This window comes from Varanus komodoensis, unplaced genomic scaffold (genome assembly GCF_004798865.1).
Source record: "Varanus komodoensis strain SLA01 unplaced genomic scaffold, ASM479886v1 scaffold21, whole genome shotgun sequence".
NCBI classification, from domain to species: domain Eukaryota; kingdom Metazoa; phylum Chordata; class Lepidosauria; order Squamata; family Varanidae; genus Varanus; species Varanus komodoensis.
This window is the reverse complement of record NW_025335589.1, coordinates 7709943-7782031: the sequence shown is the minus strand read 5'-3', so window position 1 is coordinate 7782031 and position 72089 is coordinate 7709943. Positions and strand designations below refer to the sequence as shown.

General features: G+C 39.9%; 1 protein-coding gene across 1 annotated transcript; it reads left to right on the top strand.

The window, feature by feature from the left end:
* The first annotated feature begins 15040 nt into the window (after positions 1-15040).
* On the top strand, positions 15041-70663 carry IQCM (IQ motif containing M). Its single transcript, XM_044430671.1, has 5 exons — positions 15041-15046; positions 15935-16079; positions 19069-19203; positions 45083-45241; positions 70539-70663. Exons 1-5 carry the CDS (start codon positions 15041-15043, stop codon positions 70661-70663), a joined length of 570 nt encoding a protein of 189 aa, XP_044286606.1.
* The last annotated feature ends 1426 nt before the right edge of the window (positions 70664-72089 follow it).

The window sequence follows — 72089 nt, the reverse complement described above, 5'->3', positions numbered from 1 at the left end:
TTTCAGAAATCATGTTACTTTTATTCATCAGACATTCAGGCCATGGTATTGCTCCACAGGAACTTGGCTTGTATCTAAAGGGGACAAATAATGAATTAATTTGCACAGGTTTGCCATGTCACATGCTCAGTGTATTCAGCAGCCTTGACTATTCAATCAATATTGCTATATGATGACTGAAGTTGGATACTGTAGATTACTCATGGTTTAAAGAACCCACAGATGATCTAGAATTAGTAGTTTGTGGGTTGTTTAACCCATACTTAACCATGGTATTTGGGTTTGGATGCCATATAGCAGCCAGTTAGGGGCTGAACGTTCAAAAAGGCTGCAGAAGATTCCCCTCCCCAGTGCAATGCAGCAAATTGAAATAATTAAACCATGATGTATGTGTGAATGGCCACACTGTGGTCCAGTCATTGCTAGAATAACAAACCCTGGGTAAATTTCATGGTAGGCCCAGGAGCCCAATCATCAGTTGTTCAAGGTAGAAGTGGGCCTGACGTTCTCTCTTGTCAGTGCTACTGTGAAATGAATATATATTCAACTAGTAACAGGCTAAAAAAAAATCTATCCTCTTCCTCCCTCTGTGCTTTCTTTTATTCCTTGCACTTCCTTTTACAATCCACATTCTTCCAGTGGTGGCTGTGGGGTATTGCTGCTCCATCACTTATACCTACACATGCCTTCCGCATTCACTCCAGGCTGATCCAGCAATCAAAGCTGAGGGAGTTGGCTCTTGGCCTGTTATGGCTGAGCCCTGTTTCGTGGGTCCACAGCTGTCTCCCGACATTCATTCCTAATGGCACCACTGAAAGCACAGCACAGAGTGAATCAGGACAATGCCGTTTCATGCTTGTTTGACATATCCTATCAGATTTCTGTTCTCGTTGCATAAGATTAAATACAGAGCTTACACGAGAAAATGGCTCAGTTGGCAGCCTGGTACAGTTTGCAATGTACCAAAATTCACTGAAACTGAGACAGAACAAAGGCGCTTGACTACTGAGGGCAGAAGAGAAGTCAAGATCAGTGTTGCAGATTATTGCTGCAATTCTAGAGTAACTGTGTGTGTAGTAGCTATGATGAAAGAAACGAAGTTGAGGATGTTAATAGCAACCCGTTTTTCTCCAGCACCAGGAAAAAAGAAAAGGGCTATACTGGACTGCTGGTCATCTGAACGAACTGTAGAGTTTCAAGAGACCTTTTTAGTTCCATTCCATTTTGCAAACTGTTGCACTTCCCCAGCTTCCCACACCACATTTCCCATGGCTGGGAGACTGCTAGCTCCTCTTTTATTTATTTATTTATTTTATTTATTAAAACATTTCTATGCCACCCCTTGCCGAGGCCTCGGGGCGGCTTACAACATCAAATAAAATACAAAATTTCCCACTCCCATCCCAAGAAACCAACCACCATTGTGCACTATCCACAGGTCGAGGGACTTACCCAAGAAATACAGGTGAATTTGACTCCTAAGAAAAACAGGGGACGCTGAGGAAGTGAAATGTTCCTGTAGCACAGCAGTGCATCACAGGTTGGTTAAACACAAGGATAGGTAGTGGGAGCAAATGCAAATTATTTATCCACAGTTAATCAATATTTATGAAACCTCTCAATCTCCATGGTGTGATTCAATGATTAAAGACGGGCTGATCATTGCACAATGCATTGCAGTGGAATGGCACAGAGTGGGGTGAAGTTCAGTAATTAAAACTAGAGGGAGGAGGTCCCTGAATGTTATGATAGGAGGACCAGGATGTTGGATTGAAAATCTTCTCAGCACTCGGTCAGGTGAGCCAAGAATAGTTTGAGTAGATGAGTGCGATGAGAAATAGACATGCATTGCAACTTACCAGCAATTGCATTTATTATGTAATGAGAGATGTGCACTCTGCTCACGCAATAGTCATATAGCAATAGGGAACACTTATGAGTAACATTATATGAATTCCAAGAGTCTGACTTTGTGAGGAAGAATTTATAGCTTCAGCAACTCTTACACTTTTTTCCCTAGAAATTTTCTTGGCAGGAAGATGGACTTCTTGAACATTTACAGGATTCAGGGGATGTTATTTTCTGACATAAAAACATCCTTTCTGTACAAAGAATCCCAGGTTTTTCCAGTCGCTCTTACAGCACAGCTCAGCCCTTGCTGATTACCCTTGGTCATTTACAGACATTTCCCTAAGGCAGAGCTGGGCAACTTGTAGCTTCTGAGATGTTGTTGGATTACAATTCCCATCATCCCTCATGATTGGCTACATTGGTTATACTGATAGGAGCTGCAATCAACAATGTCTGGAGGGCCACAAGTTTGTCCATACTTGTGAAGAGGAATTATGACTTCCTTCCTAGTAAAGTTTACATCGGGATAGATAACCTGTGGCTCTCCAGTAGTTGTTGGACTCATGTTGTCCTAATGTGCCAACCATGTTTGAAACTTTTTTAAAAAATCAAATTTTTAAAATGTAAAACTTTGAAAGATTAGGCTATCCAAAGGATCCCAATCCAGACAAACCTACATGCATGCTATAGTCACTAGGGGAAGCTATGATTCATGTTGTGCTGCCTAATAAGGTGCATTAAGAATGGATATAGGACTGGGCTTTCAACAAATTCAGCTGCTGTTGTCTCTTACTTACGGTGTCCCTCTGAAAGAAAGCCCTCCAAAATGTCCTGTCCATGACACCTGCATTCAGCCCTCCCAAGTTCAAGGCTGTGGCTTCCTTTATGGATTCAATACATCTCATATTTGGCTTTCCCTTCTGTCTTGGTCTTTCCCAAACATGACTGCCTTCTCCACTGAGTCTTGCCTTGGAATTCCTTGCTGTGGGATATTCAGCAATCCCCTTTACCTGGGCAGTATGTATAAACTTGTTCTGAAGTACTATTCCTGTTTTTTTATTTTTTTGTTGTTGGTAATTTTGCTGCCTTAACATTTCTGTCCAGAATTGTTATGCTAAGTTTAATATTTTTTACACACATACACAGGCAAATGTTTTCACTCACACTCATCCATGCACTTCTCCAACCTCCCCAGAGATCTCAGTAAGAATATCAGTGAATGCATCTGTTCCTCAGCAATCCTCGGCTTGATCACTGGGGGTGGGAAGAGACCTTAACCTTCCCTACAGCACAGGAATTCTGATCGATCCTGATTTGCCTCTATGCAATCTTTATTAGAATAGCTTTGAGGGAAGGAATTGACACCTCTCCTCACCAGAAATTCCAATCAAGATTGCTGTTAGCTAGATAAAAGAGGGAGGGACTGCAGAAGGCAGGGTCCAGATTGTGCACAGTCCTTTTCAGTCCTTTGGATGAATGCATGGAGGTGGGGAGACAGGACAGCAGATGGAATTCCAATCGCCTCCTGAGCATTCACTGAGCATCTAAGGCCAAGGCAGTTCTGTTTCAACTCAGTTCAGTGTCTCATTTTCCATTGTAAACAATCCTGAGGCTGATGACATGTTTGGGCGTTGTTAGGGTAACAAATCATTTGAATAGGACCTTATGTGTCTCCCAATAGCTGTGCTAATTGGTGTTTAATTGTAATGAAATCTGGGTCAGTTGATTGTTCATGAGCAAACTTCTGTCTTCCAGAGTGAGCTTTTCTGAATGCATAGCTATAATTTGTGTTGCATTTTTGTTCCCATTGCCTTTTATGTACAAGTCTCATAGTTGTCAAGCTTGAATTTCTATGTTTCTGGGTATAACACATTTGCCTTCTACAGTCATCAAAGTATAGAAACTGTGGAGAAACAACTCCAGTATAGGGTTTGGTTATTTAAAACTGGCAGGGGAACTTATTCCAAAGCAGCATCTTTCCTTTTAAGAATTCTGAGGAACACAATAAATCCATAGGTTTTAGAATATAATATGTAGAGAAATCTGTAATGGGAAAAAATTACCAACTGAATATTTCCTGCTTTCAGAGCTCTTAAAAAGGTACATGTTACAATTCTCTGGGCACTCTGCTATTAGCACAAATGAAACAGAGATGTAAAATGTAATCTTAAAAGGTTGGCAACATCCACACTGAATTTGTAGGATGTGAATATTGTTAGTTCATAAATGCATTGTTATGATGTTGCTACATCTTTTCAGGGCCTTAATTATGATGGGATTGTTATAAACTGTATTGATATTTCTTGTAGGAAAAATATACCAAGACTGGAGAGGGGTAATAATATCAGAGACCACGACTCCCTACACACTGCTCACCAATGAGGCACATCAAGAAAGATTAATGACAATAACAAGAAGGAAAAGGTCTGAGGGGGTATGTAATAGTGAATTACCAAAGTGTTTCAAAGAGTTTATGAAGAATTAATAACTGGATGAACTACAGAGCAGGGCTGCTTGGCAATTGTAAAAAATGAAGAAGTTGTATTGATCAGTTGATTCGATCTGTACCCTGCCTTTCTACCAAGAGAAATGGCTCTCAAGGCAACTTATGTTCATAAATGAATCTTGATTAAAACAGGGATAAAACAATGTCCAATCATACTATGTTGCTGTTAGTCGTGAAGTCGTGTCCGACCCATCGCGACCCCATGGACAACATTCTCCCAGGCCTTCCTGTCTTCCACCATCCCCTGGAATCCACTTAAGCTCACACCAACTGCTTCAGTGACTCCATCTAGCCACCTCATTTTCTGCGGTCCCCTTCTTCTTTTGCCATCTATTGTTCCCAGCATTAGGCTCTTCTCCAGGGAGTCCTTCCTTCTCATTTGGTCCTTTATCATGCCCATCTTTGCATGAAACGTTCCCTTCATATCTCCGATTTTCTTGAAGAGACCTCTGGTCCTCCCTATTCTATTGTTTTCTTCTATTTCTTTGCACTGCTTATTTAAGAAGGCATTCTTATCTCTTCTGGCTATTCTCTGGAATTCTGCATTCAGTTGGGTGTATCTTTCTCTTTTTCCCTTGCCTTTCGCTTCCCTTCTTTCCTCAGCTATTTGTAAAGCTTCCTCAGACAGCCATTTTGCTTTCTTGCATTTCTTTTTCTTTGGGATGGTTTTAGTTGTTACCTCTTGTACAATGTTGTGAAACTCCATCCATAGTTCTTCAGGAACTCTGTCTATCAGATCTAATTCCTTAATCTATTTGTCACCTCTACTGTATTTTCATCAGGGATATGATTTAGGTCATATCTGAGTGGCCTAGTGCTTTTCCCTACTTTCTTCAATTTAAGCCTAAATTTTGCAACCAGAAGCTCATGATCTGAACCACAGTCAGCTCCTGGTCTAGTTTTTACTGACTGTATGGAGCTTCTCCATCTTCTTCAAGTCAATCTGATTTCTGTGTTGACCGTCTGGTGATGTCCATGTGTAGAGTCGTCTCTTGGGTTGTTGGAAAAGAGTGTTTGCTATGACCATCATATTCTCTTGACAAAATTCTACCAGCCTGTGCCCTGCTTCATTTTGTACTCCAAGGCCAAACTTGCCTGTTATTCCAGTTATCTTTTGGCTTTCTACTTTAGCATTCCAATCCCCCATGATGATAAGGACATCATTTTTTGGTGTTAATTCTAGAAGGTGTTGTAGGCCTTCATAGAACTGGTCAACTTCAGCCTCTTCAGCACCAGTGGTTGAGGCATAGACTTGGACTACTGTGATGTTGAATGGTTTGCCTTGGATTCGAACTGAGATCATTCTGTCATTTTGGAGATTGTATCCCAGTACTGCTTTTCCTACTCTTTTATTGACTATGAAGGCTACTCCATTTCTTCTGAGGGATTTCTTCTTTTCATCTGAATTAAATTCACCCATTCCTGTCCATTTTAGTTCACTGATTCCTAAGATGTCGATGTTCAGTCTTGTCATCTCTTGTTTGACCACATCCAGCTTGCCTTGATTCATGGATCTTATATTCCAGGTTCCTATGGAGTATAGATCTTTGCAGCATCAGACTTTTCTTTCACCCCCAGATACATCTGCAACTGAATGTCCTTTTGGCTTTGACCCAATCACTTCATTCTTTCTGGCGCTACTAGTACTAGCCCTCTGCTCTTCCCCAGTAGCATATTGGACACCTTCCAACCTGAGGGGCTCATCTTCCGGTGTCATATCTTTTTGCTTTTTGGTACTGTCCATGGGGTTTTCATGGCAAAGATACTGGAGTGGGATGCCATTTCCTTCTCCATTATAATTGCTGTGAGATCTTACTCTGTTTCCGTATAACGTATTTCTATAAGTCTTAGGAACTTATCTTAAAGAATAAAAGAGTTGATATGTGAAATATGTACCTTCTAGATGTTTTGAATTGCAGCTCCCATCAAGCTAAGCCAGCATAAGAGTCAGGAGTGCTGGGAGTTATAGTCCAAAACATCAATAAGACATCAAGCTGGGGAAGATTAATATAGTGATAGTGTGCTTATATATTTAAAGTTAAAACAAATGAAAAACTGAGTTTCTGAGTTTGTAATTTAAGGACGAACAGGTTGTGTTGATGTCATCCAAGCTTCAGAAAATATTTAACCATTGCACTCTCAGGAGCAGTTTTCCTAGTTATCTCAAAAAGATACATACTTTATCTGTCTTGCTCACATGTATGTCACTTTCCTCAGAGGTATCAAAGCAGTGAACATAAACTACAATGGCATCAAAATAGCAATATGACAATAACACAGCACCATGAGCCACACACTTTACAGTGTGCTACAAGCCATAGCTGGGTGGGTCATCCTTCAGGGGAATCCCGCAAAGAGATGAGTCCAAATGGCAGAATGGTGGGGGCTTGTCTAACATCAATTGTCAAAGCATTCCAGAGGGTTGGTGTTGCAACATGGAATGCTGTGCCGTATGTGCTCCTGAGCATGCGGCATCCTCACAGGTGCTGCTTCCTATGCTAACACTAACAAATGCATTTGTTCAACAGACCATGCATATCAAGCTTTCTGTTCACATACTAAATTGTATGTATACAGTCATATGATTAAACAGGAAACCGGGGGATTGATCTGGCCATCCTTAATTCCAAACTGGTCTGACCAATGACTGGAATATGGTTCCTGAAACTGCCTCCAAAATAAAATTCCACCTTTAGAATTCTACTGAAAGAGATTCCATGCCCCTTCTCTTAAATAAGTTGAGCCAAGCACTTCCTGTGCGCATTTCCAGATTTGGGAATCTATATGGCTATAATTAAGAAACTCTAGTTTCACATATGCTAAGAAGTTCCATGGACTTCTTTGTCAGATGCCAGATATTTTTACATGATGCTAAACTTGCTAATTCTACCAGCAGATTAGATAGTTTTAAAATCTCAGATTGTTAACTTTATTAATGCTAACACTAGCCAAGGGCCCCACTCTTTCAATGGATACATAGTTGGAACACTGTATTCTTGCAATTTAACTCACAAGAATGATTAGAGAAGCACACGGCCAATGCTGTTTAATTGAGAGGGACAGCTAATTTAGCGTGGATAGTTAATTTTTGAGTCCTTAAGTAATTATTTAAGCAAACTCAGTTTGAGAGATAACCACAATCTCATGTAGAAACAAAGTCAATTCAACGTATTGAACTTTGCTACTGCTTATTTAACATGTTATCTCTCTGATGCTGTTATCTCTCTGGCTGAATGTTCAAAAAATAGGACCTACTCATCCAGCTGCAAAGAGCTGTTCACTAAGGTTTATTTACAGAACTACTATATATACCTGTATTTACAGAAATAAGCTCTAAGTGGGCAAATGGATTTATTAAACAGTGCAGTATGCGGGGATCATACTGTGCCTTTGCAATTATTCAAGGGGAACTTGGATAAATATTACTAATTGAGTTTTCAGTCTGTTCCCCCACTTTTTTCTATAAGCAGTTATTTTTAAAGTTTTGCCTTGCTTGCTTGCTTGTATTATATTAACTGTTAGTATAGCTTCAGCTATTGGGTGTAATACATACATATGTAAGTGTGATATAGGGCCTCCCTTCATTTTTAAAAACCCTTTAGTTCCATGGAAGATCTATCAAGGTGAATGATTATCTATTTCTCCTAAGCTTAATTATTCCTGTTTTCCCCCTAGACTTTGCTTCTGCTCAGTGGCAAATTGGAAAAGCAGAAACGAGATTCTAAGAAACGTCGAAAGGCGTCTCACAGGTACTTCTTTTTATTTTTCTGTAAAAGATTGCAGCAGTCTGTTGGATTATTCGCCTCTGCCTCTGCCTCCACCGCCTCCTCCTCCTCCTCCTCCTAAATTCTCAAAAAAAAAGTGTTTTAGGTTAGGATTTAGGGCATAATCTAATTCTGCAGGATTTGGAGGTTCTGCACTGGTAAATGAATTGTAGGATAGGCACACCAAGCTGCTGGCATTAAAGTCTAGCCACAGGGTCCAGCCGGAAGCTGTGCTTGGAAGAAGAAGCCATGTGCAACAGTGGCACACCTTTGCCCCTCTGAAGAGCAGGTTCTGTTGTCCAGATCTCAGCCCCGTGGAATGTCTGAGCAACAGACCAGTCATGGTGCCTTTGCATTCAGTGTACAGTTATCTGTATCCTTGCAGGCAAGAGGAAGTATGCTATACTTCCCCTGCACTTGTGGAATGGACTACAAGGGCAACATGAACTGATAGCTTTTGAAATCACTGGAGATAGGAATAGGGTGGGCCAGCAGAGCTCCGGAAGGGACCGTGTCCACTCATTTTCAGGGCTACTTGAGGAACTACCAGTTCCTGTTGTGCTAGTGGCCCATTCTGCAGCAGGTCAAATGGAGGTGAAGCAGTAGCAGTATAGGATGCTTCCCATTGATAAAGATTTCCTCCCAATGCAAGTAACACCTCCACACAAGGGATTCTCCTCAGGACTGCAACAGAAGAAGCAAGTGCGAAACCCTTTGATGCTTCCTGCAATCTTGATCATTTTAGCTAATGTATATTAACAAACCTGCATGCAAAGACACATCTCTAGTTTGTGGCTGAGGAAAGCCCCCAGTGGCATCTCCAAGGTCAGTTAGTCCACCTCAGGGACATTTCTTGGAACCTTGGGCATTAGAAGAAGCAGGCAGATGCTGCAAACAGCACTGATGAAGGGGTTCTCCAGTATGGATCTATGGGTTTTGTAAAATCTGTTCCATCTGTGATTCATAAATTAGCAGGTGTCTTTCATTCCGTTGTCCATTCATTGATGGAACTGGAGATTTTGCACAACCACTTCATTTGATGCAAATGTGCTGATGTGTTTTAGCACAAGAGTGCATTTGTACAGTTCCTCTTGTCCCTCAAGTAAAAATCTGCATGTCTGTGTTTAAGAAAAGGCCTCACCATGAGTAAGCTCTGTAAAGTACTGTTAATAGTAGGGTTGAGTCCCAGTAGGTATAGAATGTGATGTTAATGCATCATCATGGCAACTTCAGCTAACCAAATTAGCCCCTCAGCTGATTCAAATACTTTTTCAGATGATACAACCCTTGTTGTCTTAGTTTATTAGTATATGACAAAGTACTTAATATGCAGTATGCAAAACATTATAAAACATAATAAGGTAAGGTCTGCTTCACAACTAGACATTTAGAAACAAAATGTAGGTGCTCTTTGTTAAGAAAGAGACCTGGGATAGCTACTCAATGGACTGTTAAAATAGGAAAAAATACAAGGGCACAAGTACCTATCATTTACATCTGCTAATTAATATGGTCAATGCAAATGTACAAATAATATCATTTAAACCAAGATTGGGCACCTACACAAGGTGCCGTTGTTGCATCACTCCTCTCAACTGAAATTAAGGTTGGTTAAGTGCAGGAAGGGCATTTGCCTACTGTCCTGTGCCCAGACTTTTCCCCTTCTTTCATCCATGCAGATCAGAAGTCTTTCTAACTAAAGTCTTTGTTATGTTATAGCTGACCTGCTAGGCCCACTTTGCAATACAAAAGAATAGTATCACTAGCAAGGAGTCAATAACACATGCAAATTCAGAATATTGTCTACCAGGGAAATGTGGCCTTATGATACAAAGTCAATTCCAAACTGAATACCTCGCTTCCCTTCTAAACCAAGAAGTGCTGACCCCACCTTCAAGGAGGATCATGTTGCTTATGGGCCAATCACCTGGAATGTCTGACTTTTCTCATTTGGTCTGCCTCTTAACCGGATGCCATATGATTGGAGGAAAGATTGCACAAAGTTCACCCCTGCCCAGTTCAGCTTGCTCACTAGAATTTCCCACCAAATGTAAAACTGTGTGGTTCTCAGTGAACACCTGGATTATCTTTGGGCCTATTGGCCTTGGCATTTCAGCTACAAATTGCAACCCTACGTATTCCTCCTCTGTTTCTGAATCAGGATCTAAGTGAGCAACATTTGAAGGCCGTGTTATAGGAAGAGCAGGCCCAGACCCTATATCTAACACAACACCTGGCCTAGGAAGGAAACAGAAATCATTAGCATAGGCTTCATAATGATCTGGGAAGTCCTGTCTTTTTCTATAAAAGAGCCAGGCTACATGGGTCCAGCAGAAAAATATATGGGATGTTTCACATACCTTTTTTTTTGCTTTATTGTTCCAAATATTGCATCCTTGTTCAGCACAAATTATATGATTTTTAAATTATTTTTTCCTATCCTATTGCAGTTCATAAATAAATCACCTTTCCTCTGTTCAAGTCCTCCAACAGTTTGCTGCTAATCCTCAACAGATTACTATGCTTTCAGTGATAATCCTTTCATCTGCTGAAGTTCAAAGATGCTTAATCACAAAAGTTAGTGCCTGACAGAATTTCCAGTAAAACGGTGGTGTCTTTCATGTTTGATGGAACAGTTTAAATATTCTTTACCATTTGTCTGCTTCTTAATAGCTTTACATCTGGTCTAATAACAATCTGTTCTATGTGTAGTCATAAGATTTTATACTAAGTGATGTATGTGAATAATGAGCTGTATGTGCATGAGTGGCCAATGCCTATTCCATGTTTCACAGAAGGCAGAAACAGCAGGGAGTTGAGACAGTGTCTGGAGAATCGGGAAGAATCACAAGCCATGTGATAACAGAATTGCTGCATCTATGCTGCACCCATGCCTACTTTCCAGGTTGTAGGACTAGATACAGGAACTTGACATGTGGCACATACTGACTGGAGTGACATAATGCATTCAGATCACCTTGTGCAGAATAGTTTCACTATGCCACTGAAATGCTTGAGAGAGGCTTTTGAACACTTCATGTGTATGATGTCATCAAACTGGTTGTCTCTGTCATTTTGTGGATTCTTGGAGATCCACAGAACCTTTTTCTCCCCCTTGTTGGGTGGAGTCATTCTCCAAAGGGGTTGGGGGGAAGATGTCATAGGGAAACGAGAAAAATATAGTGTGGAGATAAGGAAATGACCAATCTTCCTTAAGATTAATCTGTCCCTTGCACTTAATTTGAAAAAAGAAAGGTAAATATAAAGCAAATTTTGCATGTTACCAGTAAATCCCAAGATTTCAGTGGGGTTTAACTGCCAAGTAGGTGTGTGTAGGACTACAGATATTGATCTGCAAATATAGATATAATGCCAAGTTACATTTTGCTTGTTCTACCCAGGGTTTGTTTGGGAGGTAAACATACCATAGTTTGTTTTGTCAATCCCTCCTCCTGATTCCCTTTGTGTTCCGAATGACTTTGTTTTCTGTATTGCTGGCATGAATAGTTGCTGGTGTGTGTATGTTTTACCACTTTTGCTTGTCGCCTCTGTAGCTTGTCAAAGCAACTCATGTTTTAAATAACTAAAGAGTTCACAGATCAACAATAAACCATGCATTCTCTTTCTAGGTTTTCTGTGGTTAGCAAACCATGGTTAATTAGCATGGTTGGGTTTGCTTGATGGCAATCAAGAATTTAATCTTCATGAGTTAAATAAACCATGGATTGGATTTATGTGTTAATCAGGCCAGAGTTTCCATTCACTTTTGGCTTATTGTATGGAGCCAGAAGCATGCAAAATTGCCATTTTAAGAGGAAAATTCATTGCTTCCATCACCCCCAACACTTTTTTGACCCTAAAGATTGTAATATGGGTTCCTTTGGGCTTCCATGCATCAGGGCCAACACCACCATAGGGACAATTGAGGTGCACCATAAGGGTTTGCATTGTTCCCTTCTGACTGCTCCTCCAGTGGAGACCTGGGAATGAATGTGTACCTTCATGGTTTTTGGATGGAAAGGGTATAGGAGATACAGGTTGGGGTTGGACTGGCTAGTACATCAGGTGGCTGTTAATCACACACTTGTTGTCCAATTAAGTTTTGTGACTGCTTTACTCAGAGCCTCTTCCTTTAGCATTGAGGAAGAAAACGTGGGCTGGAATGAATCAGATGCTCCTGACAGGCATGGATGAGAGCAAAATGGGGATTTTTCTTCCTTTGGAAGGGAGGCAGAAGGCCAATGAGCATTTGAGAATACATTCAGTGAAAGAAAATTAATGTGAAGGCTCTGACTCAGAAGTGAATTTTTTGGCTTAACTTGGTTGAGAGAGATTTCATTATGGGTGAGAAATGAATTTTTTAAGGATGCAAAGTGAAGGCAAAATAATTTTGAGAGTTTGAATTTTGTGGCTCAGATCTCCCCTTTGCCTTGAAGCTGGTGTGTGGCCTTGGGCAAGTCATTTGTTCCTTTATTTCCTGCAAAAGGGACGTTCTGGGGTCAGAGGAGTGTTTAGTGACTTGCAGCTTGGGCCCAACCTCACTCTGAAATTCTCAGATCTCCATCTGGTTTTGCAGTTGTTTCCAAAAGGGACTAGCCAGATGTTTCTGAAAAGCTTATTAGGGCATGAGGGCAAAAACATCTGGCATGCATGTGGCCAAGAGTAGCATTGCAACCATTTTCATGAGTCTATGTATTCATGAAGATAGGTGAGAAGCTCAAAAGAGGTGCTTTTGCAGGGAAAGTGGGGGAAGGGGTGAAGAAATGGTTTTTTACTATCGTTTTTGGAAAAAAAATGCTTTTCAGATTTGGGCATTTGGGTTTTGATAAGTGGATTGGATGCAGACTTAATCATGCTTCAATCTCATTGGAAGTCCTCTTGATTGCAATAGGTCTAAATGATTGCTAAGCTAGTCTGGAACTAGCCCAGTGACTTTTCATGTAAAAGTCCACTGCCTTTCCAATTAACTTCTAAGGAGCTGGAGAAAAGCAGGTAGATGGATCTTTGGGCAGGTGATGCCGAGGAAAGTTGTAGAGAGCAACAGCTTGCTGGGGTGAATAGAATGAGAAACACCACCAGGATCCGAGCCACCAACCACTCCTGCTTTACCAATGTTTTACTAAATAACAAACAATCTGAAGAAAAACAATTTTCTTGCTTTCATCTGGAGCTTCCTCTCTCAGAACAACAACATATGGGCTCTAGAATTGGAATTGTGGCCCAGTCATGGGAGTGCTGTGTATCTGGTAATATAACCTGAAACACCCCAACTATAGAATAATTCTCAGTTACAGAATAAAAGCCAGCATGCTGGCTATAGGTGATGGAGAGTACACTTGGAAAGTTAGGGAAGGGTGGTCTACTGCTTCTAATTATTACAGTGTTGAGTTAAAAAGCAACAGTATTGCCTCCACACTGCTGTTAGTATTCCTTTTAAAAAGAAAATCCCATCAAAGGGGGATTTTTTTCCATAACTGCAAGTCTACTCAGTAGAGTGTGCAATCCTTATGTGAAAGAAGGATCCTCCTAGTATCAGTGCACATAACAGAAATTCTGCTTCAAGGTCACTGTGTAGCAAGCAGCAGCCTCTTGGCTCAGTTTATCCATGCTCCAGCCAACTCAAAGCAAATTGCAATTACACTAGAAATTACATTTGGACAAAATGGGAAGGCTGGACCTGTTAAAGGAGGCAGAATATTTGCTTTGAGAGATGTGGGTTGGTAGGTGATTGGATAGGGAGGAGACAGACATCTGATCTTGAACTTGGCAACCCCTCCAGCTGGTTTAGTCACATATTTGCAGCTCAAAATCTATTTGGCCTTTACAACAGCCAAAATAAATGTCCCTTAATCACTTCCAACCTATTAACAGATGGGTAAACAGCTTTTATAAATGGGGCATACAAAATACTTCAATATCAGCCAAAACTAATTAGTTGCAATAGCTGAACCAAAACGTATAATTCAAGTAATTTATATTAATGTCAATAAAAGTCCAATCTATTTTTTAAATCCATTCAAATAATATATTTTAAAAAGTCATCATGATGGGTTTCCTATTCAAGCTGAGGAATATAGAATTCTAATTTGCAGTTGCTTTTATCCTGCATTAAGGCTACAGTGCTGTACAAAAGATCCTCTGGCTGAAGGGCTACAAGTTTGGGTGGAAGCTCTGTTATGCCAGTGAAATGGAAGATATGCCACCATTATAAAAGACAAGCACTGGAGCATCCCAGACATACTGATAGATTGTGCAGTTGGTGGAGCCATTCTAGTGGCAAAGATACACTGGCAGAATAGCTGCAGTGGAACGAGGTCATAGCAGGATGTGGTATTTGAACTTAAGGAAAATTTGCTGGTGCTCTGAACTAGCATAATGGGCTTCAAAATAATCTGCTATAGCTCTCCACTTCAAAATAGTATCCTTCCTGTATTGGCTCCTTATAGTTGCAGTGTGAGATTTTTAATTTACATTTTTAATATATGTTTTTAATGCTAACCAGTTAGACCTCCAATCACACAGAGATTATTTGGGAGAGATACAATATCTTAACTTTTGAGTTTATGACTTGTGCAGCTCTTTTTGTCAGTGTATCTTTGGCATGTCAAATTGAATGGAGATATTTATACAATATAAGCTTTGTACTCTAAAGAGGTAAAGGTTGTAACCTGATTAATGAGCAAATCATTTTAAAAAACATACCCCCAAATAAATCCTTTCTGTGTTATTGTCTCTTCATTTCAGAAAAAAGCATTCTTTTAAAGAGAAAGTCAAAAGGATTGGGCCACACTTAGAAATCTTTGAAGCTTTTTCTCATTCCCGAAAAGCACCTAAAAAGGATAAAATTATCTCAGCAGCTACTTGTATTCAGAAACTTATCAGAGGATGGCTTGAGCGTATCAAATTGAGAAGAATAAGGATGAAGGTAATTTGTTAGAGTTTGAATAAGATGCACTGATGGTGGAAACCATTCTTAGATTCTCTGTGAAACCTTGGCATATTAGGCAATTCCTTAAGCAGCCTTGATAATAATGATGATCCTTCTGAATTCATAAAAGTCCAGCAATTTTACAGTAGAGAGAGGATTGGAAGGGGAAGGAGGCTTATTTCTATTCCTGTGCTCCATCCATCACTTCTCCAGAACCCATGCTTTGGATGCAGCAAGTTCCAGGATCAATTCCTGGTATCCCCAGTAGAAGAACCATAGCTTAGGAGTAGGAAAGGGATCAGCATGAGAATTTAGGGATCTGCTGGTCAACACAGACACCATTCGGATAGATGGTAAATTCATCAACCCAATATAAGGCAGATTCCTATGGTGGGATTTCCTGCAGTTAGTTCAACACTAAGTTAAATATATCGAAGCACCATAGACATCATTAGGACCTAGTTATGATGGCCTTTATTCACACTTTGTGTGTCACGTGTAATCTCATCTCAGTTGCAGTCACTTTTAATCCTCCATCGTTTTCTTACATTGTTGTGTGTATGAATGACTATTCGGGCATCCTCCTAGACACTTTTCCCCCTGGCAAAACGAATGCCTTGCTGCTCCATATTCCTCTTTTTCTCCACTTTTGATGTGTAGAATTCCTACAATAATTTGGTCAGGCTTTGCTCATTCCCACAAGAGATTTCTTCAGTTTGAGGAGTGGAGGCAGTTGTGCATTATTGCAAAGTTTCATCCCCTTTTACTATCTCCAAGTTTGGTGCATGTTATACATCTACCAATTTTTCCTTTTCCTTTGCTTCATCAGGCCCTCCTTCCCTTATTTTTAAAATAAATCAAAATGAAATATGTCTGTAATTACAGGCCAAGAGTCACGGGACAAATTTGTTAGCAGTTGTAAAAGAATACCGTAAAATGATGTATCGCATTAAGCATCGATGTGGAATCTTGGACCTAACAACACCACTGGTATTTGACCAACTAGAAGACTGGCTTGACAAGAAAAAATGTACGTGTTGGTAATATTTTCAGAGCAACTCCTTACAGTGCATCTGGTTTTGTGTGCAGTCACCTCACAGTTCAATCCCTAGCATTTCCAGTTAAATGGATTAGGTATCAGATGATAGGAAAGACCTCACTCTGAGATTGAGCCCCAGCCAGCATGGCCAATGTTTGGAAATGCTGGGAGTGGAAGTGTAAACCATCTGGAGATCTGCTTTCTGCCCCCACTGGAGTAGCCAAAACTGGGTGAGATGGAAAAGTGGTGGTATGAGACAGCAGCATAATCATTGAACGCTGAGTTGTACAGCTGTGCTGTGCCAGCTTCCTAAGTGTGGAGCTGCATGTGCTGGCAGCAGCCTCATATTTTTCATGCAAGTCACCATCAAACAGCAATAAATTGTGTGTGTGTGTGTGGGGGGGTGGTGTTCAGTCACTTCCAGTAGCTGGTAGGAAATGGAGCAGGAGTGATGATGCAGCAGAGTCAGGGCTCACAGGCTGTTGCGTCAGCATTTTTGATTGGTGGGGTTGCTGACACCATCTCCCTCACCACCGCTAACCTTCCCTGTCCCCTCTGAGTTTAGCCGCAATCTCCAAAGCAGCCGGGAAGCAATGCATTTTCCCAACAACAGTCTATTGCTCTCAGTTGTCCTGCAAAGTACCTTGAAATGTCATGGTCTTAAATGGGAGACTCATCAGCCTTACAAAGGACTTGTTCTGGTGGACTTTAAAAATTCTGGAACACTTTAGGGACCATGGCTGTGTGGAGCTTCACAATGAGCACCTGCACTTCCAAAGGTACCACTATGCCCCTGAATGTGATGAAACCCCTGGTTGCCTGCCCCTCCTTCCTGAAGTTGCTTTTCAAATGGGAAATAAATCCAGCTGGGAGGAAAGCAGCAGGGGAAGGGAGAGGCAGACAGAGGAAAGATCTGCCTCCACTTCTCCCTTCAGCTTCTCCACTGGAAATTACTGCACTGCTGTTTGGCAGCATTCAGAGAGATGAGTCTGCCAAAGTCACCTGTCATCCCTACGTGAGCTGAGCACCAATTTAAATGTTAATGCCTTTCATGCAGAAGCAGCCAGGAAGCCATTTCACATGGCATGTGGTGGGCACAACATTTAAAAGCAAATTATGGAAGGCATTGTCCCAGCTGCATGCGATGTTTGCATGCCAGTGCTGCATATTTTTGGCAGCAGTGGCACCAGTAGCGGGAAACAGTATGTGGTTGTGGAGGTGCATGCTCTGTGTAAAGGCTATAATGTTTAAATCAACCCGAGAAAGGAACTGACAGTGCACACAGGCGAGGCTGTCACGACCTGCATATTCCCAGTGAGTTAGCTTGAGAAACAGGCAGGATGATCCACAGAGGAAAAAGCTATCTTGGCAGACATAGTGAAGCACAGAATATGGAGTGAACATATGGGCCACATGGCAAAGCAACAGTTTCTTCCTGGTAGCACAGCATCTATCACAGTAGCGATGCTAAACATTAAGAAGTGGCAGTAGTTAAGAATAAAGTAGTAGACATTAAGTAGTAGCATTACTAAAGTAACCGAAGTGATTATACCATCCAGCATGGACAGTGATTCTATACCATATACCATTCAGCAAGTTCACAGTAGTCACTGCCGTAGCTGCAGCTATGTAACTAGACCCTGGGCTTAAGACTTACCCTCCCCACACAAGTTTTAGATGGCCACATGCATGACCGCAGTTGTAAAGCACACAGCTAAAATTTCTGCATCCAGCCATCAGTTCATGTTTTTCAGCTGCTACTATATCCCTGATCATACTCTGGGAAAAAACAAGAAGCCCCCTTCCCAGTTTGACAACTCTGATAAAAAGAAATAGTCTGACCATGTGTATCTCTGCCTTTTAAACTCAAAGCATAACAGCAGGAGTACAATGGAGTCTGTTTCTGCTGCTCTGAACCTCTGCATACAAAACTTTTTATAGACATGGCTGTTAATCTACTGTAGTTATGTTTAGTTTTCTTGCAGAATTGAGATGTATGCTCCACACAAAGAGCTTTTCTTTTCTTCTTTTTTGCTACATAACTGCTGGGTGGCATGTGCTGTAGCAGAATAATGCAGCTACAGGAGAAGTAAAAGGTGTTCTTTTGCTTTCAGAAATGATATCCCATTTCCGCTATTCTAACCACTGCCCCTACAGAGGTGCATCTAAAAAAAATAGAAGGAAAACTGAAAGGTCATCATAATGCTGTTTAAAGAACCTGTAAATAACCATAAGTAAAGAATGATGACCATACAATAAATGCTTACTTGGGAACAAGCAGCATTTTGTTGTAGAAAAGCATGATAAATGTTCAATGCCAAAAAGAAAAAACAAATAAACAATGCCTCTCCCTCCCCCCAGTCCCATATGGATTGCTATAGATCAGGAATTCTAACAGATCTAAATCCAAAAGAGTTGTGTAAATGCCTGCTCATAGGCAACCAAGCAGCCAAATAATGCCACCATTTTACAGATGAAGAATATTAAAGCCTGAGGCAACCAAGCAACAATTATTACCAGTACTGTTGCCTAAGTGGGAGGTGTGGGTATAGCTTACTTTAATCAGGTACTGGCATTAATGGAAAGGAAGCCTAAAAAAACAGGAGCTCTCCTTCTCCTGCCCTCCTTGACATTACATTATCCATATGAGAGACAGCTTACCATGTTCTCTGAAAAGGATAGTTCCTTCCTAGTCTGCAATTTCTAGAGCCCTTCCCATAATGCATTGCTCTATGCTAACTCTGACATGCTATTACTGTTGGTGGCAATTGCTTTCCAGGAAAACTTTGATTTGTACATTTTAGAACATTGTATATGTTAATATAATAATGTAGCTGTATTGGTATTTGGGAAACTATTGTGTGATTCGTTATTTTTCAATCCAAAATGATACAGACAATTCAAGATTTGTGGATGTTCCCACATAATTAAAGCAGAAAAACAAACCCTGCTTAATCTATAAATCATTTTTATCTCCTAGTTTATGAAACCATGTTTGCAAAGAGAGAGTTCTTGAAAGAGATGGATAGAAATGATATACCTAGATTTTTCAGGGATTGTGGCCGTTTCCCAACCAAAGATGAAATGGACAATGCTGTGAAACTGGTCTTGGGAGGTAAGAAATGTTAAGAATGGTGTACTTCAGAGACAGTACAGGATGCTATTTTTAGGCAAAGAGAAATTTGAAAAAAGCATTCAATGTATTAAAGAAATGCACACTTTATTTCTTCAGATTCTTGCTGTAATCTTCAGATTCTTGCTGTACAGTAATTCAGAGGAGGGAGTAGCTATTACCTACCCATTCCTTTCAAAGAAAAGCACATTAAGCAAAGCAAGTGGTCACAAAAAATTAAAGATGGTTGTTTTAAAACTCTGCTTTTTATTCTGATATTTATATTCTGCTCTTTGATCCATAGTTAGGCTGGATCACACATCCAATGCATAGAAAAACAGTTAAAACACATCAAACATTCTTAAGCAGTTACAACTCCCAAGCTGGGAGAAAAATTTGGATGTTAATTTTGGAAGCAATCCTAAATGTTCTTGTGTATTCCTTTTTGCCCCAAGCAGAGGGGTCCTGCCACCCTTTCTTTTAAATTGATTGAGGCCCTTTCCTTTGTTGATGCAGGCCTTGTGATTCCCCTTCTGTTGATTAGCAGTCCTCTTTCCCATAAAGGTCCAGTGCAGTTATGCAGATGAGGAAACAATTTCTTTAAAATGTATATATATAATAACAATACAACATTTCATTATCCTGCGAAGAGATTTCTGCATAATTCCGTGTGAGGGTTTCTCCACACTGTGATAAGGTCAAGGTCAGTTCATTTAATTCATTATTCCAGAATGATCTTATTGCGGGATGGGAGAATGGAAGTGACTGGATTGTGCCCATATTGTATTTTGTGACAATCTGCTTTTTATACATTTATGGGCTGAGAATACATACAAAGGGTGGACAGCTTCTCTAGCAAAACCTGGTCCTTTAGATATCCTGGTCTTATATTTTTCATTGGTCAGAGGGAGAGTCCCAAACAGATCACAAGAACAGGTAAATAATTTGTTTCTGAGCAAAATGAGAAGTGGTGCTTATAGCTTTAATGCCCTGCACAGTTTGAGACCTTTGGTATGTTGACTGTGATCTTATAGGAGCAAGCTGGGATTTCCTTTGATACTTGCCTGGTGTGCCTTCGTTCCACTGGTGTTCATACTCTTGTTCTCATTCAGTGTATGTCAGAGCAAAAGCAAAGCTTCCAGGGTACCTGTGCATTTATCTATTACTTCTAGTAAAAAGGAAGGAAGCCTGTGGCACCTGGTGGTTCCAATGTCAGTAGAGCTACTTATCCCCTCATCTGGTTCAGCAGTGCTGACCTGAGCATCAAAGCTATTGGGGCATGTAAACCCGAGTGTGTACTCCACCCTTGCAAGCAAAAGGAGAAGAAGAAATATGACAAGAGCCCAGTATCTGAAGGACCACCTTTTGCTAGTGAACCTGCCAACCCATTTGAAATAATCTATGGAGCTTCCACTCTTTGTCCTACACACTGAGAAATGATTGGCTGCAACATGAGATAGGCAATTTTCAGTAGTGGTGCCTAGGCAAGGGAACTTCCCTCTCCCAGGCCATCTATATGACCACCAAACAAAGGCATTCTGACCCTCCTAGACAACTATGTTGCTTTGCAATGCCTTTTGTGTAGAGTGATTTTTTGATTCCTTGATTTTTACTTTGTTGACACGGTCCTATGTTTGCTGATTTTTTTTATTACTTAGTATATACCATTCTGAATATGGAACTTTGTCCTCATGTGGGTATCATGTAAGTCACTTTAAGGCTGCTTTGTTGGGGGAAACGGGCCTAAAATATAAAGCTTTAACAGAGGAATCTTACTTTGACCCAACACACTTAAGTCTTTCATGAGTAGCCCAGTCTTACTCATATTTATTCAGAACTAGGTTCCATATATTTCCATTAATCCCAAGCAAGTGTCCATAGGTCTGCAGTGCTAAAAATACTTAATCTGTGCTGTATCCACATTGCTAGCATCAGGGGGTATAGGATAGTTCAGATTCCCTGATCTGATGTCAAACAAGAGAGTTTGGACCTCAGAGGTAGGGATCTATGCTCTGCTCCTTCTTCCTCTCCTTGTAGCTGTGTGGAAAGAACCACCTTGGCCATTTCCCCAAAGTTGAAAAATCTACCAATGAGAGGTGTTAATGGGGTGAGGAGTGAAGGAGACTGGGGCTCTCAGGATAAGAGGCATCCTGAGGGCACTTCTTCCCCTTCCCATCTGAAGCACTTCTGCTAGATGGCCAATTCTGAAGGCTTACAAGCACAGAAGGCTTTTAAAAATCAAACCAAACCAACTAATGGGTAAAACATATGTATAGTAAGTTTTTCTTCTTTGAGGAGTTCTTAATGGAAAGAATCAGGCACTCAAATCAGGTGCTCATCTAGCTCTTTGAAGAGTGTTTTAACTTGCTGGCTTATTTAGGGAGTGTTTTAATGTGTACCTGCATGTGCATTCCCATTTGTATGCCTTTAATACTGTAGCATTTTTCAAACCATGTATTTGAAGGCCATAGATGAGGTGTAACCTGAGTTTCTAACACCTTGGTTTGTTTAAATAACCTGTACATTATTAAAATGTGTTTAATGCTAGGTAGCTTACTGAATGTATTTTCAAAAGAGCGAATGTTCCCTGAAATCCACTTACCTTAACTGACTTCTCTTATATGCAGCCTTATTCCTGGTGTCACAATGCTAATGTTAATTGTAGCACCCCAAGGGTTCTTAGTATTCATCAAATATTTGATTTACATTTCCTAATGAGGCTTTTGGAATGCAGGAACAGAAAACCTGTGCAATATCATGATTCCTACTACTGTCTCCTTCATTAACATTGTGAATTATTTTTTCTAAAATAATTAAAATCTGTAATTGAATACACTAGAATAATTTTGGAAAATTAGTTTAATTATCCCAGAGGTTCTATTGGGAAACATTGCATCTTTTATTATAACTGAATGGGTAAATGTGGCGTTTTAAAATCCCACTTGTATTTTTTTTTTAAATCATTTAAGCAAATCCTATAGACTGACAGATTTGCCTAATGGAGGTAATGTGGGAGACCTGAGTTCAAGTTTTGCCTTAACCAAAGACTTCCTACCTTTCCCCACATAATTCCAAATATCCTTAGACAGACCTCCCATGTCTCCTGGCAGGCTGCTATTGTCAGATTATCCTTCCCTCTGATCTTGTACATGGCAGGGTGGTGTCTCCATGCAGTGGAGCTTATACCAAGGTTATCATGAACGTTTTCAGGGCCTGTTCCCCTTTAAAACCTCTGATCCTTTTTGTATTACATGTATAATGAGAATGCATGCCCTTACAATCAGTTCATTGGCAATTTAACCATAGCCTTTTTGTAATCCAGCAGTTAAGACTACAGTAAAATCACAAGAATAGATGAAAGCCAAACTTCCTTGGTTACACATTGCTAGAATGCAAGAGAAGCTCTAGGAACTGAGATAATTCTCTACTGATTTGGCTTCTGAAATTGTATTTCGCACCACCAAAATAAACACAGAAAATTGCTATGTAGTTCAAGCATGTAAATTCATCAATGGTTTGGGCAAACATAAAGAAATCAATATATCATAAAAAACACAAATCACATTCAGGGGATTTTTCCATTTACACCCAAAATCAAGATCCACCCAGGTTCTTCAGCTATTTCTGCCTTTAACACAATGCTAGTAAGGAAAATCTAGGAGATGATTTCAATATCATGTATAAAAGAGGGTGTCTGCTACATAATTTATTTTCTGAGGCATTGGCAGCAAATCTTTCCATATTAATAAAGTTTTCAATCACTGGGGTATTAAAAATGAATGCCTGATCTTTCTGAGCAGATCTGTGTGCATAATCAAGCTTCCATGTGCATTCCACTTGCTGGATTGGAGTCCACTGGCATTAATTATAGGACTATCCATAGTGTTTCTATTTCCAGTTTCATTGCAGAATTAAGACTGGTGCTCTCCATGGATCATTTTCCTTTCCTGCCTCTCCCTGCTGTCTGCTACATCACCTCTAGACAGAGCTGTGGCATAGTGGAATAATGCAAATACACCGGCCGGGTCTAGTGCTTTGCTTCACTTTCACAAATAATACTTGATTATTTCCTGTTCCAAAATAACCCCACAAAGTTGCTTTTAAAAACTGGAAATGAAAGCAGGCATTGACATCATTGCCCAAACTACCTGTGAAGAACTGTGAGTGAGGCCTGATGAATGTTCAATAACAGTCTCATCTAGAACTCCCCCCTCTCCAAATTTGCACCACATCTACACTTAAGCACAAATTTGCACCACATCTACACTTAAGCACAAATTTCCATTAGATGTACATTTGACTATTATTATTATTATTATTATTATTATTATTATTATTATTATTATTATAACATTTCTATGCTGCCCCTTGCCGAAGCCTCGGGGTGGCTTACAACACAATAAAATACAATACAATACAATACAAAAATAACAATATTTTATACAGCTAATTTATGCCAGTGTGCAGTCCCTAAACACATTCTGTTTTTCTCTTTTGCTGGGGGTGGGAAAGCCATTTCTGTGCAAATTGAGACTCCATACTGAAGATGTGGGGGCTTCATGGCTCAGTGAGTAAGACACTGAGCTTCTCAACTGGAAGGTCAGCAGTTTGAATCCCTAGTACTGTGTAACAGTGATCTCCCCTTACTCGTCCCAGCTCCTGCCAACCTAGCGGTTTGAAAGCATGCAACTGCAAGTAGATAAATAGGTATCACTTTGGTGGGAAGGTAACAGTGTTCCATGTGCAAAAGCATTTAGTCATGCTGGACACATGACCACAGAAGCATCCTCCGACAATGCTGGCTCTTCATCTTGTAACAGAGATGAGTACCACCCCTAGAGTCAGACACAACTAGCATGCATGTTAGTCTGCAACACACTACCGAAGATGTGTATTCCATTGTATTAATTGCAGAGCAGAGGGGTATGTGTGCATCTCCCAAGAAAGAAAATGATGCAGCCAGGTAAACATGCAACTCAAGATGCAGATCTTCCCTACTATATAGAATTTCATACTTAAAATGCCTTCTGCGCACAGGGATCTTCTTAAGCAAAATATATGGGAGATAATTTATGCAAAGAAAATTGTGCTGGGCAAGAGTTACAGCTTGAGTCATCCTTCTTTTTTGTCTTGACAGGAGTCCTATACCTTTAACATCTGTCTGACCTATAAAAGTTTAGCCAGTGAAATTTTGAGGTCATGGAAACAGACTAATGGGGAAGGCTTAATGCGTTACATTTCTGCATATGTCAGGAATCTGTTAAAGGTACAGCAGCTCTGAAAGAATACAAAATTAACTATACTACCCATAGCCTTTTAGGAATACTGTTTTCAATTTATAATGGCACCAAGAAAACTAATAGCAGGTATCTAAAGCCCCATAGCAACTGGTGGCTCCGGTTCGTATTTTCATTTATGTTGGAAAAAATCATCCAGCCAGATGATAGGGATTCACACATCCCCCCTTGCCTGATCACAGCAAATGTCTTCACCAGTTGATGGCACATGGCACCTTGATGTTTTCCTTGTTTTGTTAGAATAAGACATACAGTTTGGTGGTATATTGCATATTTTCAAACAGATTCTTACTTTAGCAGAAAGATCAGGACTCATTAAAAAGCTATTCTGAATCTATTCTGAAATCAGTTCATTTTTCCTGAATTGTTAAGCAAAGTTAAAAAAAAAAGTAGAGCCATCCTGCATATACTTGGTATAATGGAATTCATCTGTCTGTCTGTCTCTTTGATCTCTCCCTCTCTTTACCCTCTATATATGTACTCAATCACACAATGCCTTGAAAGAAAGAGTCCTAGAAAAGAATGAAAGCTGCCGCAACGGCTCCAAGCTCCTCCACAGTGCTAGGTTCTGACAGCTGGGCCTCTATGCATAGACTGAGCATGGAGTGTCACTTTGATAAAGAGTGACCTTTAACATCTCCTGTCATATTATTGCCAGCAAGAAAATTTCCTGCAACCTAAGCCCGCCTACATATACTTAGCACTTTCTCGGCTCATGACAGAGGAAAAACATGTTTAACTAAAAGGTGGCAGGGTGGGGGTGGTGGTGGGGGTTGCAAATAGAGGGATGCTTTGAATTTAACTATTTTTCTCAGCAAGGCAGCAGCAGACTCTGTCACTGGGACAGAGGCATCTTGTTTTTGACATCACCAGGTCAGCCTAGCAGCCCAGGAAATGTCTCTAGCTTGCTCTTCGCAGAAGAAAAGAGGATGTCCTGTATCTTTCAGCCTGTGGGTATCAGGTGACCCAAGCAGTGACCATGATTACATCTGGCTTTATATAAGTTAGTTGAAGCCCAGCTCCTTGGTTTCAGACGTACGCTGAGATATCTTCTCTGTATGAGAACAAGTCTCTGTATGGACTGCTGCACTTGGGTAGGGGGTGGGCACTTCTTTTTTTTCCAAACTTTGGGATAAAGAAGGATGTGCCTGGAAAAGTATGCACCATGAATAGTTTGTAGGTTTGCACTACTACTGCACAGTCATGATTGAACAATTTTCCTGTGAACAGGCAGGGAGGGAATTGGTGTGAGCTGTGCATAACTGTCTTCCAAAGATGTGCTGAATGGCTCCATTTGATTTCAGTAATTGGCCCTAGTTCATCCCATGCGAATATAGCTCAGAAGTACCTTTACCACCGGTAAGGCTCATCTACTCCCAGTGATCGTTCTTTGTAAAATCCAATTTTATCAGCCAAGGAAAATCCAGTTGTAATGCGGTTACAAGCATCGCTTCTGGGATAACATTAAAGAGACAATAAACAGCCCATAGATGGTGATTCCTTCTGTTCCCTGATAGAAATAGATGGCCTGAGTGTCCTTATGAAATATTGTATCATCTTTATTCTCTGCAATGTAGTATGAACAGGTCATTTACTGTATGAATTACTGTGAAAGGATGATACATTACATCAGAAACAACATAAAAGTATAGAAAAGGGAAGCAAAGAAGCCACTGCAGAGATTGCTGTGATCATTCATGGGAAATGGGTAGATGCAAATACACTGTAGTAAGCTTGCATCAGAATCCTAAAGGGAAAAGAAAGGGATAATTCTCTGTGGCAAAAGTAGCACTGGACCTCCCATGTGGCTCATATTTTAGAAGCACTAGAGCAGGGGTCTCAAACTCACCTTACCTGGGGGCCGCTGGAAGTAGAGTCTGGGGGAGGCTGGGCCGCATCAAGTATTCCACCCCCGCGGTGGGGGTGGGCCGCTCATCCGGAGGCCGGCCCGGGCGCCGCTGGCGCTTTGAAGGCCGTAGGGCCCCTCCCCCGTGCCCCGCCCATCCCGGCAATTGGCCCGCGGGCCGCAAGTTTGAGACTGCTGCACTAGAGGATGTGCATTTTAAGTTTTCCATTAGTTACTGCCTGCAGTGTGCACAGCTGTGAACTTAGATGATAAATAAAGATTATTTCCATGAGCCAAGCTTTGGTAGTTTTTTTCCCCTGCATTGCTCAGGTAAGCTATTAGTCAGCTGCCTCCAAAGGTTAATCAGGTGAGTCTTCAATATTGCTGAGACTCTCACTTTTTCATAAAGATTTGACTAGTCAATAAATATACACTTTTATCAGAGACACAAGATGCCAGTTACTATAGATGCAAGCTATTGCAAAAGAAATAATACCAGCCAATCAGCTATAGTGCATGCAATGAAAGAGGCAATTCAAGAGTGCAAAATTATCTTCCTTTGGGTTAAGCCTTAAGAAATTTCAGTCTGGACAAAAGCCAGGAAATTGCCACATGGTCAGTGACTGGGAGAAAGAGCTGGGGACATGGGAGGGGGCACAGCTGTCTGAAGATCCTGGTCTGGCCAGCACTGAGCCCCTGGTAGCCAGGTTTGGCCTCTTGGCTTCAGGTTTCCTACTTCTGTCCTATTTGTACTACCAAACATAGGCAAAGGATGCTACTTTTTCAGAGCAGTCCTAATGAGGAATAGGATTAGGAGTATGTAGCTTTGCCCCTTTCCTGTTCGAGCAGTGCGAGTTCCCAGTGTGGCAGCTTTGGTGTCATGTGCTGCAGACTGAAGTTGGTTTCAGCAGCACTAAGACTAGCACATGCATTAGGAATGCATTGGTTTCCATTGTTGATGCAACAACACTAATTAGTCCGGTGAGCTTGTGCTGGGCCTCCACTAATGGATCCCATGAGCTGATATATCTCAGTTTTATAGTACTGGAATGTGTGAATCTGAATGCAGGTCTTTATAATGTCTGTTACCCTCCCTTCTCCTACATAGCTGCGAGAAGGTCTTCAGTAGCATTTACATTCTGTTTCCATGAGTTTTTATCAATCAAGATTCTAATAAGTCTAGCAAGCCATGTTTTGAAGTTGCCCAGAGTTTGTTCTGATTTCTGATCCAGATAACAGAGCAAACTGAGATTCTGGAAAATTGAATTTAAACACTACTGAAGACCTTCTCCTGGGCAAGTGGATGGCAAATGAGAAGGGAATGTGTGAGCTTGACTCACTGCTGAGCTTGTTCCAGCTTGTGCTCATAATTATCTGTGCACAGGGTTATTGACTGGGCCATTCTCTGCGGTGGCAGCCAGGAGCCACATGGAATGCGCTCCCTGGAGAGGTGTGCCTGGCGCTGAGTCTATATTCTTTTAGGCACCAGGTTAAAACCTTTTTATTTGATGGCTATTTTTAAAATTAATTTTATTGTTAATAGTCTCTTTTTTGTTTTTTGTTTTTATATAATCTTATTGATTTTGTTATTGTTTTATTGTTTTTAATTCTACGTTTATAAGCTGTCCCGAGATGCTGAGGCATGTGGTGACGGGATATAAAAGTTTTAAATAAACAAACAAATAAATAAATAAAATTCTCATGCAGATTATATCAGTGGTGGCGAACCTATGGCACGCGTGCCACAGCGGGCACGCAAAGCCCTCTCTGTCGTCATGTGAGCCAAGTTGCCCCAGCATCGCCCCAGCAGCCGGGCATAGGATAAGAGCGCACATAGGGGCCATGTGCGTGCTCAGAAAGGAGTAGCGGCGCCAGGCAATGATGTCACAAGCCATGCCTTATCAGCCACGACTTGTCCGAGCTTTTGCATGGCTGGTAAGTGCGGTGCCAAGGAGATAGATAGATAGATAGATAGATAGATAGATAGATAGATAGATAGATAGATATATCTATTTGCTTGGACTGGCTGTGAGTTGTTTTTTCTAAACTGAAACCTCAGTTTTCAGGCTTTATTGCAGTGTTGGCACTTTGTGATAAATAAGTGGGTTTTGGGTTGCAGTTTGGGCACTCGGTCTCTTAAAGGTTCGCCTTCACTGGGTTATATGTAAAGGCCAGCCTAAGTGTTCCTTTGAGCATGCATAGTGGAACTACATATGCTAGTTTTATTTCCTCTTCTAAAAGCATACACAGCCTTGGTTTAGATTGGGATTATTGGGCTGAAGGGTTTAAGTTTCCCTTTTCCCATTTTCATCCCAAATTTTTATACCACTGGTGGTAGTGGTATGTGGTTCCCCACCTGCCCCTTTCCTTTCACTGCTCCTAGAGGGGTAGATATTCAGGACAAAAATGCCTGTAATTTGGTTTCTTCCAAAGTGCCATGGTCCTAATCCATACTGGGGCTATATATGACTGCAGGAGACTTAAAAAAAGTAATATGCATAGCCCCCCATGTTTGCTTAAAATGTTTAATTTGGCTCTAAAGCTGTACCACACAGTTTATGGAAATTTGCTAGTATTGCCTTGCACTAGCATTTGGCATAGTAATCTTAAAATGTAGGCAATACATCTATGTCAAGACCTTACTTGGGAAACCCAACAAGTAAAAATAAAGGATTAGACTCTGACTTTTGGGTACTGTCTCTAATGCCACCCAGATGTGTGTGTGTGTGTGGGGAGGGGGGCATAAATGCAACATTGTGACAGTGGACAAGAGAAGAAAGTTTTCAATAAGTGGAATAAATGTAACCACTCTTTTAAAAAAATTGAGCAGAAAACAACGTTATTTTAAAAGCTTCATTTTTGGAAACTACATAAGAGCTGTCTTTTGGTGGTTTAGCAAAGATGGTACCCAGGAGCCCCCCTAAGTATTCATGCAAATTGCCCACAAAATTAGAGAGTGTAGGGAAAATCTCAAAATAGTAAATAATAAAGATGGCGCATAGCATAAACCCCAGCACCTATTTGTCTGGCATGTGGCAGACTTCTTCCTTTCATCAGGTACTTCTATGCTTATAAATGTCAAGCGATCCCACTAGTTTTCTAAGTTAACACATGTGTTGATCCTCCCATTGTTGTCAATGGAGGAAATATCCATGGCATGGAAAATAAAGTGAGGTTGTCCCTTGGAATGCAAAATGGAGGTTGGTTTCAGTAGAATTGAACTTCCTATCAAAACCAACAGTACAACACGCAGTTGATACTTGTGCAATGCCCTGATTCTTATGTGTCACTTTCTCAGGCATAAAATGTAATCAGACATATCTATAACAAGTAAAACCTGGACACTAAAAAGCAACATTTCTATGTCTACGAATATATCTTTTTTCTAAAGAGAGTAGACATAAACCTATAGGTGGTTTTTAAGAATCTTCTTTGTGCTCAATCCTATTTATGTTTACTCAGATGTCATTCTTCTTGTATTCTGTGGGGTAAACTCCCGGGTAAGTGAATAGCATTGCAGCCTGAGTGAAGTAATTTTACTAGCAAAAGTGGGAACAATATCTGCCCCTTAACAATCTAATCCTCTCAATTTTATAGTTTTCAGGGACAAATAACCTCTGCAACGGCAGTAGTGAAGTATTCTGAAAATTGTATGTGGGACAACTAATCTCTCTCTTTTCCAAACTAGATGGAGACTCTGGAAAGTATTGAAAAGGTGAAGAACACTGAGAACTGTCAGTTCAACATGTAAAATCAAAAGTGCTAAGTGAGATATATTGTCTCCTCCCTTGAGACTCCACCTTTTGCTTATCTCTTTGGTCTTTACTGGTGCTTTTCAATCAACAGCTTGGCAACTGTGCGGATTAGTCAATATAGTGTTTTGCCTTGTCAGGTTCCTTGTGTATTGTGTAGTCCTCCTCAGGACAAATGGAACATACAAGGAAGTTGAGCAAGCAAGACTACACATTGGACATCTGTAAGAACATGTCTGTGCACTTCTGAAAGACCAACAACAGCAACAACATTTTTTTAAAAAATTACAGTTTGTGCAATTTTCTGCAACTAATTCTTTTAAAAGGTCCCAAACCAGTGAAAGTACAGAATGCCACTTGGGCAGTCACCCCTTCACCATGGGTGAGATGGTGAAGGACAGCAGGGGGGTTGCCTCTCTTTTCACATGGCTCACTTGTTGACATCTGAAACACACAGTGAAATTCTTAGCTTAGATTTGGACAACACAATGTCATGGCACAAACAATAAACCATGGGTGGGCAGGGTTGGTTGTTCCCCAGCATAAGCCACCCTGCAGCAAGTGGTCTGGGTTTGAATGAAATGACAAACCATCATGGCTAGTTCTCCATCATGGCTTGTCTTGTCATGTGCATCTGATCTCTGAGGAGAGGGGAAAGGAATGGGTATGTGCACATGTGGGAATGTGAATGGGAGCATGGGGTGCAGGCATGGGTGAATGAAGCTCTGGCTCTCCTGTTGCTTGCTCCTCTCTGTCAGAGTACAGTCCATGGCAGGTTTCAGCTGAAAGAATGTAGCCCTTGATGGTAATAACCATGCCCACTCGTGCTGTTGTGATTTTGACTGGGAAAAGCTGGTTTTTAATTTGCTCTTACCCATGAAGCATGATGCATGAATTTGCATCGGTCAACTTCTCTCAGCCTAACCAGCTGCACAAGCTATAATTTAACTGCATTTTTAATTCATGCTGAGTGTTCCCTAAATAAGACATGTTTTAAATCTGGAGCTAAGGAACTAACTGAATACCCGAAGAGTTGAATTGCAGTGCATTATGAGCACTAGGAGTCAATTTAGCCTATGCTAGAATAGAAGTCCTTGATGAATAGGTTACTTGTGCTTTCTTTTGTCTAGAATATTTTCTGAGGTTCAGAATGCATGTTCAGCCTTAAGGGCAATTTCACATAAAATATGACTTTCACCTTGTTAATAATGACTTCAGAATTCCCAAGGGCTGCTTTATATTTACATGGAACTTGCTAACTAATCAAATAGGTTGTTTCATTCATTGTTACTCAGGGAGACCCAAAGCAAAAGGAATCTTGACAGCAGCTTAGTTTGTGTAAGACCTGCTCTAGCTGGAGTACTTCTGTTACCCTGTGTAGTCAAAGTAGAGGCTTTGTAAAAGAGGGCTAAGAGCTAAAACGTGGGATAACTGAATGGATGAAAGGAGTCAAAGGTTAAGGCAGCTCAGATCCTGTTTTCTCATGTGTTTCTGTACTGTTAGGAAGCCTCCTGGGAGGGGAAGTAATGAACATAGTACAAAGAGTAAAACTGTTCCATGCTATTGTGACAAACTGCTTTGTTGGCACTGCTAATCCTGTGAGGTAGGCTAGGCTAGACGGCATCTTTTGTCTATATTTTTCAGAGACCGTGCTGCCATGATCCAGCATTATTCTTTTTTAAAATGACATTTAATTTGCCCACATGAAAGGCAGACTTATGAGTTTTTTAAGCAGAGGAAAGTAGATCCATGCATCCTTCACATTCATTAAGAACCAGGTTATAGCATTTGCTAAGTAGCCCAGAGTAGCTTACAAACAAGCTGTTGGGTTTAGGCAATGAACATGACAAGTCATCTCTTCTTTTTAAGCCACCAGGACTTAGCATCTTGTGTAAACCCAGTCTCTGTCTCCACAGATATCCCTGAGCTCTTCCGCAGCCAATGCCACCTGAAAATACTGCCAATCAAGGTTTGTTGGGGAGGCCAGTTTTGCAGCAGGCATTGGAAGAGATCAGATGGATAAAATCTTATTATTGCTACCACTACTAATGTTAAGAGAACACATATTTCTTCACAGTTATCATAGTGCACGTTAGACTTTCTTTTCTGCACAGGCTTAGGGGATCATGATCTTTAGATAATGACTCCTTTGCACTGAATAGATATTTACCTGGCTTAGCTTAATCTGATGACCACCTGCATTCCCTGCAGGAGTGGAAGACCTTTCTGCCATGTCTACCCTTGGGATTTCCTGAACTCTCTGTGAGCAGTTCCTGCAGATTTAGCTGGCAGTCTTGCTGAAGCCCTGTCTAGGATAGGAAGTGACTATTGTCATCAGTGCGATCAAAATGTTTGACTTAAATCTAGATTTATATATGGATGTATAGACATTGTAAAAATAATTCCAACTATATTTTATGGATTGCCAGGTGGCTTTTGTTGAGTCATTTGCTTATTGGTGGAATTGGATTTTGCACAAAACTGTTCATAAGCAGATCTGCAAATACCCCTAAATCGTGCAAATGGAGTCAGAACTTTTATGTTGAAAACCAGCTCCTAAATATTCTTCCTCATCATCATTAGTATGTTATTACCATATAACTGTGATTAAGTACATATATAATTTTACCTAGCTCCAATAGGTTGCTTGTTGGTGGAAACAATGAATATGGCAATGTGTGGTTCTATTCACTCTATACTTATATTCAGAATTCTGAATACGCTGCAATATCAGCAATAGGACATGCAGCTTTCCTTATTAATTCTTTCATTCCCGAAACAATGGAGAGATTATTCACCTTGAAGGTTTAGCTTGAAATCCTGTGCAATTTCAGCCCAGTTTTAATAAAATGTGCCTTTGGATTCAGAAGACTAACATTGTCACATGTAGTTCCAAGGGGACTGAAGACAAAATCCTAGAGACAGAAAAAGGTTTCTACCACTCCCAGCTCTCCTCAGCCCGCACTAGGTGGACTTTTCCTATCTAAACATCCATACAGTTGCACCTTAAGTTAGTCTGGCTCTAGTCCAGGCACAGAACCTTACTCTGGCTGCAAGTTTTAAGGCCTCACTCATGCCCACTATGAACCACTCAGTGAAGTTTTCTTGTTAGTTTGTTTGCCCACTAATCTTTTGGTTATGATTATGGTATAAATTCATAAATCTAGTCTCTTCAAAGTCCATTTGATGGGTAAGGGCAAAAAAATCCCTCTTCATTCAGTATACTACTGGTGGGTAATTAACATTTCTGTTAAGTTCTAATTATAGTTCTTGTATCTCTGCCATTATGCTAATAGTGTTATTCAGTAGTATGTGAGATTGCATTCATTATCACTGGTGAGTTAAACTTTATTAAAGAAAAAAATCCCTCAGGCCGCATTCTGGAGTTAAGTAATTATTCATTTGGTTTTATCCTTGCAATTAGCTTATATACTGTGGCACACATTGTGGAGCTTCTATACCTCCCTGAACAAGATTAACCCACCCCGGTAAATAAATGCCTAAGAGCTCCCAATGTGTTGCTTTTGAAGTAGTTCATTATGTAATGAAACAAGGAATTGCAGTGCTCTGGTGTGGCATCCTTCTTCAGTCATAGATTAGAAATAATAGTTCTGTGGGACATTTTAGACTCAAGTTAAGCAGCAGCAAAATCAAGGGCAGGGAGAATAGAATTGCTGTGTTAGTTCAAAGTGGGGTGAAGCAAACTATTGATTGAGCTCTGATTCTTATCTGGCCTCTCACACTGCACTCAATGTGGGATGCAAAGCTGCTAATCCTGGGATTTCAGAAGCAGAAGTGACCTAGAATGTTTCCAAATGCTTGCTTCAGATATTTATTTCTAGATAAAGCCATCACCTTTCCCTCCTCATGGTAACTAGCTAGATGTCACAGCGAGGAAATTTGCTATTGGTTTCCTGACTCCTCATGCCTCAAACTTGCCTTTTTACCCCTCCCCTCCATTTTTCTCTGTATATTTAACCATATGTTTTGTCTTAGTAACTAGTAATTAAAGTGTTGAAGTGGGGCAGGGGCGTAATAATTAAAGAAGAGTGATTGATGTAGAAATGATGGGTTCTTGTCTAAGGTTGTCTTTCCATACCTGGAAAATGAACACAAACATCTTGGAGGTAAGAGAAGGTATTCCATTTTTTGCAATTGCTCATTTGTTATAAAACATAGTCTTGATGAATCAGAGGAAGGGGCCATCAGCTTCATTGGAATATATAGCCTATCAGTTACTGGAATGGCCGGTATTTCTATTTATTTATAATTAATGGACTGGAACAAATGCTGTCTCTGAGCATAGATAATTTGTGACCCACTAAACTGAATGCAGCCCATCAATAATGTACTACTGCTGGCCAGGGGCTTGTTGAACCTCAAGCCTGGAAACCACTTCTTCATTTTTCCATTCATTCATTACTTCCATCAATTAGATACAATTACAGCAGAACAAACATAAGGAAAGATCCAGGAGTGCACTGGCTCTAGTGCTATTCACTTTGTGCTGGTGGAAACTAAGGCTTCTGCAACATCCTGGAAAACTTGTCTAGCTGGAGAGCAAACATTTGTTTCCCTAGCATATGATCAATAGTGCCTGTGGAAGCTCACCATTGGATCTTTTCCATATAGTTAAACAAGCAATGATCCAAGGGGCTGCATCAGTAGAGAGCTAGGTCTCAGGCTTCTTGGTCTACTTAATCTGCATGATATATGTATTCATTTATTCTAAATTTATTTTGACAAGATGGAGCAAACTAGTAATCCAATCCATCTTTTTGCTGCTATTCATTTCATTCATGATCAGTGCCGTTTGATCTGGAGGGAAAGTTAGAAATGTAACCAGTGGTGTGGGTTAATGTTTTCCACTTCCTGCCAATACTCACATGTTTGGGTTCATTAGTAAATATGAGTTGAGGAAATTATAAACTGTATGTAGGGTTATAGGCCCACATGGTGTTATAAAACATGATGTATTTTAGGAGCTTGCCCATTTCATCAGGAAGTTAAGGATTGCTTAGTTAATATCCATAAAGTGGCTTGGAACAGCACTATGATATTTGAGTGCCAAATGCCATGTAAAACATCATTGACTTTTAGTTTGTGTGCACTGAGAGTTTATACAACAATTATATTAGTCAGGATTATCTTATCAATGTAAATGCTAGAAGCTTTGTTTGTCAGGAATGTAAAGAAATTATGCAATGACTATATTCCCAAGCTGTATAACGAGGGAAGTCCCTTTGAACTTAGGAATGGGGCAGAGTTCTACCTGCTTTAGAATTTGTTCCACATCCATGGCATCTAACTGGGATAGAAGCTTGTAAGTCCAGGACCTGCTGTTTTTAGGTTTTGCATAACTTTCAGAAACAAACAGATGCATTGCTACCTAGAAGGCCTTGGGACAGGTAAGACAAGGATCTGGAGCAGCAAGATGAGTGTGCTAGGCCTCAGCCTAGCATCTCAGTGACCTACTGATAGGACTTCTCACTGCATTACAGAGCACTACTGTAAGCTGCTGTAGTCACTCTGTATCCTCAGGATAGTCACTCCACTGGTTATGGAGTCCTCATAGTTTCAATTTCAGAGGTTTATTGGGAAATGAAGTGAGGCTAAGCATGGACAAACCTGTCAATTTCAATTTCTTCCTCATTCAAGTATCAAGTTCTTTCTCTGCATAATATGAATAAATTAAGTAAAATGCTATCAAAAATAAAGTTCTGACAGATCTGCACCAACTGAATTCAGTATGGATGGCTATTCTGTGATGTGCTTGCTTGCCATGTAGCTTTTAAAGACAAAGACGCTGTCAGAAAAGACAGCACTAACATGGCTGAATGCACATGTTCAAGGCAAGACTTTTAAGAGCAAGACACTCAACCCACTAGAATAGGATGGATGAAGCTCTCAAGCTTTGGTTTCTCACACATTTGATAGTTCTTTTTCACCTAAATATAGACGATGTTGCAAACTTGGGCAAATTCTTATTCTGAACTGAAACATTAATCTTACCCATCCCTGTATGTGGGCTCTGTGTGGGGATTTGCACTGTATCCATATCAATATAACTATAATAATATTATAGTCCTCAATACAGGACTATACAGCAAGGGGGCTTGTTTTATTTATTTGTTAAAACATTTATATTCCACCTTAACATGTTTTTAATCATCAAATGGCTTACAATTAAAAAGCAAACAAGCCATAATAATAAAATGAAGTAGTCAAAAGATCAGAGTCCAGTATATCAGATACAACTGGCACAAGACAGCCTTATATGAGAGGTTATCGTACTTTAAGTATGCTTGGTTTAAAAGGATGGCAAGCACTTTGAATGGGGTCTGGCAATGGTATGGAAATCAATGTAGATATTAAAGGAGAATCATCCGTTCTCCAGTGAATCTGGTCAAAATCCTGGCTGATTGTTCTGAACCAATCAAAGTTTCTAGACACTTTCAACAACTGCCCAGCACAAAGACAATTGCAGCGATTCAGTTTTGACATAAGCACAGTATCTGTTATTGTGACAAATGCATTGTGTCTAAGAAAGGTGCAGCTTAAGTATGGTCAAATAATTCCTAGTCATGACCACCACCTGAATATTTCTGGGAAAAGTACAAGAGAGCCAAGAACCTGAATTTTCAAGGGAAACATGATGGGATGAACAAGTGATGAACAGTTTGAGTCAAAGCCCCCCAAAACAAAGGGCAGAGAAGTTAATTCTTTTAAGCTAGTCATGTCTTCATTTTTTTTAATGAAGTGGTAATTGAATAAATGAAAATATAATTAGGAAGATTGCTTCTCCATGGAAAGAACAAATTATTTATTTAGCTGTTTATAGAAAATAATTAATCAGCTTTTCAAAGGTGGACATTAATATCATTTTCTTGGATAGAGGTATAATTTAAACGTATTCTTCCTAGGTTACTGTTTCTCTTCTATTATGTGCCAATAATGATATCACTCAAGGTTTTCTTGACTTGGCAAAAAGTATTTGTATATTTCCTTTGGAAAGCAAAAACACTGCAAATGCCAATGAAAACCCTGCAAAAAGGATATAGTGCTATTTATCCATCCATGGGAGAGCTACACTTCTTTGCGTTGATTTGTTGCAGCTGGGGTGATCAGGTTGCATCTAAATAATGCAGCTATACTGATGGAGCTGATTTTTGGCTCTTTTCTGTGGCATCCACACCCCACTAGTTGCCAGTTTTGTGACTTTAAATGCCCAGGCAGATGCATTATAGTAGAAGTAGAAACGCATTTTCACTTCTATTTCTATGGCAGATAGAGCGCAGTTGATATTGGATGGGACTGGATTCCAACATCAGTTTGATAAATATTAGACGTTGGATTTAATTCCACTTGAAGGATACACAACTTGAAAGTTTTCCTGGAATGGAAATTATTGAAGGAGGGATAGCTGGCACCGATGACTGCAATGCCTTGTATCAGGCACTTTGATTCATGAATTGTGCCCCTAAGAAAGTAAATCTTGCCACAGTTGCTTGTGGAGACCAGGTGAACAGTGCAAATAATACAAAGCTGTACCAGCTGCAATGACACATTCAAAGTGCTGATTGTTATCTTTAAACAAACTGTTAAACTTTTTGAGACCAGCTTACTTAAAAGTTTGCCTGTGCCCACATACTTATATTAAGATCAGCCCCTGATCTTCAATCTGCCAATAAGGTCCATCAAACTGGCAAACACAAGGAACCTTTGTTTGCAACCTTTCAGTTGCAGCCCAAGCACTATGAAATTGGAAAAGGCATTGGAAAGGCATGTGCTTCCCCACGTCTGTGTGTGCACACACGTGTGTTTTAAATACCGACATCTGCAATTGGCTCAGGCTTTTCAAAGAGATATTTAAAAACTGTTTCTGCTTTCATTGTCTTGTTTATAGACAGTACAATGATATGCTTAGTTATCTTGACTTTGTTCCAAGTTTTATATATTTATACCATATTATTGTGAATTGCAATACTATATAAATTGCCTTGATAGCCATCAAAGGCAGTACATTAATATTTAAAATTAATACAAAATAGATTTGGTTCATAATTTTGGGCCCATTCTTTCATCCATACTCTCTGGAAATGCTTGTGAAAGTACAGTCTAAATATTAAAATAGATAAATTTTCCATTCCATGTATTTTGTTGCTGTTTTTAACTGTCAATGAGATAGTCAATCATATAAAGACCCAAATTTTTTATATTATTAAGTACAAGTTTCAATAAAGGGTCATACTTTTGAATGAGCTGAGTATAATAATGTGATAGAGAGAATATTCACCTTTTGGTAAAGTAGTAATTAGTTATATTTATCAATCAGTCTATCCACCTATATTAAATAGCAGTGTATAGTATCTGCCTCAAAGTCTTTTCAAGTTAAGCTGAAGGGACTGTAACTGTTGATACTTCTAGAAGCAAACTTCAGCACAAAATATAACACTCTTTCACATTCTGGGTGTGTGTAACAAAACTAAAATTATTTATGGACAATTGAATATAAAGTAATTGCAAAATAATTATACATGAATATATACATAGTATAAATATGTATAATATAAGCCTCCCTTATATAAGCTTCCTGCTAATATTGGTCTAACTATTTTTATAGCAACAAGTGCTTTCATGAGAAGGGACAAGTCTAAACTTACAATTCCATGGTAATCCTGATACTAAATTGTTTACAAAAGGCATTCTGTTAGCATAAGCAATGCAATACTAGCAAAGTCTAGGTTCTGAACTATGCACAAGAGAAGAATGCAAAAAATAAATTACATCTGTGCAGGCGTGGTTGCACAAACAGCTGTGCATTCCACATGCATCCATGAAAGAAAGATGCAGTGGACTTCTGCTGGCGCTATTTGAGTTTGCACAATGATACCATTGGATACTGCTCACAATGCCACAGTTCTCATTTGTTTGCCACTTACCTGCCTCAGGAAGACTTACAGCATTTCCTCCAGTGCAACTTCCATCTCTCGTTTGCTTCTCTCTTCCTCCATGACATTCTGAAGGGCTCTATTGTTTCCGGCTAAACCTTAAAGGCTACCTACAAAAACACTAGTAAAGTGAATGTTGATGCTTAACTCATGAGTTTGAAAACTGGGTGTTAGAGCATCTTGATTTTTGTAAGTTAGCAAGAACATAGCTAAAGAGAACACTGTACTATAGGATTCTTTCTAACCTTTTCATACCTAAAGATGCAACAGTTCTTGCAAACATATTGCTCAGCTATCCATATTTTGCAGCTGTATTTTAAAACTCTTCAACCCTTAGGGCTTAATTTTTTTGGTTCCCATGGTAATTTGGAGTCCAAAATGCTCATACATTCCATAACTGATTGGTAAATTAATTTAAATAAATAAATGACCAGCTGTCTGATAGTTAGGTATAATAAGAAATAATATAAATTGCCATAAGGCAAAAATGTGTGAGGTCTAAAGCCACTCACTCACCTAAGGTATAACATGCTAAATTTTTCATGTAATGATCTCTCTATTACTAGGAAAACATTTTCTCTTTTATTATCAATCTTGTTTTCTGCTGCTATTCAACTACAGTACCGCTAGCAATACTTTAACAAAATCTTTTTAAATGACTTCAGGTGTTTCCTCTCTTTACAGTGCTCTCTACGAACAGTTCCATAGTAGCTCTATGCATTAAAATGTTTTTGGAACTGATTGGGGCAGGAGGGATGCCTGCCCATTAAATGTATAGTAGCCCATATTCCAATCACAGTGATTGTAATATATCATCAAATGGAATGCTTATTCAAAGAATGAAATTCATGGAGTTTATTATCTTTATGAAGATTCTATGTCTAATTGAAGCAAACATCTAAAAAAGCCATTCAAAGATCCTCTTATGCTTTCATCCTGTCTATATTTTGTTACCCTGAGTAAGCATCATGATCTATTAATCTTTTGCATAACTGGAAGGCTAACAGGTACTCTAAGTGACAGATTTCAGAGGAATGAAAAAATCAACTTCATGTCATTTATCTTTTGCTTCAGTCAAAGCAATTGGAGGAAAACTGCACTGGTCATTTGATATATTACCAAACATACAGTTATGAAATTTGTATAGCTTCTGAGCTTAATAAATTGCCAATGTCATTAAAAATAAGTTATTGGAAAGTATTGATGTGAGCAATCAATCTGCTGTAAACAAATAGCAGCCTTTTCTGTTAAACACAACATAATGCACTCTTTCCTTGCTGACCTGAGCAATGAAACAAATGGAGGCAATGCTATCCAAGTTTCATGAGAGCACCATGGAGACTACTGGTTGCAAATATATCAGCTGAGCAGGAATGGGCAACTTGTAGGCTTCCAAATGTTTTGGCTAACAACTTCTAGCAGTATCAGCCAGGGTAGCTAATGGAGGGGGAACATGGGAGTTATAGGTCAAAATATGTGGAGTTGCTGATCCCTGAAGTAGAGCAAGCAAGCATGGAGGCACAAGGCAGCGGACCTGTCACTACACGTTTGATTCTGGGGGAGCTTGGGGATACTCCCAAGGGGTCTTCAGGCAATGCACACTCTCCCTCTGTCATTTTCAAATGGCCAGCTCAGAACAACACAAGCACATGCCTTTACATAATGCCTTTGAATACCTGTAACTGTACATCACAGGGTGCCAAGAAGTAAACAGGAACCTCTCCAGATGTTCTTAGAAAAATGTGTTGCCAATCATAATTTTTACAAAAGACCTTATCTTACCATAAATTATATAGGTTAGCTGGGAGCAGCTGATCAGTGGATTCTAGCAAGATAAAAATTGTTATCAGTCCCAGTAGAGGTGGGCATTCACTTCTGGCTTTGGGTCCTTATGTGTAAAAGCAGTATCTATAACTTTTGAAAGTCTTTCTCATCTTCATCTGAGGATAATTCTAGGCTGCTGTGTGGCGATAGAGTTGTGAAAATGAGCTATTAGAAAAACAAATTTTGTCTTCAATTATCCTTCCTTTATATGGTGCAATTCTTATGTCCTTTTTTCCAGTTTACATTATCAGTCAGTTTCCCATTTGTTTGTTTGTTTGTTTGTTTCCTTTTCCTTTTTTGCAATGCTTCTCTGGATCTTAGAACTAATTTCCCCTGCATTTTGTCAATTTTCTGCTAGCTATCAAATGACTTACTCAAGCATGACAGGGTAATTCCATCTTTACTCATATCTTAAAAGATATCTATGTAATTAGGACAGAATTGAAAATTGATCATCTGGATTGGACTCAACATTTTGTATTGATTAGTTGAGGTAATGCCATATGAACATTTACAAAGGTAATTGGAAATAGACAAAAATGCTAATATATTATCAATATTATTTTAAATGGATTTCAAGCTTTCTGTACTTAGGTCTCTCACATGTACCACATATCATGACTTGAAAAAGAAAGAGTCCCATTCTGTGAGATAGCTAATACTATGATGTATGAGCAAATATCCTTGTTTGTTTGTTTAGAGTCTTGCATAGAGAAGACAATAATTTGTAATAATACAGAGCACATCTGCCACAATCCAAGCTTATGTGACACAGACCATCTACTTCCCTTCAAACGTGACATTCTTCCCTAGTTCTGGTCTGCCCTCTCCTCCTTTAGCCTAGGACTATCACACAAACTAGACAAAAGAGAAAAGTCATCATATTTGTTGTGTATCATCCACAAAAATCTGGGAATCCTTGAGATTGCATCAGCACATCATGAAAAGAAAAGTAATTCTTTTCCCCATTCAGTCAGTTGACATAGCTTTCATCTTGTCTTGAAATAGTGCTGTTTTCATATGTAAGGTGGAACTAATGCCATACCATACTACTTCACTTCCAAAACCATTGAGGTTGTGCAAACATGCTCCCCAAGGTCCTACAAAACCTCAAGCGGGGTTGCAGTTGCTTGGAAAGTATGTTGCATAAATATGATGGCGGCCAGTTGTCCCCCTTGTGTGTCAAGTGGGGTAATGGACAGTACTCCTCTTCCCATTTCTTAAATGACTAAGAGGAGTGTGGGAAAATGAAGAAACCTCCCTGAAGATGGAGAACAGCTAGAAAGGCTCTCTGTTGTCACAATTGTGCAGTGCATTTCATTTCCTGCTGCACAATCATGGGATTTCTAGAGCAGCCTTTCCCCTACAGTGGGAAAAATGCACTTCTATCATCAGCCCCTGTCCATCTTGGGGTGGCTTCCTCAGCTTGCTGTTATCTCTCCCTCCCCAAAGTGAATCTGGTTTTGGATGAGGGGTGGGGTGGGTGCAGGATAGTGTGACCTTAATGAGTAAATATGTGCATGGAGGCTTGCTTGTGGCAGTGGCAGGGAGGTGGTGGTTAGCTCCATTCCCTTCAGTTTGGCTTGCACCTTAGCATTTGAACAAGGACTGCTTGCAGAGTTGGCCACTGGAGGTCAAATTCTCACAATAGTGCTACTTGTGGTTCATGTGTCAAGTATGTTAAAAATTATGAAAGCCATGAACATAGATGACCTTGGCTGTTTGTTACGCTGCTGCCTATTATATGTGAGAATCTGTGTAAATAGAAGCTTCCTCTGCCACTATAAAGTCCTTGTTTAATATTGTATTTATATTTTAAAGTTTTAAAAATCATCTATTGCTTTGTGACTTTCATTATACCATGTTAAGGCATCCTCAAGTGACCTTCAAATGCAGCAGCTGGACAATCCCTCAAGTATCCAACACAGCCCAGGTTGCAGCACATGGCAATGCAACAGTCCCATTAACAGTTAACAATAATCGTGGGAATAGTTAGCTCTTGCATAACATGTTCACATATTGCTGTACCAATCCTTCCCTTCTGTTGCAGAATCATTAGGGGCATTCCATTCTGGCAGAAGAATAGAACTGCATGACTAGCATTCCCACACCAGCAATTCAAATTTCTTTTTACTTATTTTCCTACATTACAAACCCTTGCTGCCCTGTCACTGAAGTCCCTCAACATTTTTTTTTTGTAATTTCACCTTTAAGCTGTGAAAATCTTGACCTTCTGAGTGTTCATTAATGTGCTCATAGTTACATTCCTGTTTAAGGAGCAAACATTGTAACTAAGGCAACAGATGCTCCATCAATTTAGGAATAAGGACAGTCTATTTTGGCTCCCCTTTTCTTGGTATATGAGTACAACATTTTTCACTTTGATGAATGGATTGCCCTGTTTATAATTTTTATTACTAATGAACAGAAGTGTTCAATAAAAATGACATGACAAAAATGTATGACGTTCACGTCTTTCATGTTGAAGTAAATGAACCCTATTGCTGAAGTGGTTTCAGGGACAATAGTCTCAAAGTTTACATTTGGGAGCTTTTGAAAATAGTTTGACAACTTGTTGTGACTAGAATCTTTCATCCTGAGATCTGATGCAGCTTAGCTTAGTCCAGCCTTTCCCAGCTACATTTCTGATAATAAGGCCATGCCAACCGGGTAGGGTGTGAGATGCAGTTTAACACATCTAAAGGGTAACAGGTTAGAGAAGGCTGGTTTATTTAAAGCAGATAAGGCATATGCGATTGGACATATTACTTTTGCCTTCAGAGGGCTGAGAGGATTGTGTTTAACACAATGAGTAAGATTCTACTTGCATTTGGAAATGTTACTTATGCAAATTTGTTTATACATAGTGGAGTGAGAGAGGCTCCTTTTATTAACTGTTAGATCTAAAAAGCTCAATTGAATAGTACTAATGCCTATTTTAATCTTCTGGCACCTATGTGGAAGCAATGGTAGCCAATTTTCATCTTACCCTACCTGTTCACACAAAATAATTTCTTTCGTTACGTCTTTGACACATGAATGAATACTTGTGACTCCAAAATTTTGTGTGAGGCAAAAGCATTGTTTGGAACACATTTCTCACCATTGTGAATGACACAAAGGTTAGAACCAGTGACCACAATTACAAAATGTTCACTCCCAGTTGACCCACTCATAGTGGTCTTCAAATATATAAAAGGATGCCATGCAGAAAATTGAGCACTTGTGCACTCTGTTGTTCCAGAGGGTAGACTAGAACCAGAGAGTGGAGATTACAGAGAGCAGATTTTAGCTAAACGCCAGGAGAATTTTCTTAACAGTAAGAGTTGCTCAGGAATAGAAAAGACAGTCTTTCAATATGAGGGGCTCTCTTTACTGTGATTTTTCAAGCAAAGGCTAGGTGTCCATTTCTTAGAGATGCTCTAGCTGCAGATCTTGCCCTGAACAATGGGGAGGATTAGATGTCCTTCAAGGTATCTGCTAGCTGTGATTTTTCTGACTTCTACCTCTTGCTCATGGAGACATGAATTACAGGGCTTAAATCTTATGCCCTGGACTCAGGCAGAGCCCAGACTCCTTGCCCACCTTGGATGGTTGAAACAACAATTGCTAATTAAGAACTCCTTTTTTTAACTACACTGATACCATCCTGCTTTCCTTGAATTCAGTATAAGGTGTTTTGTTTGGTTGGTTTTTGAGGGGACAATGAAAAGTTTGTTTCTTCCCTCCTATATTATTATATACTGAGCAGCAATATTCTTAATTTAATGACTATGTTTTATAATTACTGTTTCAATTATTGCTATTGTGTACAGGTTAAGGCATCACTTAAATTTTGCATGCTCCTTTCAAAAGAGGTGGAGTGGGTGGCTATTAAAGAGAAAGCCTTTTCACTGATGGTTTCCTGGTTGTGGTATGTCTCCCTGCACCTCACCAAGAGGGGCTTGCTTAGTGCTTTTGTTGCATTCTTTTCAGCAGTAGGTGAAGACCGTTTCATTCTTCCAGGCTTTCTAGTCTTTCAGTTTGAAAAAACTCTTAAGGCACAGTCTTATGCATGTTTGGATAGAAAAATGATCCTACAGTTCCAGTGCCCTCCAGCCTGCAATGCATGCTGGCCATTACTACATCTTGGGGTACTGAGCCACATCATTTTTTTAAGTACGGAACACTTGACATGCTGCTCTTCACAGAGTAGGTCCCTTGTCTTTTCAGATTGTGATCCAAAAATAAGAAGCATCAATAAAACTCAAGCGGTTGAAATAGCATTCATGTTGTATCCTCCTTGTGGTCTCAAATTAAAAACTGCAGCTGTTGCCAAGTCAACATGGCTGAAACCAATCATTGATGGTGAAGATGGTTACAGATATTTAGGTAAGTTATTATTATTAGCCATTTCTGAATATAGCAGGTGTCTGAGCATTGAAAGAGCAAACAGACTATCTTTGGGCAGCAATGAATGTGTGTTGCTCTATATATTTCTATCTACATCTGTTCAGCTATTGGAAATATTTTATTTAAATGCAACTAGCATTATTCAGATGCTTTAGCATAATCACTGCTTGGAGACTTGATAGGAAGTGCCATTTCTCAAGTTTGTTTAAAGGTAAGATCTTGAAAATGTGAATTTCAGCAGCAAAATCAGGGACAAATTTAGCTGTGTAAGAATTAGGCAGAAGAAAGTTTGCCTTGAAAAGCTCAACACTGCCTATGCATAATTTGTAATGCTGTTGTGTGATATTTTAAAAAGAGAATTAGGCACATAAAGAGTGTGCCATTATTGTGGCTAACTGCTTGTGTCTATTCTTTCAGTGAGCTATAACTTTGTGGTGCTACATATAACTCATGTGTGCATAATCCCAATATTGGCACCATAAGGACATGCTCACAAGCCAAGAGGAAGTGTTTAGGAAGAGTGACCTAATGACCTGGCTAGCCAGTGTAAATAAGATAAGGAAGAAGAATGACTAATGAAGAATGGAATTATTGCAGAGAAAGGATCAGGCATAACCAGAGGATATTTTCCCTTAAAGAGATTAGACAAAACAACCCTGCAAGGAATAGCTGCCATCAGAAGGGCACCAGACATCTGGCAATGACCTCATCAATAGCAGCCAGCAAATGCAGACAAAGTCACATGTTTTTACCAATGGAAAACAGACATGATCAGGTAGCAAACAACAATGGTTAGGGTCATCAAGAGCAATCGAGCAATTAGCATAAGCCTGAGAAACAATGGGAACCTCCTGCTCTTATAGAAGCGAACAAGGGGGAAGGGTATAAGAACAAGAGTCTTTGAAAATGGGTTGGGGCAAGCTCCAGAGCAGCAACCAACTTGGAATAGGGATTTTGTGAACCCCTTCCTGCCCATGCAAGGGACTGCACAGGACGACTGGCGGACGGATAGTAGCCATCCCTTTCTGTGCATAAGGCTATTAGGCAGCTTTACCTGTTTAGAAATTCTTCTCCAAAATTACTTGTGCATAACCCAGGTGAGCTATTATTTTTTATGTAAGCAAGTAGTTTTATGTTGCTTTCTGGCTTCATAAGAGTCCCAGAAAGCACAAGGAAAAGATACAATGGAAATAAACATATAATAAAGACAATCAATTAGGAGCAAATGTTGTCACTAGGTGTGTGATGCAACAGTGTGATCAGGCCATTATTATTCATGCTTTGGTTACATCAGTGGTGGGCAGCTTGTGGTCCTCTAAATATTCTGGCTCACGATGCCCTTCACCTTTCACGTGGCTAGGCTGTTTGATAGGAGACGTAGGCCAAAATATATGGCGGGACCACAAATGACCCTCCCCTGGACATGCTGGACTATAAATATGCCTTTGATGGAGCAGCCTTTGAAAAATATTCTGCAGAATGTTGCTGATGTTCCCTCACCCATCCCTTCAATCAGTGTCCCTGACTTTTATGGTGCTTTGTCTCTCCTATAAACTGTCCTTGCCCTCCTGCTTGCAAGAGGAACTCCAGACATACTAGAGATGTGCAAGTCTCTGTCTCAAACTACAGGACCTACTTTAACTGCAAAAGCACACTTTCTTTGTTCTAAAATGGGGCCTGGGCCAACAACTCAGCATGCTGCTAGTCCTGCTCTAACACTCCTTCTAGCTGGTGCCAGGAAATCTCACAAGATCTGGAGATGATACAAGGAAGTACATTTCCATACATAACTTCAAGGATGCTGTGTAATTTAGTTTCATTTACCCCTCCCATGGTAATGGGATGGCAGCCTGGGCTACCCCTGCCTCCCAAAAATGTTCCTCCATTACATTTGGGCCCCAATTCTTTTCCAGCTGGGGCTTTGAGCAAGAGGAAAACTAGAGGCACAATCACAAAACAAAGCATGTGCAGCTTTTGTTAAGATTCCAATCTCAGCAACAGCCCCCGTCCCCCCACCCAGATTCCTCTGGACCAAAATAATGAAGGTGAAAAGTTCTCTCTCAAGAAGGAATTGCAGACATTTGTCCCTCTTCTCCTACCTTTAAACCTGGAAAGGTGAGCTTTTGCTAGGACTGTTTGATGAGAGAAAGGTCTTCTTCAGGAAATCTTTATGGATTTTCTACCCTACATGACTAGATATTGTATCTTTTTGAGTTACAATGGTTATTAAACTACTTGACAAGAGAATTGCAGCAGTTGCCTTGAAACGAGATTAGTCTATTAAAGAAAATCCTTCTGTGGCACAGAAACTTTTCTTCCTGTAAACATTGTTGGAAAGATAGCCCTGAATATTTATTATATGCTTCACTATTTATTCTCAAGATACTGACACAAGTCCCAGGCCTTCCTTGTTTCTTGATTCCATTTCCGTGACTTCTGTAAACTTTCTATAGTTATGTGTACAGCAAAGAACTGAATGTTTATTTACAGATATTGTATTTTGTAGTAGTTTTATGTTCCATGCCCATGTACCTGGGAATAAACCATGCTGAAATCAGTGGAACATAATCTGATGTGTAGGATAGTTCTGTTGGAGGACTTCAGATCTGATAAAATTCAAGTCTCAAGCTAGAATTAAACATTGCAAGAGCTGTGTGGCTACTGCCAACAAGGCAAGCCCATATTCTCCAGCCTTGATTTCTGAAACATCTAGTACTACAGAATAGTTGATATTCTTTCACCATATTGTTGGATAAATCCAGAGTAACCCTTCTACCATTTGCAGAGAGAGCTTAGATCCTGGGAACGTGTGTGGCTCAGCATTGGAGCTCATGGTTTGCATGCTGAACATCTCAGCTTCAATGTTTCCAGGCTGACCAGGAAACCCTGTCTGAAACCATGGAGAGCTGGTAGCACTCCATATCTGCAAACCTGGTCTAGATAGTCCAATGAACTGTCTCAGTATAAGGCAACTTCCTATTTTCCTTCATCCACTATTTCATGAACAGGTCTCTCCTTTTCTTCTTCACCAGCAAACTTAGATGAGACTTTAGAAGCACGGTCTTTTTATTAAAGTTTGAGAGGTTACACAACAGTACAAATCGAAATACAGTGGTACCTCGGCTCACGAATGCCTCAGTTTCTGACCAAATTGGGTCACGAACAGACATTTCAGAAAAATTTTGCCTCAGTTCGCGAACTCCGCATTGGGTGATGGCCATGATCGCAGCCATCTTCCCTGCACGAGCACACCCGCGATCACGCCCATCTTCCCACACAAGCGCATCCGTGATTGCGCCTGTCTTCCTGCACAAGCGCGACTACGATTGCATCCATCATCCCTGCATGGATTGCGGCCATTCCCCCTGCCCCCACCGCAGCATGATCGCTATCGCACGATTATGTTTTGGACTCTCCCTCCAAACAATAACCTCCCTCCACCTAGTGTTCTCTACTGTACTGTACTTTGTTTTCTTTGTTAATTTGTTTTAAATTTTTGTGATTAAAAAATATATTTACAGAACTGATTAACCTTATTTACATTGAACCTTATGGGGAAATTTGAGTTGGCTCATGACCACATTTGTAGGGGTCAGAACGGATTAACCTTATTTACATTGAACCTTATGGGGGAATTTGACTTGGCTTTTGACCGATTCAGGTAGCAACCAGAGTCATGGAATGGATTAAGTTCGTGAGACCAGGTACCACCGTAGTATTTTCTGTTTCAGTTGTGAAGTGCATTTCCTTCCCTCAATTTCAGAAAGAGTTAGGGTGGCACCTGCTGCTTGTATATTCATGGGAGGCAGAAGGGGAAGGAGGAGGAACTGCTGAAAGTCCTATCCGTATTTCCTTCATTAGAATCCCTTTTCAGTGTTTTCATCCTATTACACTTCATTGGCTACCACTTGAGGAGGCTGGCTTTGTAGAACTCAAGGTTACAAAGGAAAGGTGAAAAGCAAACATGAGCTGGCCACTTTTGCTGGCAGAGTACAGTCTCTTAACTTCAGCATATGCACTACTTGCACAGAGTCAGAATTACAGGTCGTTACTGGAGGGGGCATAATCTGTAATTATATTTGCTTTGCCACACAAGATGCCATTTCTGTCTACATATATAGTCTCCCGTGCAGTTGCACATTGGATTTTAGAGCAATTGGCTGTTACTAATTTTCATTGTAAACCAAAAAAGCCATATTTTAGCTGTAGTCTTCTCAGATTTACTCAGGTAATCAGTTTGTGAGGCCAACTAAATATGGAATCCTGCAATGCCAATATCAGGAGCAGTTTTACAGGGGGACGAGCATTCAGACACGTAAAATATCATTCAGTTTCTGGCTTTCTTGGTTCAGACTGACTGGTAATGACAAATATTGATTATTTCACTGGGAGAGAGGAATAAAATTACTTTTAGAATAAGATTAGAAAAATAATTGGGCTATTAGTCTCAAAATGAATTATACATCATAACTAAATGTTGCAGTGCTCCCCTCTAAATCAAATAATAAATACAATTTTAAAGAAGAAAAGCAGTTTTGCAATTTGAATTTAGGCAGAGAGAGGGAGCTCAGAGTTTCATCTGGAGGCAGATGAAACAGAGGCATTCTAGAGGTGCAGTTGTTCATGCAGGATCTCAGGTGCTCCTGCTTAATTTTAGGAATCTACGTGTTATTGGTACACATTAGAAAGGCACAATATATCTACAGTGCCCTTTGTCATGCAATAGAAACTAAGACTGCAATCCTATATGCTGGGAGTCAGCCCCATAAAACACATTGGGGTTTACTTTTGAGTAGACATGTCTAAAATTGCACTGTAATTCCTGTTGCGATATGCCTAGACTTACTGCCCCTTGCTCCAAGCACCATTTTTCTAGAGGCCCTGGGAAATGTGACTTCCAGTCCCTGAAACATCACTTTTGTGCACCTCCTAGCAAGTTTATGGAGGGATAAGGGTGGGCAGTGGTAGGACTTGAGCAGTCCCATGATGTGATAGAGCGGGAACCAGCACCTCCATGATTCCATTTATTAACTGTCAGAGCTGGGTGCTGAGAGAAATAACAACCACCTTCATTACATACAATGCCACTAGGCTCCGATGTAGTATCACAGACCATCAGTAGCAAGGTCCATCAGACTTGGGGAAAAAGAAGATGGCAGCCACAGCACTCACCATGTCCAGTGTCCTTCTTGGCTCCAGCCCTTACTTTTGTAAAGTGGTGCTAGGTTTGGCAGTGCTGGCCTGCCTCAGGATCTGGGAACCCAAGTTCTTGCCCAGCCATGGTGAATGTTGAGACTAGGCTTGTCAATGCTTTTCAGGAGAACTGGAGAGGCGGCTATCAAGATAAATATTGTGCTATGTTTGTAACAAGAGGGCATCTCAGACATATGGATGCATAATAAAGAAACACTTCATAATACAGCATTGGGGCCTCTTAATCTTTGTGAGATGCTGTAAGGAGTAGAACAGAAGCGGTACGTGGTCTCTGTAGTGACACGTGAAAGCCTTTTGATCATTCAAAATGAACTTAAATAATTGAAGTACTCACAACTACGACATTTGTTTTAACAGCATTCTATACATCTTGTTTACATCATGCCAGGTTACATTTTCCATGACAGCCAGATCGAGAGAAAATATACTTGTCTCATGAAGGCTAAGTGGTTTGTGTGCCACATGCTGAAATAATAGTTCACAGTATTTAACTCCAGCTCTAATGGTTAATTCATGAACATGTGCAGAAATAGCAGCTTGGGAGGAGTGATTTTTTTGGGTCAGTGTCCCAACAGGGGAGGAAAAGCTTAAACTTCCTGTGGCAATCTTGGCATTATCCAACTGTCCCCATAGCCAGTGACTGATACTTGCATTTTTAAAACATATACTTCATAACACGGTTCTCCAGATCAGGGTGACTGCCTGTTTGGGTTTTTGTTGTTAGTAGGACTATGTCAAGTAGACTTTAGTTTCTGAATGTTAATCTTTTCCCTTGTAATTTATGCTATCTGTGATTCTAATCATAGACAACTGTATAATCATTATACAGTTAGGCTCTGATCCAGAAATGTTTGGCAGAAGTTGAAGAAGATCATTTGGGGAAGTTGTTCTCAGGAAAGATGGTTTTAGAAAAAGGTGGGGATGTGTTGTCTTCTGGATGCTGGTGAACTGCATTTCCCACCAACAGTAACAAGAAGAGTCAATCGTGCCTGTGTTTATTGATTTCTCTGAACCATCCATACAGCTTGCTTATTTATTTAAAGCTCTTATATCCTACCCTTCATAGTGTCTTAGGGTGGTACATTTTGGGTGGAAAGCTTCAGCTATAGGAATGAGTGAGTGAATGAATGAATGAATGAATGAATGAATGGTGAGGGATGATAGGAACCACAGTCCAACAATATCTGGAGGGCCACATGATTCCTATGCATGCTTTAGAGGATCAGCATGAATACAATTTTAAGATGTGTTTTAAGTATTAACTTAATATTTTCTGAAGTGTTAGCCAAACTGACTCACTAGGTTGATTTTGCAATATATTGCAAAATTACCTTTCCTCCCAGTTGGGATCTTTTGCAATTAAACATTTTTTTTCAACAAATTTCACTCTACTTCACCACATACATATATTGAGTGCAGTAGTTTCAGAGAAGAAATTAGTCTGTTGAAAAGAGAAACTGAAGCAATTCCCCCTCATTTGAATTTGCTTGCAAATATATGAATTGATATTCTCCTAATCTAATTCTACGTCATCCCTCATATACACACAAGATTCATAATTACAAGTATGGCTGCATTTCTGTATGATAGGAGAAGAAAATAGCTTTTAACTGTAAATACATTAAATCTGACATATTTATGATGTTTATATTGCTGTATAATTCATGAGATACTGGGTGACTATGCCTTGGCCTCTGGGCGATTGAGCTACAGAGTTCTGCAGAGTATCATCTTGTATCCAATGTTATTCAACATCTATATAAACCTACTAGGAGTGTCTTTAGGGGATTTGGAGCTCTATCTCCTTGTGGCATCTGAATCAGATGAGACTGTGCAAGTCCTGGATCAATGCCAAAACTCAGTGTCAGGCAGGGCCAGTAAGCTGAAGCTCAATTCTGCCGAGGCAGCCCTGTGAGTGGCTCCCAAATCTGGGGGAAAGGCTTATTTCCTCTTCTGGATAGGGTTGCTTTTTCTTCACTGAGAAATAAGCACTGGGAGCCCAATCTGGATGGGGGACGTGATGCATGAGAGCTATACACTTTTTGCACTCATTTCCCTTCTTTTCATTGGTGCCAACTGATGTTTTCTTCCTTTCTGTTTTTTAACTGTCCAAACAGGCAAAGGCAAATTTTGGGTATCAAGGGCTGGGGTTTAAATCTCCCTGTTTGTGGTAGGCCTAATCTAGATTGCATCCCCCACATACTTTCCTGTGAGTAAAGGAAACATAAAGAAGAGTCGGACATTTAGATATCCTGATAGGGCTGAGTCAAAAATTCTCAACTAGAAATAGTTCAAAATCTTGGGGGATAGGAGTTAAAATAGTAGGAGAAACTGCTTTAAAATTTTGCTGTTGTCTGTTTCACAATGGTGGCACAAGCACTGCACTGGATGGCTGTTGATGTTCCTCCCCTCCAATCACTTCTGCACAGTGGCCACTTGGACTTACTAAAAAAATGCAACAGTTGTTTGAATACAATTTGGACATGGGAATGCACACGCTATGCCAGGGATTCCCACCTGGAGTGCACGCACCCTCAGGGGGTGTGACAAAGAGGAGGGCTACATCGAGAATTGTGCAATATTATCCCAATAATAAAATTATTTATTATTGTGGTGTTTGCATTTGGATCCAGTTCTCTTGACAATCAAGACAAAATCTAGGAATTGCTTGAGTCCAAAAGCAGACTTAAGGATCACAATCCACAAGTAAGTTCAATGTTTTGACAAAATCATGAATGAGAAGCAGGAACAAAGTAGTCATCGAATTTTATGTTCACAATTGGGATTGATTTTATTGTTTGCTATTTTTCTGCTCAATTTATATTTTAATTTTATTATCCAAGTTAAAAGCCTTTTTTTTTAAGTTCAGTCGTAGAATCACAGAATCATAGAATTGTAGGGTTGGAAGGGGCCAAGAAGGCCATTGGATCCAACTCTCTGCTGTTGCAGGACACTACGTCACACCATCCCACTCAGATGGCTGTCTAGTTTCTTTTTTAATGTCTCTAGTGTGGGAGAGCCCACAATCTCTCTAGGCAGCTAGTTCCATTGACAGATTGCTCTGAAAATAATTTTTCCTGATATTAAGCCTGAATTTGGGTTGCCACAACTTGAATTAATTATTCCATGTCCTACATTCGGGTATCAATTTGTTCACCTGAAGCACTGTATGTGTTTCAATTTGTGATTCAAAAATTAGAAATTTGTTCTCTTCAACTTCAAATGTGATTTCACTTTTGTAAGGTGTGCAAATATAAATCAAACATTTTCTGGGGGCGCGGAACATAGAAAAGGTTGGGGACCACTGGTCTGGGCAAATTGAGGAATTATTACTGTGATTTAAATAGAAATCAAGTCTACCTCCCCATATTGGGGGAGACTGTGACCAGGGGCATCCTGGGGGCCTGCTAAGCCTGCTGTCCAGGTGCAAACTATCATTGGTCAACAGTTCTTATGGTTCTGTACCTTTAAATTGAGGCTGGACTGGATAACCATTTAAATAAAGGAATGTGGTTGGCAAAGTAGGTCACATGGCCAATTCACCCTACTCCAAGTGATGTTGGTGGAGAACTAGCACACCAATGATCATGTCCCCCAGAATCATTCTTGAATGATGCTGTGTGGTGCTATAAGAGCCAAAGGGGGTGTGATCTGTGGGTAAAATGGCAACCGATAGCCACTGAGAATTTCACTGCTCCCGTTGTTGTGTTTTCCCTGCAAATGTCCCTCTCTGTTGAGTGCCAGCAATTACCTGAATGAGAGAATCCCTCATTAAAGAGACTGTGTGCTGCACAATAGATATTAGACAAAAGTTTCTGCAGAATAAGATGCAGCCCAACATCCACAAACATTACAGGTAGATGCCAAAGTGTAATCCACTGATTTTATGGTGGTGCATACAGCAGTTTTTCAAATTCCCAAGTGTGCCCACAGATCCACAGAGTGTGGACACCCCTAATTTTTATTTTTTTAAAGGTCAAATGAGGACAGTGGGCTTTGAAACTCACTGGGAGCCAATGAGGATGGCATAATAGCAGAATTCTATGATTCAAAAACCAGGCCTCAGCTAATAGAATTGTTTGAAGCTATCTTTACAATATTGTAGTATTTTTGTGCACCGAACATGAAATCATACACTATGAAGAATACAGAAATGGTTGGTTTTGTAAGTTTTTAAACTATGAATTAACTTAGAAGGATTAGAAAACTGAGAATAGCTATTAAAATACAAATTCAAGCAGATATGCTGATATTTTAAGCAAAATAATGTATTTATAAAGCCATGAGCATAACAAATCTATTGGTGATAGTATGCAATTACAATTTTGTTGATAGTAGTAGTATGTTTTTCCCCCTTCTGAGACAACTGTTTCCTGACTAATCAGACAGGAGAACAGCTTCAAATTTGCAGGCAATTCAAGAAATTTAGGAATGTCAGATGTATGATTCATACTTGTAGTCTCTGGAATATAAAAACAAGTGACAAGATTGATTTCCAGAAAATTCACCAGTATGCTATTTATTTGATGGAATGGTCTTTTAATTTGAGCTTGGAAATGTATTTACTATTTATTGCAAGACTATATAATGATAGACTATATATCTGAACAGAATAAGTTACTAGGTTCCTTGCACTTGATAAACACATCTATAAATATTAAACTGCTGCATCCTTGGCTCTTCATTCTTTCTCAGGTGGAAATACTCAAATAACCCTTTACATTCTGGAACAAGAATGCATATTAGATTTGTGGTGCCATAGATAATTTCATTCCCTTTTGTTAGCTCATTTCTCAAAGAATGGACCTGCTCTTAGTCCTCCACCACAGTCGATGATCCTTACTAAATTATTAGCACAAGTATTATCAGCTGCAAAATAAATATTCCCAGTATAGTGATACATTGCCATTTTAATGTCATTTCTTAACTTTTTCATTTCAATGCTAAATATGCTATTCAGAATTAAACTTTGCTAGTAACATAAACATTAATACAAAATGCTTCTTTAAACTTGTATTAATACAAGTTTAAAGAAGCATTTACAAACAGCAACAGTTTAAGTAAACATGGGAGTTGGCTATCAAAAGAAAACAGATTAATTTTTTTGTGGGGCATATGCAAGTCATTGGATGAATCTAGATGGCATTCATGCCAGTTTCAGTGGGATTTATCTCCAAATAGAATGCTTTGGGCTAGTTTTTAAAATAATGTTCTAATAATGTTCTAAAGCATGTGTCAAAATCCTAGAACTATTTTGAAATAATTGATAAAGAGAAATGAGGACTTTTCCCATAACTGAATGCTATTCTATCTCTTTTAAAGTGTGTGGAGGGACAATTTTTGCAGAGCAGTAATATATTACTTGGATATGTTTACAAATTTGACTGCTAAGATATACCATCATATTTGCATCTAACAGGATAGGATGTTTCTAGTTATAAAGCTGTTGAATGCAACATTTTCATTTTGAGATCTGTAGATGTTCTTGTCATTAAAAACTATCACATTATGCACAAGCTGAGAAAAATGAAAGTATTTGTGAGTACCATGGAAATCAATGAGACATAACTCTACCATTAACTGCTTAAGCCCCATTGATTTAAATAGAATTTAGGTCTGCTTAATTTCCTTTGGCTTGCATATTAGGCATATGAGCCACTGAAAGTTTTGTGTGCTTTGCAGTGCATAGTTAAATATTCAAGTAACTTTTATTCATTTGAATATGAAGCAGCCATGTTTAAACATTTCTGAGCTGTGTTGCTTATATTACAAGCGTATACATGCCAGACCTAAATCACAAAATGGGAATTTCACTCTTTTAGGGGCACCATGTGGAATGCAGAGCAGATGAGGGCAGTTCTAGGTGACAAAATAGATCTCAAACTTGCCGATGATGTCTGTCCCTGATATAACCTATGGTAAAAGATGTCTTCTGCTTTCTTTTTTAGCCACTACATACATATAGAAAATAGTCTTGATCAACCTTCTCCAAGCTGGGATCCTCAAGATTTTTTTACTTCAACTCCTGCCAGCCCTAGTTGGCACATTCAGGAATTCTGGGAGATGTGGTCATTGATTTGAGTGTTCCAGAAAAAGTTAAACTGGAAAATTTTCCAATCCAAATTAGGTTAATCTGCATAGGGTCCTTTGCACAAGAAAATGTTCTGTTTATATATCAATTTCCTTACCACCATCATTGCCCATTTGTAAAAATCCAAGAATAAATTTTAACAATCCAACCCAGCATAACATTGTACTACATAAATACTAGCAAAATAAAACAGGAAACTAACCACAGAAGGTAAAACAGGTGATAATTAAGGAGCTAAAACCACACCCAATGTTAAAGGAATTGAAATAACAAGGCCTTAAAGATAAAGGTTTCCCCATGACATTAAAGTCCAGTCATGTCTGACTCTTGAGGGAGGTGCTCATCTCCATTTCCTAGCTGAGGGAGCCAGTGTTTGTCCGCAGACAGTTTCTGTGGTCATGCGGCCAGCATGACTAAACACCAAGGTGCATGGAATGCTGTTTCCTTCCCACCAAAGTGGTATCTAGTTATCTACTTGCATTTATATGCTTTCGAACTGCAAGGCTGGCAGGAGTTGGGACAAAGCACAGGAGTTCACCTCAATATGCGGATTCGAACCGTCGACCTTTTGATCAACCAGCCCAGCATCTCAGCAGTTTAAACCGCTGTGCCACCTGCAGTCCCTAACAAGGCCTTAGAAGGTTCCAAATAGCAAAAGTATGCTCACCTGCACTAAAAGGGCAGTAATATGGGCATCAGGAAAGTTTCCCTAGGAAGAACATTCCACAGTTATGGGGCCACCACCAAAAACTCTTGAGTTCCAAATTGAGGACTCGCTCAGAGAAAGGAGAATGCAAAGGAAGGTTGTGCAAGTAACAATTTGTTGCCTTTTCATGACCCACAACATGAGTAACTGAGGTGGCTACTTCACTCTGTTCAATGGTAGGGCTGGTCCTGACTGATTAGAGACATTGTTCTGGCCCACTTGCATTAGCTGCCTGCAAGCTTCTAGGCTGAATTCAAGCTGCTGATTTCAACCTACACAGCCTTATTTATTTATTTAGAAGGCTTCTATGCCGCCCCATTTGCCGAAGCCTCAGGACGGCTCACAATAATAAATAAACAAGGACAGAATAAAACAATATAATATGAGTTGACCTGGCCCGAACAATAAAATAAATAAATAATATTAACACTTAAAATAGCGTTTGAAAAACAAATAACGACGGTGCCAGGCAGACCTCTCTGGGGAGCGCATTCCATAGATTGGGTGCCACCGCTGAGAAAGCCCTCCTCCTAGTACCTACCCTCCTAATATCCTTCATGGAGGGTTCCCAGAGAAGGGCCTCTCCCATTGATCTCAAGGGGCGGGCAGGCTGGCATATATGGACGTAAGCGCTCCTTCAGGTAACCAGGACCCAAGCCATTAAGGGCTTTATAGGTCATAACCAACACCTTGAATTGGGCCCAGACTTCAATGGGGAGCCAGTGAAGCTGACGGAGAACTGGAGTCATGTGAACATAACGCCCAGTCCCCGTCAACAGCCTGGCAGCTCTATTTTGAACCAATTGAAGTATCTGGACCGTCTTCAAGGGCAGCCCCACGTAGAGCGCGTTACAGAAGTTAAGTCGGGAAGTCAACAATGCGTGTGTCACTGTCACCAGGCAGTCGTTCTCCAGGTAGGGATGCAGCTGATGGATCGGTCAAAGTTGAAAGAAAGCGCTCCTCGCCACTGCTGTCACCTGAGCTTCCAGTGAAAGCTCTGGGTCAAGGAGCACTCCCAAGCTGTGGACCTTGTCCCTAAGAGGGAGTACAACCCCATTCAGGACTAGGTTCAGGTCCCCTTCCCTGAAGCCCAGTCCGCCAACCAACAGGACCTCCATCTTGTCTGGATTGAGCTTCAGTTTATTGGCCCTCATCCAGCCCATTACCTCGGCCAGGCACCGGTTCAGCACAGCCACTGCCTCACCTGGATTGGTAGAAAACGAGAGGTAGAGCTGGGTATCATCAGCAGCCCACACCTCCTGATGATCTCCCCCAGCGGTTTCATGTAGATGTTAAATAGCAAGGGGGACAAAATGGACCCCTCCGGAACTCCATGGCATAGCTGCCATGGCGCAGAGCCATAGTCCCCCAGCATCACCTTCTGGAATCTGCCATTCAGATAGGTGTGGAACCACTGCAAAGCAGTGCCTCTGACCCCCAATCCCGCTAGCCTATCCAGAAAGATACCATGGTCAATGGTATTGAAAGCCACTGAGAGGTCCAGGAGAACCAACAGGGACGCACTCCCCCTGTCTTTCTCCCTGCACAGATCATCGTACAGGGCGACCAAGGCAGATTCAGTACTGTACCTAGGTCTGAAGCCGGACTGAAATGGGTCCAGATAATCAGTTTCCTCCAAGAGTGCTTGGAGTTGTCCCGCCACCACCCGCTCCAACAGCTTGCCCAGAAATGGGATGTTGGCCACTGCTCTATAATTAGTGGCCATCTCTGGATTCAGTGACGCCTTCTTCAGGACCGGTCGGACTACTGCCTCCTTTAAAGGGGCAGGTACCCGGCCCTCCCTCAGAGAGGCGTTAACCACTTCCAAGAACCAGATCCCTATCCTGTGCTTGGCGTTGTTAATTAGCCAAGATGGGCAAGGGTCCAATGGGCAGGTGGTGGAACGTACTCGTCCAAGCACCTTGTCCACATCATCAGGCTGCAGTAACTGAAATTCATCCATCAATTTTGGACCAGACGGCGACATTGGTATCTCCCCAGAAGCCTCTGAATCACTAGTGGAGTCCAGCTCGTGACGAATCTGAGCGATTTTTTCCCTGAAATGCTTGGCAAAGTCGTCACAGCGGGCCTTCGAGGGTGGAACCGGATCTTTCTTAGGGCCGGGACGAACCAGCCCTTGTACCACCTGAAACAGCTCTACCAGACGGCATTGTGAGGAGGCAATGGAAAGGGAGAAGAGGGACCACAATGCCTATTGGAGTATCTGAATGCCAACTCCGATGGTGGCCCGAGGGTGGCAACAAGGGGGAGAACTTCCTTGGTGGTGGTCCCTCCACTTCAGTTTGCCTGGTACCAAATTTGTCATCCTTTTGGCACCAGGTTAAGATGGCCCTTTATGCTGAGGCTTTTAAAACCTTACTTGGACCCACAGGGATCAACCATCCCAGGTGCCTTTGCAGAGTCATTCTTTGTTGCTGTTTGTTTTTAGCTTTTTAAAACCTTTTAATGTTTTCTCTTTTAATGATCTTTTATTGTATTTTACTATCAATTGTTTTAGACTGCCCAGAGAGTTTCAGATAAGGGGCAGTATAGAAATGAAATTAATGATGATGATGATTGTATCTAGTTGCAATGACTGAATTCATGAACATATGGTAGAACGCTGCTTTGTATGGCTTTAGAAATTCAAATATATTGCATAACTAATGAGGCCTTGAGTCAGTAACTGATGCCTAAATAAAGAATTTTACACTAACATCTTTTTTTAATGTTGGAAACTTAATGATAAAATCTGCAATATGGTATGGTATTTGTTCTGCACGGGTTGAATGGAAAATGTGATCTTATTATACCAGCTGAATTATATTGCACTTTAAAAGGTGAGTTGTAAAAAATAGGAACAGAAGACCTTTTTCAGTAAGATGTATGTGTGCAGAAATAGATACCCAAGTTCCAGTCACTCTGGTTTTAAGATTATATTTGATACGAAAGTTCTGTTGAAGAAATTTTAAAAAGATGTGGCTAATTCCAATGACTATTATGAGTTACATTTACAAGGGATTTTTCCTGGGTGAAAACAAACAAAGCAGAACAGAACACAATTCAAAGATGCTGTGTGGTAACCTTATGAATGGATTTATTCTTGTTATTTTAATGCCCAGTTTGGCCAAGGCAATCTGGCCCTCTTTTCTTTCCTTCAGAATGATGGAATGCAGTTGTAAAAGATGGGAACTGGAAAAAGGGAGTTTTAAAGCTAGGCCAAATCTATAAGAAATCTGGATTTAAAAAAAAACAAAAAACCTCCTTCTGAGATTTCAGTTCTTTGGGTTGGAACTATCTTGCAAAAATAGCCCTGTGATTTTTTTTTCTATCACCACCACTTGTGTTTGCCCAAGGGGATTTAATTTTATGTTGAACCTGCCCAGTAGCGCTGTCTTGTCACTCAGGGCACTGCTCATTGGGTCCGCAATGTCACTGCTACACCCACTGTTCACTCTCTTCCCCTAGCTGGGCCAGGAGCTCCTGGATTTGTATAAATCCAGACACAGTGGACAGAGTTGATGGCAAAGTGATGTAGTGGAAGTCTGTGAGGAAGGAGGATCTAAAATCATGACACAGGATTTACTCGAAATGGGGCTAATCATGGCAAAAAAGGCAGGACTTACAGGAGGAAAACAAGGCATGGCGTTTGTCCATGTGTGTTCTTGGAGGCTTGCTCCCCAAAGAGGACAGACCACCATATCTGTGGGGCTTTCCATGTGAAGCAGAATGCTGATAAATCCATGTGCCAGCTCAGGTGGAATCCCCATGGATACAGAAGGCTTCCTGTGGCAGACAGTCACCCACCCTCCCAAGGACAAAGTGTAAAGTGTGATGCAGGAGAGGGGCAGTGGAAGGTCAGTCGGTCAGTTTATTGCATTTAGCCATAGGCCATTACAAGTTAACAAGTGGAAGGCAGGAGCACCTTTTCTTCTCAGACATTAGAAAATCCAGAAAATCAGGACCTCTTTCCCATCTCTTTTTTATGGGCAGCCACCTGCCGAGTGTTGAGGGTGACAGGAATGGTGAGGGAGGTGGAGTTAATGTGCTCATTCTCACTCTTCTTCCTCCTGTAGACAGTTTACATGTCAGGAGAAAGCCTAAAAGAGCAAAGCTGGAGAATTCTGCAGTCCACTTCAGGCAAACCGGCTTTGCCAGACTGGTGCTCCAACTTTCCAAGGGGCTGTGCTCATTCTTACTTATCTTTAATTCCATTATGGAAGGGGGATTTCCCGCTAGACCAGGGGTGCAGAATCTTGCAGCTCCCGTGGCCACATGTAATGTTGGTTTGGGTGTCAGATGATCCTAACATGCCTTGCTCTTTCCTCGCTACAAACCATAGTGGGGAAAGAGTGACCTATACTGAAATCTCGGGGAGGGTGTGGATAGTACAAGAAGGGGGGAATTGATGGGAGAGTGGGATTTGGTGGTGGCAGATAGTCAAGGCAACCTTGGTGTGGGGCTGTAGTCAAGGCCTTGTGGGGCTGCCCGCAGGCACTGCTGCTGAATCTGCTTGGCAGCACAACCAAATCACAATGTGGTTTAGGAAAGAATAGGTAGCAGAGGCCATGATGACTGAGTTCCCCTCCTAAAGGTCTCATACTTGGCTCAAGTTGTCTGAATGTTACTCTTCCCACAAGCTTTCTAGTATTTGGGAAAGGCCATCACTCAGGGTCCAAATCCACAGTTTGCATAGATAAAGTCCCATTCTCAGTCTCTGGCATCCCAGGCAAAAAATTCTGCATGAGACCCAAGAGGTCTGCTCGGAGTAATCTGTATTGGGCAATGTTAGAAGGATAGATAGCCTGATTTATTTCTAGCATTCTGTACGAGTGAACCTGTTTTCTGGTATGTGCCCCATAATAATGACAATGCTAATGCATTAATGCCATTTTTATTTTCTTCAGTCAACGTTGACACTTCCTTGATTAAGAGCAGTTCTGACTGAAACTTTATGGGAATGATTTAAATCCCTGAAAGGAGAACGTAATCTTCACTTTGTCAGTGCATGTAACCAGAGAGACTCATTAGCTAAAAGTTTGTGTTAATGGATATGTACTGAAAATATTGCAGTGGCTTGTTTCTGTTACTACAAGGCAGACCAAAAGGAGCATGAAATTCCTATCAATGCTATCATATAAATACTAATTCTGATGCACTTTACATTCATATGATGGCAGGGTGCTGTTTGTGCAGGGCAGAGACAATTGAGATCAGTCATCCACTGCTTTGTATCACCAGCTGAGTGGCCTTGATAATAATGCAGTTGCGGATTATTGTTCTTTTTTAAAGTGCTAATATTAGCACAAAATGTAATCATAATTATTTCAAATACTAATTGCATACTCTCTTTGTTGGCAATTGAAAATTATCTTGCAACAGGCTTTATATAGGTTTGGATAAAGCCTCTTAATAAATGGTTTGGGAGGGCAAGTGGTCTTTCCATGTTCTTCTGGTACACTAGGTTATGATGCTCACCACCCCTCTGAGTTTTCACTGATCCTGGGAAGAATGCTGATACCATCCTGTGGCCAGCCTGAGCTGCAAAGCTGCCAGAGCTCTAGGACTAGAAAGAGACCTTTGGCTAGCTACTTTGCACGTCATGGAGGTAGCAGAAGGTATGAATGGATGAAGCTACCTATTTTGCTGTCTATGCTTTTCATTTTTTTAAACACTAATTTGTTCTGACATACTTGCATGGTTTGTGACTTTTTTGTTTATTCATGTTTACTTGCAATTTTCCTAATGCACACATTTTTGCAACCACTTTCTTCTAATATATGCTTATCTGTATGCAATTTCCCCTTATATGTGCATTTTAATACACTTTTCCCTGAGGTACATTTTTGACTGAAGAACTGCACTGTAACATTTGGAAAAAGTGTAAAAACAAAGGATAATTGCATTCTGGTTTTCATGTTAGGTCTGAAAGTGCAAATTAGGTTCATTTCTAGTAAAATGGAAACCAAAGAAATGTTACCCCCAACCCTACTACTGGCACCATGCTAACATAGGGTGGAACTGATACTCAAGTATTTGGCAGGGACAAACTATTTTACATAGTAAAAATGGTCTCTTGAAATTAGTCATGCATGCTGTTTAATTTGCTGTTCTTTCTATTGGACTGCATCAGAATCTTGGCAACCAAAATAAATCAGAAGGACTCAGCACAGGCAGATAGTTAAAAACTGATTCTGAACCTAGTTTCAGATTTTTTTCTTCTAAATAGCTGCTTGTGCACAGAGTCAGATATACCAGTTCAGTGCTTTAAACACACGCAAACTATTGTCAACAATGCTTAGTGTTTCTAACAGGAAACAATATAGAAATGTGGTACTTACATACAGGAAATATAACAATACAAAACGTGCATATGTATTTGTGTGTATGCATTCTGAGAAATTTTTCTTAAATCTCACCCCTTTCCACCATTTTGGTGCAGTTTCTTTTTGACATACCCAGCAACATATGGTTAAAAATAAATACATTGAAAAGTTCAGCACAGTGCTAATATTTGTAAGATGCTTAGGCATAGGAATTGCAGTTGCACAAAAATATTATTTTCCAAATATTTACTTATTCTGCACAAATGTCATCTCACTTCTTGATAGTTATCTTACATCTCAGCTGTCTAAAGAATGAGTCTTTGCATTCTTTTTCCTTTTGCTAATGCATTTTAAATGCTCTGTTGAATCCACATTTAGTGTGAATTCCCTTGTAAAGGTCCAATTAGGATTAATAGATTTTTAGCATTATTCCTTGATACATATTCAAGAGGATTCTCTCTTCTGTCATATGAAATAGCTGGTTTTGCAGCTTAAGGATTAATTAACAATTCCTATATGAATGTGTGAGAATGTGTTTTAAAACCTCCCAACTTGAAATCTGTACATTTGTTCCACTGCTATTCTTAAAGAAGGAATTTGTTTATGTATGTATTGATTATATAAGATGATAAAGTTAAGATGCTAATTATGTGGCATAAGCTTCCTTGGAGACATGTGGTAAGTTGCAAACTTTTCAAAAAAAATAAAAGTTAGGTTTCTGTAGCACAGTATGGAAATCCAGATATACATGAATCTCATTTCTTTCAATCCCCTGAACTGTGGATGGCCCAAGAGAAGGGAAGCAAAGGGCAGTCCTGATAGGGGGCCATGCCTACCTTATTTGAGGGGAGACTCAAACTGTTTGGCTGTGCTTGCCTTGAGATCTTGATCAACAGGAGGAATGCACTGGTTGGCATTTAAAACAAAGCAGCCAAGTCCCAGGAGAAGTTTCAGGGCATCTAGAAGCTGTGAGGGGTCGGTTTGCCCAACCCACAGTGAAAGCAGCTAGCAGTTTCAGTGGCCACTGAGAAAAGAGGCTCCTGGGCAGTGGGGAGACAGGTCATGGGGTTATGGGCTGCAAGGTTGTTTGCCTTAGGGAAGCAGGTTTCTCTCCTCCCCATTTCCAGGAAAGGTCTGCAGGGATCGGGGTTAGAGCCTCTGTGCATACTGACGGACTCTGCAGTAGTGGAAAACTAGATAAAAGCCATGGCAAGAGGTGTTGCCAAAGGGAAATTCAAACATAGATTCGGAATGCTGAAAGACAATAGGAGAACATACTATCTGACCAGAAGCAAAGAAAGAGAAGGTGGAAACGATATGCTGAAGCACTGTACTGAAGAGATAAGAAGATGATGGCCCTTTCAAAGAGAAATGCAATGAGAAAAAACCTGCAACATTAGAAAATGATGTGAAACCTGCATTGAAAGCACTTGAAAGGAAAAAAGCACACAGAGTAGGCAGGATACAAATAGTACTATTCCAAGCTGTAGTTCAAGTCCTTACAACTTTGAATCAAATTCTTGGACTTTGAATCAGGTCAAATCCTTACAAGGATACACCAACAAATATTGAAAATAGAACAATGGCCCACAGACTGGAAATGTTCAATATATATTCTAATCCCCAAGAAAAGAGATTCAAAAGAATGTCGCATCTATAGGCCAATTGCATTAACTCCCCATGCAAGCAAGGTGATGCCAAAGATGTTGCTGGAAATACTTTTATCCTATATGGAGTGAGAAAGACCTAACATTCAATCTGGATTCTGAAAAGGTACTTGAGGTCATTCTGCAAATCTATGTTGGCTGCTGGTGCACACCAAAGAATTTCAGAATGTAATGATTTAAAGTATTATGTGTTTCTTTAAATGTTGGTAAGTTTCAGAAGATCAAAGGGGATGAAAAAGTGGAATGAATGAGTGAGGTGATTGGTTGATGACTGAAAGTGTGTGGGCGGAGCTTGGAAGGATGTGTGGAGAGAGAAATAGATACTATCCATCTGCCAGCAATTAACAGTCAGTTGTGGTCAGGCAGCCTTCTCATGAGAATCTCACGTAGCACTGTGAGAAGCATTTAAGAGTCAAAAGGAAAAGGAAGGAAGTAGAAGACTTAGAGGACAACTTGCGACTAGGGAGAGTCAGACCCTAATATGGTAGAGTATTCTAAGGGTGTGAGAGATAGAAGCTGACAGAAACCTGAGTGCAGAAGGGAAAGATTGAACTGAGTGAATGGAATAAAGACTGGTCAAAGTTCATTCAGAAGAGAAAGGTTTTGTAAATAAGGCGTTTTGTGAAGGGAAAGAGTGTGATACCTCAGTCAGGAGTTATTAATATAAACTGTTTTATTTAGTAAGGAAATAAGTTACAGAACATCTTGAAACCAATATGCTTCTTGTACAAATAAAGTTTATTTTGTCATAGGCTGTTTGAATATCATTATCGCATCCTCAGGACCACATAGTCCAATGTAGGAGCCTTAAAGCTTGGCTGCAACAATGTGGGAGAAGTGACTTAATAAGATTGGAATTAAATGCCTGGTTGCAGGGTTACATACCCAGAGAAATAGAGGTATATTTTTCATTGATTATATCATGCAATCATTGACTATAGCTAGGCAGAGAAAACTCCCCCTTCCTAGAAATCAGCATGTCTGCATCCTTGAAATGTAGCTGACACCAACCAGGCACCATTCCAGAGAAAGCTGGTTGACACTTGACAACAGCAGCTCAAACAAAGGGCAATTCACACAGGCCCACCCCATCCTCTGCCTTTTCTATGTAATTGCACCCCCTTCTTCCCCCTCTTCAGAGCATCTTCTTTGGAATGCAAGTGGAAAAGATCATGCCATTGTACTTTTTTGCTTCTATAACCTATTGGAAAATGTTAACTGAACTGTGTTATGTATAGCCCTTTAATGATCAATGTATAAAAGGGTCAACTGAGGACTGTTCAGGTGTGCCATCTGGAGCTATTTGTTGTTAGCCAATTGTTCTCAAGAATAAATCTTCTAAAAAGCAAACCTTCCTCTGTTGTTCATTTTGGGCATACACACACCAGTACATGAACCATTTGGTCAAAAGAAGGAAATATCAAGAAAGTTAAAGGCACACACCTCCAAACAAATTATAGCAGAGTACTTGTGACACAGAAGAAATTTAGTCTATAGACAACATCAAAGGCTTCAATTGTGCAGATCTTGAGAGGCTATGGATGGTCCTGAAAGAAATGGGGAAGCTTCAGTTTCCCATGAAGAATCATAGACAAGAAGCTACTCTTAGGACACAATATGGAGGAACAGAATGGTTTCCTCTAGACAAAGGCATGATACAAGGGTGTATTTTATTTGCCTGTCAGCTCATTCTGTCTGTACAACATATGAAAAAAGCTTGATTAGTATCAGAGGAAGGAGTGAAAATTGGGGGAAGACACATCAATAATTTAAGATGTGCAAAAGATATCACATTACTGGAAGAAAGCAACAATGAATTAAAATAACCTGGTGAAAGTGAAAGAAGTTCAAAAACAGGAGTGCCACTGAACATTAAGAAAAAAAATCATGACTTCAGAAGAATCTCAGGACTTTACTGTCAACAATGAAGACATTGAAATTGTGAAAGATTTTGCACACCTTGTCTAAGTCATCACTTCAAAGGGAGACTGCAGCCAAGAAATTAGAAGACTGAGACTTGAAAAGGCAGAAATGAAGAAACTAGAAAAGATATTGAAATGTAAGGCCATTTCACTAGAGACCAAAGCCACAATCACTCACACTATTGTATTCCTGTGTTACTTTTTCAATATATGAAAAGATATGAATTCTGTCAAATGCATTTTTTGGTCTGTGAATTACTCTGAAAACTTAGAAATGTATGGATTTCATTAGTAAGTTGTGCATGTTCTATCCAGAAAGTGTGAACTGAGTAAATCCTGATCAGAAATGAATTGAAAATAATGTCTTCTACACTCCTACTCATATCCTACAGAGAGCTCGAGCTATTTTCCAATTCATTTGCAAAGCAGTTCAATTTTCAAAGTCTGATTACAAATTGAATCATGTGTGTGTTCATTCATCCTTCGCTAACAAGTCTCATGAACAATTTATTCCAAAGAACTTTAAATACCAAGTAAGAATTTTAACTAATTTTCTCACAAAGTAAATTATTTTTCTCAAACATCAGAACTTGTATTTTTAAGAGAATAGAAGCTTTTGACAGATTTTATCATAGTAATTGCTACTAGAATCCTTTATAGAAAATTAGTTGGTTTCCCACACATACAACCAAAAGAGTTTTTAGTCTGTGGCTTCTTGCAGTTATGTTTTCTGCATGTTTCCCTTTCATTATACCCTCATTCTGATTTCCATTTCCCCTTTTTGGTTCAGGCCGCTTTTTACCTCAACTTTTAAAAAATATTATCTATACTGTGTTGCAGATTTGATCATTATGTGTTGCCCCTAGTGGTAGCCTAGCAAATGTGCCTGGAATTTCAAAATCAGGACACAATGGAGATAGAGACCTCCTTTTAATTTTCACTAATACCTGCTAATTAGAAGCAGATACTCCCAGCATGCTTAGGTTACATTTTTGGATGGTCTCTGATAGAAGTCTCCATTAGAAATATGGTTGGACCCTTTTGAATGCTGTTTCAGCTCATAGATGTCACATCTTGTGAAAATCAATCCTTTGCTATTCAGGTACTGTATGAAGAAAGTTTCTTTTTGTTTTCCCTTAACAGACTACTAATCAATTTCATTAGATGTCCCTGGACATGGACTTTATTCACTGATATTTTTAACATGTCTATATTTCTTCCTTTATCTCTTTGACCTCTATAGCAGAAATTCTTAGCCAAGGAAAGACTCATTGTCACCATATAGCTCTTTTATGTATGCATACAGAAAATATGGTTCTATTATATTCTTGATGAGACATGGTATCCAAATGGCACAGTTTTCCAAAGGTAGCTTCACAAATATTTGTACAGAAATATTATGGTGCTTGCTTTTTTAGTCACATGTTCTTTCTCAATAGTCAAAGACAATAAATATTTTCCTTCCTCAGCTACAGCATAATGGCCAGATTTTTTACTACACTTTCTTTCATCTCAAAGGCTTCTTTGCTGAACAATTCTAGACAGTGCAACCCCCACTGGCATATTTGTGAAATTAGAATTGATTTGTCTCAACTTTCATCACTTTGCAAGTGCCTTTCTTTATGCTGAATTAAATCTCTGTTTTGTGATCCATTCAGCCAGGATGCAGAAATTATTTTGCAATATTTTGTAGTCTGTTTAAGGAGTTATCTTGAACAAATTGGTGTCATCATAGATTTGGTTATTGTTCTTTCCTGACTCCATATAAATTATTTATGATAAATAAAAGAAACCCAGTCTACATCTTTGGGGAACCACCTGCTCACTTCTCAGAATGAAAACATTATTTGGTAAGCACTATGAACATGCTAATTTACACCATCAAGGAATTCTTAAAAAAATGGTTGAGGCAAGATTCTCATTGCAGATGCCATGCTGATTCTTCCTGAGCAAGTCTTGTTCTTCCATTCTGGTGCAGCACTAGCATGATTGTTGACATCCAATACCTGTATCTTCTACATTAGCTTCAGCTCAGACCCCTAACACAATGCAGATTCTTGGAGCAGTAATAAAAAGGGTGCTCAACAGTGCTGAAAAGCCATCCATCTTGACATATCTGGAGACTGAAGTTACTGGAGCAATTTTACTTGGGTGAAGCAAAGTACTGGCTATGCAGCATGAATTCTTGTATATCCACAGTTCACATCAGCTTTTATTCATGAGCTTTGCCATTAGCAAGATGGTACAGAGTTCTTGGATAGCCTGTGTCTGAGCAACTGCAATTTTATATAGCCAGGTCTTCTTTTGCTCAGATTACTCAGATTACTAATTCCACATGAAGGTGAAGGATATTTGGTCTCACAGAAAATGTTTCCTTTTATGATGAATAACCAAGTATAAATTGTTGCAGAATTCTTCCAGCAGTTCCAATTGTGCCTAACCTCCATGTGGGAGATTTTCTGGTTAGTTTGAAGAAAGGACAGCTAAAGCTCCAACTCTGGCCCAGTTACTTTGCAAGGTTTTTCCTCTTAGGCTCAGGTCAGTTTTAATTATAGAGATCTTACTCTCACTGTACCAGCTCACCAGTTCTGTATGTCTGGAGAATCTCTCCTGCCCTCTAGAGGAAGACAAGGTCAACCACTTTGTTGCCTGCCTTTCTGCTGCGTCATTTTCTCTTGTCCTGCATAGTTTGTACCATTTGCTAGGCATTATTAAGCTGTTCACAGTTACTTTTTGATATTGTTGCTGTAACATTTGTACTTTGATCTGTTTTGTACTTAGTTCTTTCTCAAGTGTCCTAAAAAGGTCAAAGGAAAATCAAGGATAGCAACCATAAAATGCATATCTTAACTTGGCTGAGGAAATGAAGACATTTTCATAACTCTCTTGCTCACCCCACTTCCCAGTCATGCACACACTGATATCACTTCCATTTTGAAATGAGTACATCCATAAACTATCCTAAGACTCCTGCCACAGCATTCCGGGGCTTTGAAAATCTCATGGCAAATTGAGATTCAAGACTGTAGTAACATTTTTGCAATAATCAAACCTCATACTTCAAATCAACTTGGTGAATATTTTTGTGAGTGAACCCAAGTTGCATAAACCATCTTTTATTAAAAATGAACATATGTTAATGCATATTAAAATGTGACATGTTATTGATATATATAAGGTTAGCTTTGAGAGGATTCAATTTGTTGTAGTTTCCATAACATAGAAATAATCATATAAATAATCTATCTCTACAGTTGACTTTGTCCTCAATGAGTTCAGGTTAGTGTGCAAATCAATGAGATCATGATTTGCACACTCTTAACAATAAATCTGTTGATTTTATCTTGCAGTGAGTGGACATCCGGCACTGAAAGCAGCTGATATTCGGAGAGCTGGAGCTTTAGTAGCTGCATCAATTCGTGAGAGGAAGAGGAAAGAGTGTGAGGCTGATAACTATTTAGTTGACAGTGACTAATCCTGCGGAACTAAATGGCACTATCAGATTTATCATAATTATACTGCTTTGCAATTTTAGGGTTTCCATATAAAAATCCCCAATATACAGTGGAAAGTGTTCCATGGTTAGAGAACCTGTTGAAAGCAGAACATAAGGAAACATTGTTTTTGAGTCAACCTTGGTCCACAGAATTTATATATGTTTGGAAACAATCATGGTAGGATTTAGAAACCTGCTTTGTAAAACATCCAGGATCATTTGGATCCACAGTAGACACTGTTATTTTGTCTTTGGCTTCCTATATGGTAATGTATGCTATCAAATAAATGTGTCCTTGCTTTGTGCATGAAATGTTACAGTACTATTTCTGCCATTTACTTTCAGCATTGTGTGTGTATGTGTTTTAATTTAAAAAATCACCATCCTTCCAATACATATCCTTATAACACAGTTAGTTCTGTGAATGTCTCTTCAAAAGCAAGCCCCAGTGAGCTTTCATGTGTATAGGATTTCAGTCTAAAGCTGTAAAAAGACAGTGTAAGGTCAGTAAAAAGAAGCCTTTACCTTTCAATAGTCAGTTTTCTATAAATAAATTGGCACTTGATCCTCATCAAAGAGCAAGAAATATTGGATATGCTCTCTGAATGTCCACTGTAGTATTTTGAGCCAACTACCTGATGGAAGTCATCACTTATATGTAAATGAACTGTCAATGGTTTGCCACTGTTGGCAATCACTGGACTGTGAAGGGTATGTCTTAATAAGAACCAAAGCTCTTCACAGACTTTGATTTACTGGAAATAAAATAGAAAAGTCCTCTGGGATTACGAAGGACACTTGTTTCAGATAAAATGTCTAGACAGTAGCAATATATCTGGGGCTTTTATTATAGCAAAACTGCAAATTAGAATGGAGCATGGAGAAAGTTCCTGTGACCTGACTGAGTTCAAAAACACTGTTTCTGACTGATCTTTTTCACCACTTAAATTCATATTAAGTTCACAAGCAACTTCCTCCAAATGCAAAATAATAAAGATAATTCTCTCCAAAGTTTCAAAGTCACCAATTAAGTTTATTATATTTTCTGGAGTTTGCCAAGCTTTTCAACATCTCATTAGCATTATTCCTGTTCAATATTATAACTGAAAATATCGTAACACAAAAAGTCCTGATACATTAAAAAAAACTTAAGAAGTTTAAGACTTTCGCCTTTCAAAATCTTGAAATCAAGTTGACCAGCTCCTATACTTTTCAACAAATAGTTACATCTGACAAAATAAAAAGAAATGGAAACCTACTGAATCAAATTCCATTTACACAGAAATGTATCTGCCTTAGCAAACCTCTTTAACTGAAAATGGAAAAAAGAAATCATGCTGCCAACGGTTAAATTATTAGCCAAGTTAAGTATTAGGAGTAAGACTGATCTTACTGTGATTAACAG

Excerpts from the sequence above, each read along its gene's own strand:
- IQCM (XM_044430671.1), top strand. Across the intron at positions 19,204-45,082 it reads TGTGAAACTGGTCTTGGGAG|ATTGTGATCCAAAAATAAGA; the intron begins GTAAGAAATGTT and ends TTGTCTTTTCAG. Across the intron at positions 45,242-70,538 it reads AGATGGTTACAGATATTTAG|TGAGTGGACATCCGGCACTG; the intron begins GTAAGTTATTAT and ends TTTATCTTGCAG.